At 37.1% G+C, this 72,089-nt stretch overlaps 1 pseudogene; it reads left to right on the forward strand.

Moving 5' to 3' along the window:
* The first annotated feature begins 6,955 nt into the window (after positions 1-6,955).
* LOC122743427 lies at positions 6,956-37,864 on the forward strand (annotated as a pseudogene).
* Positions 37,865-72,089: the final 34,225 nt, after the last annotated feature.

The raw sequence follows: 72,089 nt of genomic DNA on the forward strand, positions 1-72,089 counted from the left end.
AGTTGAGGTTTAAGGAGGTTGAGTGACTTGTCATGTGTCAGGGTCACATAGTCAATATGTATCAGAAATAGGAGCCAAACCCTAAGTCTTTTGAACTTCTTGTCCAGGGTTCTATGTCCTACATCATCAGGCCTCTCTAGGATTTCAGGCTCTGGAACAGAATAGAACCAATTCCTCAACCTTATGCTTTTCACAAGTTGGAATCCATGCCACTTTTTTTTTTTTAAGGAAAAGTCTGGTTTCAGATGCCTTGAAGTCCAGAGAAGTTATGTGACTTGTCCAAGATCATAGAGGGAATATAGAGCAGGGTTAAGATTCATACCCAAGTTGGACTCCAGTTCTATAGATTTCTCCAAGTCAAATCAAGTCAACAAGCATTTATTAAGAATCTATTGTGGGAGTGGCAGCTAGGTGGCGCAGTGGATAAAGCACTGGCTCTGGATTCAGGAGGACCTGAGTTCAAACCTGGCCTCAGACACTTGGTGCTTACTAGCTGTGTGACCCTGGGCAAGTCACTTAACCCTCATTGCCCTACAAAAATTAAAAAAAATATCTATTGTGGGGCAGTTAGGTGGTACAGTGGATAAAACACTGGCTCTGGATTTAGGAGGACCTGAGTTCAAACCCAGCCTCAGACACTTGATTTACTAGCTGTGTGACCTTGGGCAAGTCACTTATTCCTCATTGCCCCAGAAAAAAAAAAGAAAAAAAAAGAATCTATTGTGTTCCAGGAATACATACAAAGAAAGGCAAAAAGACAATCCCTGCTCTTAAGGAGCTCAGAGTCTAATGAATATGCAAATTGTTTTCTTTGTTAAGTTGTTTCTTAGCAAAGATTTGCCATTTCCTTCAGCTCATTTTTTTGTTGTTGTTGTTTTTTGCGCAGGGCAATTGGGGTTAAGTGACTTGCCCAAGGTCACAGGGCTAGTAAGTGTCAAGTGTCTGAGGCCGGATTTGAACTCAGGAACTCCCGAGTCCAGGGCCGGTGCTTTATCCACTGCGCCACCTAGCCGCCCCCTAGCTCATTTTTAAAGATGAGGAACAGAGGCAAACAGCGTTATATGACTTACCCAGGGTCACACAGCTAGTAAATGTTTGAGGACAGATTTGAACTCATGAAGATGAGTCTTCCTGATTCCAAGGCCAATGCTCTAGTCATTGTGCCACCTAGCTGCCCTAAAATGTAAATTATTATGTATGAACAAGACATATATGTATATGTATATAATATATATGTATATGTGTGTATACATATATACCCACCCAATAGCTATGCTCATTGGGCACAACAGGAGCAGGGATGGGAAGATATGTGATTTCCTAATTCTGCTTCTCCCTCCATCATTAGAATAGGGGGATAATGAAGGTTAGGGAAGGGGGCATGATGCATACACACATATATACACACGTGTGTGTTTGTATTTTATTGTTCAGTTGTTTTTCAATTGTGTCTGAGTCCTTGTGATCCCATTTGGGTTTCTTTTGGTAAAGATTCTGGAATGGTTTGCCATTACCTTATTTAGCTCATTTTACAAATTAGGAAACTGGGGCAAATAGGGTTAAGTGACTTACCCAAGGTCACACAGCTAGTGTCTGAAGCCAGATTTTAACTCAGAGGAGATAATGGGGGTATATATAAGGTGTATTACAAAGGTAGAATCGGTAGGACTCAGCAACAGATGTGTTATTGAGGGTGAGTTGAGAGAAGTGAGGATGACATGTAAGTTCTGAGCCTGAGAGACTGGGAGGATAGTGGTACCTCTGACAATAATGGAATATTAGGAAGAAAGGAGTTGTTTTTTTTTTTTTGTGGGGGGAGAAGATAGTGAATTCAGCTTTGGACATGTTGAATCAAAGATATCTTCATGAAATCCTTCTTGAAATGGCCCAATAGCCATTTTCTAATATATCTTGTTACCTTTTTTGGCCACAGAATATAGAGTCCAGGATTGAACTCATCGTTCTCAGAAGAACAAGAGGGTATGTGCACCATATTTCATAAAATGTTTACTATTTCAGCTTTAAACTTGGGACTATCGAAGTGAAGTACAGTAATCAATATTACTCTTAAAACTTTTAAGAACTCCCCAGGTTACAGCCCACAAATTGCTCAAAGACTACACCCATGAGTAAGATCAGAAACAGTGGAGAAAAACAAGGTGAAAGTAGATAATAAGGTCAAGGAAAGGTGGCAGATTGGAATCAGCTCAGAGGCTAAGGGAGAGGGAGCAAGGAGAGCCAGCAGAGCTGAGTCCTAGTGGGTGAACTTACCTTTGAGCATATCCTCTTGTCCAATGTTATTTATTCAGGGACAGGCAGATCTGGTTTGCCTTTGTGTGAACTAATTGTTCTCAGTAGGGGTTCTTTAAAATAATGAAATGTGCTACTTTTTAAAACCAATCATGCTGTCTCATAATGATGTCATCCCTGGCATTAATCATCCTTCATCAGGGACACACACATCTGGCAGTTTGCACTGTTCGATGTGAAGCAGGGTAGAGATGTGTGTGTGTGTGTGTGTGTGTGTGTGTGTGTGTGTGTGTGTGTGTGTGTGTGTGTGTTGAGGTCTGGTGGCTTGATATGGAGATGTGGCAATATTCATGGTGGGATGAAGGACAAGAAAGGCTATTTTGGCTGGTGGGGCAGGTGAATGTAAGGTTTTGACAGGGCTATTCCCACAGAACTTCAGTCATTGCTTCTTTCAGGGACCCAAAGTGATTTGAGTTTTTCTGATCTTCAGACTGTCTGATCCAGGTGCTGCTCTCCTCCTCTTCCCCTTCTGCATTAAAATTGCCCCCTTAGGGCTTCAGATGTACTATAGGAGCCAATTCATATGAATTAACTAAAGTTCATTGGGCTCTTGAACCTATCTTCTACTTTATTCTCTAGGCTCTTGCTTCATCATTTAAGTCTTTTTAATCTCCCCTTCTTTTCTGGCTCCTTCTCTGAAGCTTTTAGGTTTCCCCCATTATGGAAAAAAGACACCCTCTTGATTCTCATATTCTCTCAACTTTCCCCTACCTATTCTCTCACTTTTTGACAGACTTTTAGCATCATTGAAGCTCACTGCCATATTGTTTTAAGAACAACTTTGAGCAAATAAGTCATTTTGACTGTTATAAATACCCAAGCTAACTACAAATGACAGATGAAAGAAGATGCTATCTATATCCAGAGAAAGAACTAATAAATTGAAGTATGTATAAAATGATTTTACATGTATAGACATATTTGTATCTAATAGTAGTCATCTTTAGGGTGAAGGTGAGAAAGGAAGAAAAAGGGGATAAAAAAAGAAAAAAGAAATTTACATGATAACTGTTATATATTTAAATGAAATTGTGATATAGATTTATAGTTTAATGTGCAATCATCTTTCTTATTATATTATGTTATGGGAATGTTTATTTTATTCCATAAGTTAAAAATCAAATCAAAATAAAAACAAGAAAAAAAAAGAAACTCACTGCCTCTACTTCCTCAACATGTATAAATTCTTCAACCACTGAAATATGGCATCAGTCCCCATCATTTTATTCAAAGTGTCCTTCAAGGTCATAAATGTTTTCCTAACAATCTTCTGGGTAGAGAAAATGCTCAGGACAAATCCTTAGCTGTATGTCTACAGTTACTTGGTGGTATATAGATGATAATCCATCAAAGAAGACTGAAAAGGAGCAACTAAATAGGTAGTAAGAGAACCAAGGGAACAGTGTCGCAAAAATCTAGGGAGGAAAGAATATCCAGGACGAGAGGTTAGTTAACAGTATCAAATAATGCAGAGAAGTCAAGAAGGATGAAGAATGAGAAAAAGGCATTAGATCTGGCTGTTAAGAAAAAAGCGTGGGGGCAGCTAGGTGGCACAGTGAATAAAGCACTGACCTTGGATTCAGGAGCACCTGAATTCAAATGCAGCATCAGATACTTGACACTTACTAGCTGTGTGACCCTGGTCAAGTCACTTAACCCTCATTGCCCTGCAAAAAAAAAAAAAAAGAAAAGAAAAGAAAAGAAAAAAGAAAAGAAAAAAGAAGGTATTATAGAGGATAATTTCAATTAAAGTCAAAAGCCAGATGGGAAGTGATTGAGAACTTAAAGGAAAAAAGATGTCCAAGTAAGATGGTGATGTGAAAGATTGTAGCGTCGTATCAACAACATTTATTAAGCCCCTACTGTATGCCAGACACTGTGGTAACTTCTGGAAATGCAGAAATAATAAAAAAAAATATATTCCCTCCCCTCAAGGAGCTTTAATTATAATGGGGAAGAAAATGCATAAAAAGGGAACAGAAAAGCTTGGGGGTGGGGTAGAGAGAGGAGGAGATACCTAGGTGAAGTCATGATGAATTAATCCAGAGAATGAGGGATGGCTGGTTTGGAATCCTTCTTCTACTTTTTTTTTTTTTTTTTTTTTTTTTTTTTTTTTTTTTTTAGTGAGGCAATTGGGGTTAAGTGACTTGCCCAGGGTCACACAGCTAGTAAGTGTTAAGTGTCTGAGGCTGGATTTGAACTCAGGTACTCCTGACTTCAGGGCTGGTGCTCTATCCACTGCGCCATCTAGCTGCCCCTGGAATCCTTCTTCTAAATGGAGATTCTGGGGAAAACCCACCAATAGGAGAAAGGGCCCACATGACTGGAGAAAGGAGGCAGCTGATGAATGGTAGTAAAAAATCTAGAAAATCAGGGATGGTTGGTCTGGGGCCCTTCCTCAAAATGAAAGAAATTGTTGAAGAAAGCAAGGGCTTAAAAATGAAATTTAAAGTGAAATTAGAATTCTTGAGAAAAAAAATTAGAATGAATTGCTTAGAATAAAAGGTAGAAAATCTTAGCCCAAATAGTTGACTTCTAAAAAACAGAATGAAGTAAAGAGAATTCTATGTTTAAATGAGATAATAAGAAATATTAGAACAAAGTCAAAGGACTGAGAAATCAGGAGCAAATGTAAGGTAAGTACTACTAGTAAAAACATGTCAAGGTGAGATGATTTCAGAATTATCAGCCTACCTAAAAATTATGAGCAAATAAAAATAAAAGAATTTTTAAAACCATCCCAGATCTTTTAACATCAAATATAAAGATTCACCCCAAGTTAAAATCAGAGTTTGGAAAAGAATTTACTATACCTCAAATGAACTTAAAAATCAATTACTATGTCAGACAAAGCAATAGTGAAAAGAGAGATGGTTAAAAGAGACAAGTAGTTAAACTACATTATATTTAAAGACTATTTATAATGAAGTAATAACAATACCTAGTATATAGGTTCATCTAAGTACTTAAAGGAAAAATTAATCAAATTGTGGGAAGAATGAATTATTAAAACTTTAATAGTTGAGAACTTTAATGTACCTATTTCAGAGCTAGATTAATCTGACAAAAAGATAAACACAAAACAAGTAGAGGGCCTGAATCATAAACAAATGCACAAAAGCAGAAGCATCATATACATCTTTCACTAGCCACAACAAATAATAATTATAATCAATAAATGGCATTTGAAGAAAGGATTCAAACTTAAAAGGAAACAAATAAAAGACCATCAACCAAAACTTATTGTAAAGTCCCTGTTATTTACTGCAAAAGAACACCTTGCATAGTAGCACATTCTTCTTCCTCTTCCTCTTGTTCTTGTTCTTGTTCTCCTCTTCCTCCTCTATAGGAATTAGGATACTTTTTATGCTCTCCTTCTGATTTGGGAGATGTCTATTATCTGCTCTGTTGTCTACTCTGTACACAAACACACACATATACATATATTATAATTCTGTATTGAGAGCTCTGGTTTCTAAACTAAATTAATTCCTAATTTCTTTTTAAAAAATAATTTCATTTTTTAACTGTGTGCAGTTTCTTTTTTTTTGTGGGGCAATGGGGGTTAAGTGACTTGCCTAGGGTCACACAGCTAGTAAGTGTCAAGTGTCTGAGGCCAGATTTGAACTCAGGTCCTCCTGAATCCAAGGCCGGTGCTTTATCCACTGTGCCTGCACCGTGTTTGCAGTTTCTTGGTGTTTTTTCATTATTTGGGGGGAGTCTACGGGATTCTTTCTATCAACAAGTGATGTTGGTTTATTCCCCTTTATATTTTAATATTTGTTAACAGTATTTTGGTTTCTTTTTGAGCTTTTACTCATACTTTCAAATGTTTTTATGATCCTTTCTATTGGTTTATCTGCATGGAGGCTAGAATATCATTTGGGATTCTTTTTTCTTGATTTTTTGTGTTTCAGATTTTCTCTTGTATTCCCTATCTCTTGACTATGGGAATTCTCTTCATTCTTTGGGTCCTTCCCTTTCCATGGTTGAGCTATTTGGTGGTCTTGGTCTCCTCATGTAGAGGGGATATGAGAGTTATCTGGGAATGGATCCTTATTTTTAGTAATCTCCAGGGGGAAGACAATTCTTACACCTACATTTCCTTTCTGCTTTTCTTCAGGCCCAATACTCATTCCTTTCTATCTTGTGATTTTGAGTGCCCTTTTGATCTTCTACCCTGCCTGAATATTCCCTCCTCCCCACCCTGGAATCACTGTCCCTTTTCCATGGCTAGGAAAAATCAGTGCTGTCATTTTTTATGTTCTCTAAATCTGGGGGAGGGAGGGAGGAGGAGAAGTTCAGACAGATCACTGCAATAGGACTGCTATTTTTCTTCTTGACTATATTTGTACTCCGAGCACTTAACACAGTATCTGGCACATAGCAAGTACTTAATAAATATTTGTTGACTGAATCACTGACTCCAAACTTAGTGAAGGCAAGGGCATTCTTATAGAGTGTCCCCCAAATTCTTAGTGCAGTTTTTAATCTCAACTCTACCAAGACGTTTAGGACCCCGTTTATTTCTTCACATTCCCTATCAAACCAAGATAACCTTTTACCTGTAGTGGTAGAGATATGGCTTGTTGAAATAACTGGGGAGTTTCCTTTTGGCTGTAGGAGCGTCCCGCTTCGTGTCGAAATGGACAAGTTCATGAAACCCAGGAAGGTGGTGCCGGTCCTGGCCGAGCGGTACTCCGGGTGCAAAGCCGTCATCGTCAAGAACATTGATAATGGGACATCCAACAGGACCTACAGCCATGCCTTGGTGGCAGGCATTGACTGCTACCCTTGAAAGGTGACCGCAGCAATGGGCAAAAAGAAGATTGACAAGAGATAAAAAATCAAGTCCTTCGTGAAAGTTTATAACTACAACCACCTCATGCCCATCAGATACTCTGTGGATATCCCATTGGACAAAACAGTTGTTAACAAGGATGTGTTCCGTGACCCTGCGCAAAAACGGAAGGCGAGAAGGGAGGCCAAGGTCAAGTTTGAGGAGAGGTACAAGACAGGCAAAAACAAGTGGTTCTTCCAGAAGCTACGGTTTTACAACTACTGTTGGTCAGTAAATAAAATGTTTATTAAAAATGAAAAAAAAAGAAATAACAGGGGAAAAAAAAAAGCATTGATTTTGGAGTCAGAACTCTTGTGTTCAATTCCTGGGTCTGCACCTTTCCCAGGATGGCAATTCTGGGTGAGACACTTCAACTTTCTGAGCCTCAGTTTCCTCCTCTGTAAAGAGGTGATGAATAACACTTATACTACTTACCTATGTTACTAGGGTATCATCAGGAAAGCCAAATGGTAATCAATAAAGCCCTCCTTTAAAAGAACTATTAGTAGTAGCTGTAGGTGATCAGCAAATGTTTGTGGAATGAATGAATGAATGAATGAAGTAATAAAAAGGGATTTCAATGTTTATTTACCTTAGTCTCCAGAGCCTTGTAGGAACTCATTAATGCTTAAAAAACATGATATGAGCCTTAATTATTAACATTATTATATCTGCCAACCACCTTAGGCTTATTTATTAAGCTGATGATTAAGCTTAACAGTTGCTCCTGGATCAAGTTCCCTGATGTCTGCCATAAGACATCAACCAGAGAGGTTGAATAATAAGAGCTATGGAAGTGCCAGAGGGAAGGGCAACACAGTTCCATGCCTTTGCCATAACACTGATCTAAGAGAAGTCAGTGTTTATTTCAGCAGGCAGCTCCCAGGGCTCTGATTCTAGGATTGTCATTAAAATGAACACTGGAGGCAATTCCCCATGCAGAGAAACCTAAGAAATGTTGCTCCCTTTTTCATTCTGCAGTCTTCCAGATCCTTACAAAAATAAAACAGTGTGCATCACTGTCTTTTACTATTAAAGACTTTATTAGTGGGGGAAACTCAGCAAAATATCTCCTTGGGTGATCCCCCTTCCCTTCTTATTCTATAATCTTTAGTCATTCCCCAAACCCTTTTATTAAAAAAATTCCAAAATGCAAAATTTCCCAAGAATAAGCCCATTAATATTACAAATAAGGCAACAAACCCCCTGAAGTGTACAGTGGTGACCACTGATACATTTTGTACTTTTTTATTCCCTGAGAATTTTTCCCATGCTGTTAAGAAATAACACCATTAGGATATGGATGTAATTGTATTCCTGCACAATCCCTCTCTGCAGAAATTACCATTGGAATGCTTGGAGAACTGATACCTTTCAGGTAAGTGGCACCATATTTACAATGTGCAAGTGGACTTCTCCCACAGCACTCCCCAATTGTTTATTGAGTACCTATTGCACTGTGTACAATTCACTGTGCTAGGCACTGTGAGGGGAATACAAAAAAGAATAAAACACAGTCTATGCCCATAAGAACCTTAGAGTTTAATAAGGGAAATAAGTCAAATACACTTATAACCCACATGGGCAGGGAGTAGGCCCTCAGGTTCTGCCTAGAGAGCTGCTGAGCCCTACAAAAATGTAAAAGGCTATAGGTTTGGGTATTTTAAAAGAGGTCTTGGACTGAAAATGAGGAGAGAAACTTTTGGAAATAGCATCTAAGGGAAAACTGGTTTTTCTGCCTTCAAGCCAGTTGAAAAGAGATCCAGGTCATTTGCCCTATTGGGGAAATTCTCTCCCCTTACATTTACTATGTTGAAAGGAGTATAGAGACACAAATGCATGGATACAAAGGAAAAAGTTGGGAAGGAGAAGAGATGGGTATATTTTACTAGTAGTTGACTTAGTATGCCTGTGTACCCTGGGCTCGTGTCACCTTACAAGAGAGACCAGAAGAACATCAAGTTCTAGGTCAGTACTTTAAACTAAGAAAAAGATGTTTTTTATTTGAGAGAAGGCTAGGACATTTGGAGGCAGATTATGGAAAGTCTTGACTGTCAGGTTAAGAAATTTGGTGCCATAGCTAAGACCAGTGAATTGGTGATGTATCTGGAACCTAATTAGTCTAAGAATTTGCCCATCCATATGGACAATGGGGGCAGCTAGGTGGTACAGTAGATGGAGTGCTGGAACTGGAGTGAGGAAGACTCATATTCTCAGATAAATGACCACGTCAGAGGGTCTGTAGCAGTAATTCCTATTCAGGGACAGGTTGACTTTGATAACCTCTGAAGGCCCTTCTAACTCTGAGAGTCTATCATTCTATAATTGCTAGGAACTGTTCATTTTCACCTTGCTCACACAGGGCCAAAGGTTCTCAGCAGACACTTATTAGCTATGTGACCATCGGCAAATCACTTACCCCTATTTGCCTCAGTTTCCTCATCTGTAAAATGATCTGGAGAAGGAAATGGCAAAACCACTCTGGTATCTTTGCCAAGAAAACCCCAAATGAAGTCATGAAGATTCAGAAACAAGTGAAATTACTGCACAACAACAACAGCAACCAAGGATAATAGAGAAGAGAGTATGAGAGAGATGTCCCAAGGATAGTGCAGGGTTAAGGTGTGTGTGTCTCTGTGTGTGTGTGTGTGTGTGTGTGTGCGCGCATGCTTGTATGAATGTGCATGTGTGCACAAGCACATGTGTAGTCCTCAGCAGAAGTGAGAGTGGAAATCTATTTATAGTACTCTCAAAGTATTAGGCCAGTAAAAACAAACAATATGCTAGGGTAGGGTTAGGGGACCATAGAAGTTCCAAGAGAGCTGGAAAAGACAGCAGGGTTTCAGAAACATAAAAGATAATTGATTAAAAATACATGATAACTAACTTCAAATACTTGAAGGATGTCACATGAAAGACTTCCTCTTGTTTATAACCAGAGAGGAGAGTTAGGAACAGTGTGGAAGCTGTAGAGAGGCATATTCTGGCTGTATAAAATGAATTTTGTCACAATTAGAGCTGTCTCCAGATAGATTAGATTGTTAGTAAATAAACATTTATTGATTGGCTACTAAGTGGCAGGCACTGTGTTAAGCTCGGATGATACAAAGAAAGACAAAAGACCGTCCCTTGCCCTTTAAGTTTTCATGATGTAATTTGTGAGACAACATGGCACCAACTATATATAAACAAGCTATATACAGAATAAATATGAAATAACCAACTAATAGAGGAGACTGGAATTAAGAGGGATTGGGAAAGGCTCCCTGTAGAAAGTGGGGAATTTAAATACAGTAATTGGATCTTTCCACTGGAGGCCTAGGCATTACTTGGGACACTGGCCTTATTCACCTCCTTCTATTTATGCTACTATTTGCTTATTATATATTACAATCTTTTGTGACTCAAAGGGAAATTAGAAAATGCCATAGAAGATAGCTTTTTCTGCTTTATAGAGTGTATATGTATATATCTATATCTATATATACATATATACTCTAAACAGAAAAGCTTTGTGTATATTGTAAGGGGGTAAAATTCTAGCTAGTCTGTCTAAAATATCTAATGAGTGGTCACAAATAAATTATAAGCTTTAGCAAGAATTAGACTTTTAAGCATTTATTAAGGAGAATAAGAATTTGGTGAAGAGAGGGAGAAAGAGGCCTAGATTCAGCTATCTATCTTGGGGAGCTAAAATTCTCCTGCTCCGCTCTCCGTGAGAGTCCTGATGAAAGAGAGAGAACCACACTTCATTCATCCCACAAACCTCCTGTGAAATTGAGAACATCCCATTCACTTGCCCACACAGTTCCAAGCTAATTGGCTGGTAGCCTTGACTGACAGTACCCATGAACAAACGTCACTTCCTGACACCAAGGAAAGCCGCATGGCTTGCCCTCAGATGCCTTCTCCTCATGGCGGAGCTTTCCTACAGTAACTCTGTGTGTGTGTATATATATATATATACACACACGCACAATATACAATGTATGTGTATGTATATATATATATATATATATATGTGTATGTATGTATATATATACAATGTGTATTTTATATATATAATATACATTGTGTGTATATATACACATATATATATGCATAATACTTATCTATATCTATCTATATTTATATCTATATCTCTATATTGATATCTATTTATATCTATATCTGTCTATCTATCTATCTATCTATCTATCTATCTATCTATCTATCTATCTATCTATCTATCTGTAAGCTTTGAAATGAAGCAACCTTTTTGCCTAACCGGAACATATAGTACTACTTTCAATTCAGGAGGGCTAAAGGCTGAGTCACATATGTTTTACTAATTCTAAAATACCAGAGATAGAAGAGAAATGATCACAGGGAATCAACTGAGATAACTCAATCAACTCAATCAACTCACTCAACTAAAATCAACTAAGAAGTTTATGAGAACATGATGAAAGTCAACCCCCAAGATTTGCTGTACTTCACCAAAGAAGAGAAAGCTCCTTTTGTATTGAATGCTAATCCATAATAATTTTAAAGCATATAACAAGTCTGTGAATGGTAGTGTGTTAATTCATGTCTACTCTCCTTTACAGTGAGTTGAAGGCATGTAGTCCTAGCACAAGATAATAGCTGAGGGTGGAGACAGTGTGTTTACCGGCACTGAAGGTCTTCAAACGGAAGCTAAATGACCACAGGTCAGAGGGTCTGTAGCAGTAATTCATATTCAGGGACAGGTTGACTTTGATAACCTCTGAAAGTCCTTCTAACTCTGAGAGTCTATCATTCTATAATTGATAGGAATTGTCCATTTTCACCTTGCTCACACAGGGCCAAAGAGACTCACTGGTGCTGATGGTGCTGACTCTTCTGGTGATTTGCCTGAAAAACACATTAATTATCCAGGTACTTGGATATCAGATTATGTGAGTGGAGGTGAGAAAAGAGGTTCACTTAGTATGTAAAATAAGGAAAACAAAATAACAAAGGATTCACTCAAGTGCTAAATTATACTAACCAAACTAGGCTTTTTTGAACTCCTACTGTGTCAGAGGTATTATTCTAGCTGGTGTGGGGGATCTAAAGGAATTCAAGACAGTTACTACCTTGAAGGAATAAATTGGTCATGATGACAACTCCTAATATAAAAAGATATCTAAAAATATAAGAGAGAACATGATAAAAGTAGAATGAATGAATGGTAAGACAATAAATGTCCTAAGATTTACCAGTGTTTCTTGCTAGAGAAGTATAACATTTCTTGTTAGTGTTTATTAGAATTTTGTATTACCTACTTATTCCATCCTTGAATTTAAGTTTGGGGATTTTTTTTTGGATGGGCCATATGATTTTATTTATGCTGGAAAATATTACTAAAGGGCTTCTTTTCCCAATGCAGACTTATTGCAGATTCATTGCAACTTATGATCTCAGAGGGATGCCTTTGATACTTAGAGGTTAATGCAAACAATGGTTGATAGGTCGCTCAGTGGATAGAGTGCTGGGCCCGGAGTCAGGAAGACTCATCTTCCTGAGTTCAAATTTGACCTCAGACACTTACTAGTTGTGTGACACTGGAGAAGTCACTTAACCCTGTTTTCCTCATCTGTAAAATGAGTTGGAGAAGGAAATAGCAACCCATTCCATTATCTTTGCCAAGAACGCCCCAAATGGAATCACAAAGAGACAGACATGATGGAAAAAAGACTAAACAACAACAGCAACAGCAACAGCAACAACAACAACAACAACAACAACAACAACAATGCAGACAGTAAATTATAGAGACAGGTCTTGAAACCAGGTCTTTTTGACTAAAAGGCTAGCTCTCCATTAATTTTACAATGCTATACTATATCTTATATATATTCTTGTCTATATAATTTACATCTATATCTCTATATCTAATCTATATTTATATTATCTGTATCTCTATCATATGTCTATAACTATATCTAAACTCCCTTCATCTCATCATAATTATAGCTTACCTAGCTTTTGCAATTATGTGTTTAGAGTGATTTTAATCCAACTCAACTATTGCTACCATCTAATTACTTTAAAAATGATATTATGATTAATGGGCAGCAAAAGCTACATGGGAGAGTTGAAAAGGCCCAGGACTGAATTAGAAACCTCAAGTCTGAGTCTTTACTTTGTCACTCTCTAGTTGTGAAATATTAAGTAAGTCATTTCACACCTTTGGGTCTCAGTTTCCTGATTTGGAACATTAATGGGTTGGATTAGGTAATTACTCTTACCACATTAGCATGCCATCAATAGTGCACTGGTATATGATTAATAACCAGCTCTCTGGAAAAAAAAAGTATGCTCAACACATTTTTGAGTTTTAAACTGTATCATTAACATTTTCTCCATCACTTTCCTAAGTCTAAACAATTAACAAAAAATAAGCCAAGTCCTGATTTGTAGTGTTTCTTTCTGAGTTGTAAATGTTCACCCTGAAAATTTAATAATTGGCTCTGAGATACAATATGAACCAGATATGATACACTTTAGCACGTTGTGTTTTTTATTGCTTAAGATCCCAATGACCTCATTTACAAATAGTAGGGGTTACGGTGGCATATCTTCCCTGGTTCTTTAGCATACTGCATGTGTGCAAGATCAATAGGGTTTAAACCAGCCCAATAATGCAAAAAGTTTGCGACTATTAAATGAACAAGGAAATTAATACAGTTCTAAGGTGAAAGGTTAACCAGAAACACTTTAGTGACAACTTGATTAGGTATAATCATCATGCATAGTTGCTCATCATAAAGTTAATTAGACATGGATGATTTTAAAGAATGGTTATCCATGATAGGCTGGCTTTCTATGCATACTTCAGAGGAAGAAATTTTTCCAGTCAAAACAGAGTTGGTGGTGGGATTTGAGGAGTCATAAAAAAACTCTAGTGGTTATGAAGTTAAGAGGTGGTCTGGAAAATCTTAGAGATCTCTTCCTACTCTCAGATTCTGAATTCTGTGAAAACAAATAAAATCCCCAAACTCTTGCACTAGCTTGCAATGGTGCCTGAAACTTTCACTGTTCCTTATTAGTCAGTCCTCTTGGGCATGATAAGTCCTATAAAAATACAAATGTGTTGTTTTGAAAGGTAATATGTTAAGCCTTTGTTTCCCAAGCTGATTTGAAGACAGAACATTCTGATACTTGAAATATATTGGTAAATAAAAAAAAATAGAATTTTATTTTTCCAATTACATGTAAAGACAATTTCCAAAATTCATTTTTTTTTTTAGTGAGGCAATTGGAGTTAAGTGACTTGCCCAGGGTCACACAGCTAGTAAGTGTTAAGTGTCTGAGGCCGGGTTTGAACTCAGGTACTCCTGACTCGAGGGCCGGTGCTCTATCCACTTCATCACCTAGCTGCCCCCAAAATTAATTTTTGAAAGATTTTGAGTTCCAGATTTTCTCCCTCCCCCCCTTTCCCATTTCACAAGAGGACAAACAATCTGATATAGGTTATACATGTGCAATATATTGACAAAATTAATAAATGTTTATTTGAGGGATATAGTAACATGGTTTAAGACCCTCCAGAATTTCAGGAAAAAATTGGTACAAAACAGAGGGTCTGTAAAATATTGCAAAAAACCAATAGCACAAAGTAACAAACCCAAATTACCTAGAAATGTCACTATATGGCATCATACATTTTGCCCTGATCTTCGATGTTGACACTAAATTGGGATATGGTGACTCTACAGTCTGATTGATGTCCTTTTCTCTAAAGATATCTGCCTGTGACAACACTTCCTATAGGATGAGAAACTTTAAAGAGGCTACAATTTCTTTTTTGTTCTTTCTCAAGCTTCATCTGTTAGTCCCTATGTTGTCAACTGGGAGCTGAGTTATTTAGTTCCCTCCCATTTCTTGAATAGGGGAGGGGACCCAAACATTCATGTATCTAGGAGAAGAAAAAAATAGATTCTTCGCTAAATTGCACCAAAACCATGATATTATGGCTGGAATTTCTCAAATTAGCTAGCTAGTTGCTTAACAAGCTCTTTTGAGAATTGGATATTGAGTGGGTAATGGGACTCTGAGCAGAGGACATGGCCTGGTAAATTGAAGTTGCAAGAGTGTGCATTGTAACTTGGGGGAGAGGAGTATAAAAACATGGATGGTGTGACTCTTGGAAACAAATGTGTTCACTTCTCAATGTTAACCCTGAGCCAGGTCTGAGACAGCACTGCGATTGTTGATTGGATTTTAGAATGAAAATCACATTTATTGGTGGGATATCCTGGCAATTTTGACTTTCACATAGAGTCAAAAAGTGGAAGCAGCTCTAATTTCTTAAAGTGCAATTTGGGGAACAGCTGCTAAAAGATTTCTTTAAGTTTTCACATCATGTTTACACAGCCTGTTGTTTCTTCTGAACCAGTCAATCTTCAGCTCTAATAATTTTGCTCCAAGTCACCGTCCGAGCCCTTTGAATTTCTGATATTGTTACTAATCACAAGCTTTCTTATTCCTAATCATACATCTAATGTTTCACTCTATATGCTTTCATAAAGGGAGTCATATGCTCATTAAAATTTTGTTCTATGAACTCAATAAATATCAACTAATGAAAATCCATTCAAAGCAATGTAATGATGCTTCATCATGCTCAAGGATAGCGACAATATCAACAAATAGCAATTTATATCATGTCTTATACCAGAAGTGTCAGATATATGGGGCTGTATGTGGCCCACAACACAGCTGAGTGTAGCCTGAATCAGATTAAAATGTAGCTCTTATCTGATCTTAATGTATTGATGGATTAACAAAAAACAAACAAAAAAGAAATATATCAACATGTGTGTTTTTCCAATTCAATATGTAAACTACAGGGATTCTTATGTATGGCCCCTGCTTCTATTTGAGTTTGAAACTACTGTCTTAAACAGTGTCATGATTCATTGTGATATAGTGAATTGAAAGCTAGACCTAGAGTCAGGAAGGCCTGAGCTCAAATCTAGCCTCAGGAACTTACCAGCTGTGTGACCCTGGGTAAATCGCTGAATCTCTTTTTGCTTCAGTTTCTTCAACTGTAAAAATGGGGATAATAATAGTACCTACTCCCGGTTATATCATTAGGATAAATTAGATAATATTTATAAAGTGCTTTGTAAATCTTGAAACACTATGTAAATATTATCTATTGTTAACATTATTACTATGAATTATTTCATTTGAGCAACTATGTGAGGTAGGTAGAACAGGTCTTATTGTTTCCATTTTAGAAATAAGAAAATTGAAACTCTGAAAGAATATGTGACTAACTCAGAGTCACACACATAGAGTCAAAAATGGAAAGGTATTGCCTTGCTGTAGAGAAGGTCAAATGTAATGGAGTCAAGGAATTTAGTCAGTGATTCTTCACTCAGCTACTCTACCTTCTCTTATCTTGAGATTTTATCTTTTTATATCCTATCACCTTTGTCTTTTTATTTACAACATAGATCAAGCTTTCTCTTTTCTTAAAAATACTCCTAAAATGATGAATTGATTTCCATAAGTATTATTTTTCTTGATAATTTTACTTATTTAACTTTCCTGTGCATCTATTGTTTGAGGTGTTCACAAGTTGAATATTTTACTCACATCTTATTGATGTTGTTAGGAATGCCTCTGATGCCTGTCATTTGTTGAATATCCATCTTTTTTGTTGATGGACGATTAGAATCATGTATGCAGGGTATATCATTTTAGATTGTAGCTTGAGCTCCTTTATTTAGAATACATTTTTCCATTTCCTTCTGTGATTTCTCACTACTTCAGAATGATCTTGTATTATTTAAATTTTCTTTTCTCCATGCCTAAAACTCATTCTCCTGTCTACTGGCCAAATTTGCTATGTTCTGGTGAAATTGTTAAATATAATGACTGTGTCTTAGAATCTGAAGCATTAAGGTTGTTTTATTTTTCTGGTGGAGATCAGCGGATTCTGTGGAATGATTTTTGATATTTTACTCAGAAATTTGGAACAATTTTCTTATATTATTTCATGTATTATGAAGTTCCAATGTTTTTACATTCTTCTGAGGGAAATAAGTTACCCCTATGAATCCTATCTTCAAGGTCAGACACTCTTACTTATATAGAATTCATGTGTTCTTTTAACATTATTGTTTTGCTTCTTTTCTACCATTTTTTCCTCTATATTACTATGTTTATGGACCAAAAACTGGTTAATCTCTCTTTCACTTCTTTAGAAAGCTTCTCTATCAGGGACTCAATTTTTCCTCTTCTAATTCTCTTCATATAAATTATGCACTAAGAATTCTATTTTCTGAACTATATTCACTCCTAATTTCTTCTTTTATGGATTTCATTTATTTTTTCTTTTTTAAAAAATACTGGAATTCCTTGTTTCCTGCACTCTGGGTAATCCATAGGTTTCTGTTTGTTATTTGGAAGCACTGGTTCATTTGCCTTCACATTTCCCAAGAGTGATTTGTATTCCTTTTGAGATCTTATTCACATTTCCTTATATTTTATTTATCAGTCAGTAGACAAGCATTTATTAAGTGCCACTAAGGTCTCTTCTGCAAGAAGCCTTTCTCAATTCTCTTTAATGCCAGTGCCTTCCTGTTGTGATTTTTCTCCTATTTTTCCTCCTCATATCTTGCTTATACATTGTTGCTTGCATGTTGTCTTCACTATTAGAATGTGAGCTCTTTGAGGACAGGAATTTGTTTATGCTTAGCATAGTACTTGACACATAGTAAGATAGTATTTTTTAAATTATAAAAGCATTATATTATTTTCCAGTTATATGTAGAGATAGTTTTCAACATTTTTTTTTGCAGGGCAATGAGGGTTAAGTGACTTGCCCAGGGTCACACAGCTAGTAAATGACAAGTATCTGAGGCCGGATTTGAACTCAGGCCCTCCTGAATCCAGGGCCAGTTCTTTATCCACTGTGCCACCTAGCTGCCCCCAACATTTGTTTTTATAAGATTTTTAGTTTCAAATTTTTTTCCCTCTCTCCCCTCCCTCCTCTCCTCTGCAAGACAGCAAGTAATCTGATATAGGTTATATATGTACAATAACATTAAACTTATTTCTACATTAGTCATGTTATAAGAAAAGAATCAGAGCAAAAAGGAAAAACCTCAACAAAGAAAAACAACAGCACCAAAAACAAAAGAAATAGCATCCATATTCTACAGTAATTTTTTTTTATCTGGATTTGGAGAACCTTTTCCATCATGAGTCCTTTGGAACTATCTTATGCCGTTGTATTGCTGAGAAGAATCAAATCTATCAGAGTTGATCAACACACAATGTTGTTGATACTGTGTACAATGTTCTTCTGGTTCTGCTCATCTTACTCATCATCAGTTCATGCAAGTCCTCCCAGGTTTCTCTGAAATCCACCTGCTCGTCATGTCTTACAGCACAATAGAATTGGATTACATTCATATACCTCAACTTGTTCAGCCATTCCCCAATTGATGGGCAACCCCTCAATTTCCAATTCCTTGCCACCATAAAAAGAGCAGCTATAAATATTTTTGTACATGTGGGACCTTTTCCCTTTTTTATAATCTCTTTGGGAAAAAGACCCAATAGTTGTATTGCTGGGTCAAAGGGCATGCACAGCTTTATAGCCCTTTGGGCATAATTCCAAAGTGCTCTACAGAATGGTTGGAGAACTCCACTAATAATGCATTAGTGTTCCAATTTTTCCACAGCTTCTCCAACATTTATTATATTCCTTTTTTGTCATATTAGCCAATCTGATAGGTTTCAGGTGGTACCTCCGAGTTGTTTTAATTTGCTTTTCTCTAATCAATAGTGATTTAGAGAATTTTTTTCATATGGGAATAGATAGCTTTGATTTCTTCATCAGAAAACTGCCTGTTCATATCCTTTGACCATTTCTCAATTGGGGAATGACTTGGATTCTTATAAATTTGATTTAGTTCCCTATATATTTTAGAAATGAGGCCTTTATCAGAAGTACTGGCCATAAAAACTGTTTCCCAGCTTTCTGCCTGCCTTCCAATTTTGGATGCATTGCTTCTGTTTGTACAAAACCTTTTAAATTTAATGTAATCAAAATCATCCATTTTGCATTTCATAATATTCTCTATCTCTTGTTTGGTCATAAATTGTTCTCCTTTCCAAAGATCTGATAGGTAGACTATTCCTTTCTCTCCTAATTTACCTATGATATCACCTTTTATGTCTAAATCATGTACCCATTTTGACCTTATTTTAGTATAAGATGTAAGGTGTTGGTCTATGCCTAATTTCTGCCATACTATCTTCCAGTTTTCCCAGCAGTTTTTGTCAAATACTGAGTTCCTCTCCCAGAAGCTGGAGTCTTTGGGTTTATCAAACAGTACATTACTAAAGTTATTTATTACTGTGTCTCCTGTGCCTAGCCTATTCCATTGATTCTCCACTCGATTTTTTAGCCATTACCAAATAGTTTTGATGACTGCTGCTTTATAATAGAGCTTCAGATTTGGTACAGCTAACCCTCCTTCCTGTGCATTTTTTTTCATTAGTTCCCTCAATATTCTTGACCTTTTGTTGTTCCTGATGAATTTTGTTATTTTTTTCTAGCTCTATAAAATAATTTTTAGGTAGTCTGATTGCTATGGTGCTCAATGGGTAAATTAATTTAGGTAGAATTGTCATTTTTATTATATTAGCTCAGCCTATCTATGAGCAATTGATATTTTCCCAATTATTTAGATCTGATTTGATTTGTGTGAAAAGTGTTTTGTAATTGTGTTCATAGAGTTCCTGGGTTTGTCTTGGCAAGTAGACTCCCAAGTATTTCATATTGTCTACCATTACCTTAAATGAAATTTCTCTTTCTATCTCTTGCTGCTGGACTTTGTTCTTCATTTATAGAAATGCTAATGATTTATGTGGATTTATTTTATATCCTGCTACTTTGCTAAAGTTTTTTATTGTTTCAAGTCATTTTTGAGTTGATTCTTTAGGATTCTCTAAGTATACCATCATATCATCTGCAAAGAGTGATAGTTTTGTTTCCTCCTTGCCTATTCCAATTCCTTTAATTTCTTTTTCTTCTCTGATTGCTAAAGATAACAATTCTAGTACAATACTAAATAATAGAGGTGATAATGGACATTCCTGTTTCACCCTTGATCTTATTGGGAAGGCCTCTAACTTAGCTCCATTACATATAATGCTTGCTGATCATTTTAGGTAGATACTGCTTATTATTTTAAGGAAAACTCCACTTATTCCTAAGCTCTCTAGTGTTTTTATTAGGAATGGGTGTTGTATTTTGTCAAAAGTTTTCTTTGCATCTATTGAGATAATAATATGATTGTGGTTAGTTTTCTTATTGATGTGGTTGATTATGTTGATAGTTTTCCTAATGTTGAACCAGCGCTGCATTCCTGGTATAAATCCCACCTGGTCATAGTGTATTATCCTAGTGATAGCTTGCTATAATCTCCTTGTTAATATCTTGTTTAAGATTTTAGCATCAATATTCATTAGGGAAATGGGTCTATAATTTTCTTTCTCTGTTTTTGCTCTGCCTGGTTTTGGTATGACCACCATATTTTTGTCATAAAATGAATTTGGTAGAACTCCTTCACCTATTTTTCCAAATAATTTGTATAATATTGGAATTACTTGTTCTTTAAATGTTTGGCAGAATTCACCTGTAAACCCATCTGGCCCTGGGGATTTTTTCTTAGGGAATTCATTAATGGCTTGTTCAATTTCTTTTTCTAATATGGGCTTATTTAAGGATTTTATTTCCTCTTCAGTTAACCCGGGCAGTTTGTATTTTTGTAAATATTTATACATTTCATTTAGATTGTCAAATTTATTGGCATACAGTTGGGCAAAATAGTTCCTAATTATTGTTTTAATTTCTACTTCATTGGTGGTAAAAGCACCCTTTTCATTTTTGATACTTATCATTTGGTTCTCTTCTTTCTTTTTTTAAATTAAATTAACCAATGGTTCATCTATTTTATTGGTTTTTAGCAAGATAGTATTAATAGCATAAACAGAGTATTAGTACTGTTGTTCATCCTTCATACTCAAAGAGGATCAATGACATCATGTTAGGGTCAAGGTACAGTGTGCTCAACTGTCACTGATCAGACCAATATAAGGAACGCTCTACCACAGGTCAGGCATAAATAGTCCATTTGAACATTTGGGTTGGAGATGGTGTCTCTAGATTTGTGCATCACTCACTTCCTTTGTGCTATTGTGATTCAGCTTTGCTTCTAGAGCACAACACTTTCTTTGATGTGGCAATCCATGCTGGGCAATTCTGTGCTAGTGTCTTCCATGTCTCACAATCAGTACTAAAGTTCTTTAGAGAAACCTTGAGAGTGTCCTTGTATTGCTTTTTCTGAACTCTGTGTGAGTGCTTACCTTGTTCAAATTCTCTGTAAAATAGTCTTTTAGGCGAACATGGTTTTGACATTTGGGTAAGTGGTCAATCCATCAGAGTTGTGTTTTCTGTAGTTGAGTTTGAATGCTTGGCAGTTCAACTTGAGAGAGGACCTCATTTTCTGGTACCTTATCTTGCCAAGTGATCTTCAAAATCTTCTCAAGACAATTAAAGAAATGGCTCAATTTTCTGGCATGGTGCTGCCCAGGTTTCACAGGCATATACACAGTATTACTAAATGCACAATTACTAAATGCACAAAGTACTGATAAATGTTTGTTGACTGACTGACTACATTTGTCCACTTTGCAATAATACCACACATAGCTCACAGAATACAAAACACAAAGTTCTGGTTCTATGGGGTTTGTATGGGGAATTAACTTTATAATCCTATTTTAGGAGCTCCTTCTTTTATGAATAATTTTTCTATATCACTATGGGCTTAGAATTTTTGATTAGCAGGAAGCATAAATATAATATTTTAAGAAGGACATTGAGAAACTGGGACACATTCAGACAAGCATGACTATGATGGCTAAAGACCTGAGTGCCAGGCTACATGAGGAAGAGTTGAAGGAAATAGAAACTCTTAGCCCTGAGAAGAGAAGACTTAGAGAATATGATAGATGCCTTTATACATTTGATGGTATATCTTACGAAAGCACCAATAGACTTGTGCTGCTTGATTCCATAAGGAAGAACTAGAAAAAAATGGGTGAAGGTTGCATAGGAAAACTTCCTAACAATTATAGTTACCTAAATGTAGTAGGGGCTTCCTTCTTTAGGGTCTTAAATATTTTAAAATAACCAATGAATTCAGTTAAAGATCTTTAGAGTGGGTCAGATGACCAAGGAAGGATTTCTGTATAGGTTCTAGTGGGACTAGATGACCTTTTCTCTCAGTTCCTATTGTAGTATTCTTTAATTCCTTAGACAAGGACATTTAAAAAAGTGATTCTTGTGATTATTTATAGCACATATGTTATGGCTGACCATAAAAGCTTGTGTATAAAAAAGAACAAATGAAATAAGAACAAAAGAAAGACATGTCATGCATTGTTCTTCTAATTTCCAGTTCTCAAAAGCAGTTGTTGGTTCTGCCTTAATTCACATAGGGAAGAAACTGTAGATTAGATAGTTGCATGCATTTCATGGTATTCAGTGAGTCTTTTCTTTTCAGTATGTGAGAATTGGAATGATGTCTTCTGCTGGAGAGATACTGTAGGGAAGCTTGGCCATGAGGAGAAGCCATGTGAGGACAAGCCATGTGGCTTTAGCATCTGGAAGTGACATTTTCTGAGGTTTTTGAAGGTCAGCCTGGCATCCAGAAGCTGACCAGCTTGCATTTGTAGAGCCGCCTGTTAGTTCTGTCAATCAAAGCTTCCAGACAATTAGCTTGGAGCTTTGTGTGTGGACAGCCTTATTTCTTGTTGGAGAGGAGGTTTCTGGGACGAGGAAGGAAGCATTGGGGTCTTTGGGTTCCTGACCTTGGGTTGGAGAGGTCAGATGATGGGATCTCTTAGAAATAGATCTATTACCTCTTTCTCCTCTTCAAATTCTTATGCTCTTTAATAAGTACTCAAAAGTCTAAACTCTTGCTAAAGCTTCTAACTTATGGCAACCACTCATTAGAATTTTAGACAGTCTAGCTAGAATTTTAGCCCCTTATAGATGGCAACTTTACAAGTGAGAATATAAATTCTCCAGGAATGGGAGAATTCCACATCACCTAGAAAAGTTCCTTGCTCACTTAATATTTGCTGATCAGTTTGCCTTCACATCAATCATATAGGTAATGATAACTTCCATTTATATAGCACTTTGCAAATTACCTTGCATACATTATTTCATTTGATCCTCCCAATAATACTGTGTGGTTGAGGCTATTATTATTCATTCTATTCATGGCTGAGGAAACTGAGGTTAGAGAACTTAAGTTACTTGCCTGGGACCTCATGTGTAAGGGTCAGCAGCAAAACTTCATTTCATGTCTTCCTGTATTCAAATCTAGGACTCTTTACTGTGTCATCAAGGAAACTTTTGGCTTTAAGCAAATGGACCTTCATGTGATATGATGGCAGATCAGGGCAGAAGATCTTACTTCAAAAGAAAATAAATGAATATAAGGCAAACGAAAACACAGTGAATTAATTCACTAATTCTTCTCTAACTGGGTATATTAATTAAATTTGGTCTTTTACCATGAAAGTAAAAGATAAATCTGATTTGCACTGTGAAATTTTGCTTATTTATCAAGATCTAGAAGAATCAATTCAACGTCTTTAGGTTTTTAATATGTAAATGTAATAGAGATAGAATATTTCCTTTAAAATTTAATTCATCTTTTAGTATGGTATATTAACATGAGGCCTGCCCTCCTAGAATTGTCACTATGATGTACACAATGTCACTAAGTATCATGGAAGCAGGAAAAAATGATTTTCTTTACATACTATCTTTCCATTTTTTTCCCCATGTCAGAAGTAACTTAAATCTTTTAGAACAATCAATGCAATTGATTTGCTTAATGGGATGTATGAATGATGGTGTTAGTGGAGAACTGATCTTTGTCTCAGCAGAAAAATGTGGCCTATGACCTGTGTGAGGCTGACCTTGCTTAGATGTCAGTTTCCAAACAAATTGCATCATCAAAATGTCTTTTTTGAAAGATTTTGAAAACTTGTCACAGGCATTAGGATGAGGGGGTATAGGAAGAGTAAGAAGAAATTCTTGATGATCATAAGATCAAAAAATTTAGAAATGAAAGGAATCCCAAAGATCATTTAGTTCAACCCTCACATTTTATATATGAAGAAGCATGAGTGAAATAATTTACTCAAGGACATATGGTTAGTAGGTAGCATAGTTGTAATTCAATTTCCACTCTATCATATTTATCCTCAAACAACGCAGTAGGGAATAGGGAAAAAGGAAAATATACCAATGATAAACCATTTTGAAAACCACTTCTCCAAGTATCATTTAGTTTTCTCAAAACAACATGTACTAGGTGGATCACTGGCGAGAGCACTGGGCCTGGAGTCAGGAAGACTTGAGTTCAAATCTAGCCTCAGACACTTACTAGCTAGCTGTGTGACTCTGGGTAAGTCACTTAACTCCTGTTTGCCTCAGTTTTCTCATCTTTGAAATGGGGATAATAATGGCATCTACCTCCCAATTGTTGTGAGAATCAAGTAAGATAATAATTATAAGGAGTACATTACATTGCCAGGCACATAATAAAGACTGTCTAAAATAGCACTATTATTAAATGAAGTAATGGGATAGAATTTGGCCTTAGTAAACGATCACACTAGTGGCACCTCCTTATGTATTTATCAGAGAACATTTGTTGAGGAGTCAGAAATGAAACGGCATTTCTGACATTGACAACGTATGAGAATGAGGCTTATATATATATATAGATCAAGTCTACTCAAGTTAGGAGCCTTTCAAAATGACAAAGATGCAACAATGTTTTCCCTCCAGAAATTAAATTCTTCTGGGTTGGTGATATAACATGTTATAAAGATAAATAATACCAACCCGGACTCTTCTCAAAATATTTACTGAAAGTATAACCCTCCACATATTTACAAGAGATTCTACCCATAAACAATTACCATCTTCTACCAATACCCACAGTGGCCATGGAGAGAATAGAAATGCAACTGAAATTCCAGAATATTGAAGCACACAGATTCCCATCTTTGGACTATAATTAGGTCGATTATATTTTCCCCCTAATTAAAGAACAGTTCTGATACTCATGCCCCCATTTTAACCTAAAAGTTCTCTAATTATTTATTTTTATATACATGAATCATTGAAGCTTAATGTTTTCTCAAACCACTCCAATATTTTACTGCATATCATACTCAAATAAACAACTGCTGTGTCAGAATTGAGTCACACAACTCAGTAACTGCTTCTCCTGGAACCCTGGGGAAGACCTATGTACCAGACAGGTGAACTATCAATATAGATTTAACTCAGTTATCGCCATTCTCAGAATAAGACTTATGCACTAGAGAAGGGAACTACCATAAATACAATTATATAAATATAAAACATAATTTTGAGGAGGTAGAGAGCAGTAACAACTGGTGGGATCATTGAAGGTTCACATAGGAGGTAGTTCTTGAACAGTCTTAAAGGAAGATAGATATTCTAAGTGGCAATGTGAGGAAGGAAGAGAACCCAAACATGGGAATTCAGAGGCATTGAGGTGGAGAAGAGATGAATAGGGAACGGCTAATAGGTCAATGTAGCTAGAATAGAGGGTTTGTGAGTGGAATAATATGAAGAAATACTATAATAATATAATACTGGAAAAGCAAGTGGGAGCTAGATTATGGAAGCTATAAATTCAAGACTAAAGATTTAAATTCCTCCCTTCTCTCCAAGATAATAATGAACTTTTGAGAATGTTTGGTTAAGAAAGTGATAGAGACAGATCTGTGCTTTAGGGATATCAATTTGGTAGTTCTGGAGAACAGATTAGAGAGGGGAAAAACTAGAAATAGAGAGATTAAGTAAGAAGTTGTTGAGAGTCCAAGTGAGAATTTATAAGACCTTCCATTAGCATAGTATCTATGTAAGTAGAGAGATAGGGTTGGCTCTGAGAAAGGGTGTAAAAGCAGAGTTGATTGGACTTGAAAATTGAGTGCATATGAGAGTGTAGGAAGAGAGTTAATAATGATTCCTGATTTATACACTGGGTGATGAGGAAGATTTTGAGATTCTCAAAAGAAATAAGAAAGTTTGAAGGAACGATTATATTTTGAGGGGGAAATACATATTTTAGACATTTTGAGTTATTGTTGCCTACGGATGTCAATGTCAAGGTATCCAGGAAGAAGTCAATATTGGACTAGAATTCAGTAGAGAGATGCAATTATGAATCTACAATGCAATTATATTTTCTAAAACAAAGACATGAAAACTGAGAATACAAGTAAAACATTTGTGGAAAGTTAGAAGTCTAGATTTAATGAAGGTCAACAAAGTGACTGAAAAGGGTAATATAAATAAGTATTAATAATTAGCCTTTAGTATGTGCCAGGCACCTTGCTTGGAAATATGTTACAATTATTGTCTATTTGATCTACACAACAATCCTGGGAGGTAGGTGCTATTATTATCTCCATTTTACATATGAGGAAACTGAGGCAAACAGGGTAAAATGACATGTCCAGGGTCACACATGTAGTAAGTATATGAGTCTAGATTTGAACTCAGGTGTTCATGACTCCAGGCTTGGCACTCTATATACTGTGCCACCTAACTGCCTATTAGGAACCTCCCTGTTTATCTATCTTAATTATTGAAGGATATCTAATTACATATTAGCAATTGGACATAGGGGCAAAATAATGCGTACATTATATCATATTTCACATCTCATCCAGTGATCTACCTTGGTTCTCTTGCCATATGCTCTGTCTTTGCCCTGTTTTTTACACCTGGAACAGTATCTCCAGACTAGACTGCTAGGGGAAAGAAATACCTTAATCAGGAGCTCTAACTTGGAATTTGTGGTCTCTTAAATTATGTCCAGGTCTCCAGAAACTCATCATCTTGCAAGATCACATCAACCTTGAAACTCAAGCCTGTCAGGAACTTGTGGCCCTGGGGTTCATCCCTTCCTCTTGAGTGTGGAGGGTGAACATTGGAGAGCTCTCTCTAGAGCTTTCATTCAAGGAGGGCACCCAGGGCAACAATTTCATTAAGTCCCATCTGGTTGCACTCTTCTGTACCTCAAGCCCCCTAATAGATATCCTTTCCCCCACCTTTTCAGCTTCTTTTATATGTATTGTTTTCCCCCATTAGATGTGAGTTCCTTGAGGGCAGGGACTTTCTGGTACATAGTAGTAAGTAAATGATTGTTGATTGACTATTGACTGTCTGGGCTAATTCTTCTTGATTGTTGAATAAATAATAAAAAACCCAGTTATTCCTTATATAACTGGCCTCAGACCACCAGACTAGAGCTGCTTTACGTCCTATCCAGATGTCCACTCCAGCCATCTTACTATTTGCCCTCTTGCCATGTGTGTACTAAGTCCTTTTATTAATCATCCCTTCTATTCTTGTTCTGGGTCTAGTAATCAAATCAATATTTCCATATCACCATTGCTCCATGAAAGGACCCATCTATAGACTACCCTGTGAATCTATGTACTATCCATATGACTCCCAGAAATTCCCTTCCTTAGCCATCTCTCCCATATCTTGTTTTGTCTCCCAAAATTTGAATGTAAACTCCTTGAGGGCAGGGACTATCTCACTTATATGTTTTCATTCCCAGTGATTAGCATATTTCCTGGCACATTGGTAAGGACTTAATATATGCTTTTTCATCAATTTTTCATTCATTTATTCACCTTTCCCCAATTAAATGATACCCAGAACATGTCTTAGAGAAGTGAGTGCTGCAAAAAACGAGAAAAATTACTTTTTGTTCTGTTTTTAAGGTTATGTCAAGAATTATAGTTCCAATTTATAGGAATCATTCTTTTTGTTTTTGTTTCATTTTGCAGGGCAATGAGGGTTAAGTGACTTGCCCAGGGTCACATAGCTAGTGTCAAATGTCTGAGGTTGGATCTGAGCTCAGGTCCTCCTGAATCCAAGGCCAGTGCTTTATCCACTGCACCACCAGCTGCCCCCATTTTTGATGGATTTACATATATATTGAACTGGAAATTTCTAAAACAGTCTATATGTTTAAAAGTCTTTCATAAATATCTCCTCTTACCTCTCTCTCAAGCAAAGTTCTCTGTTAATTGAATGGGATTCAGTCTATCATAGTATTCTGTTAGCTGCTTGCTTAAAAGGTAACAAGAGTTGAATCATTTGCACCCCCAAATCCCCTCTTGAAGTACTATTGTTGACAGATGGGCAAAGACATTGTATAGGGCTCTTGGCAGCCAAGAAAAGATTTAGTGACTTAAATACCTTGGCATGTCCACTTTATTACTGAAATTGGCCAAAGAACAGTTGCCCAAAGCATCCAGAGAAACATCAAAATTTAATGATATTAGAGTATACTGATAGAGAAATTAAGGGAGATTCTGCACCTCAAAGGGCTAGAGGCTTGTTTATGTACATTTAACCCATAGGACCCTACTTTCACCCATTACCAAGGCCAAACAGACTTCCCCACTTGTATTCTTCCCTCAAGCTGCATGTTGTACTTGTGTGACTTCCTGCTACTTGTCTTTGACACTAATTTTTTTAAAAATTGTACTTTTCTTTTGTTTTTATATTACTTTCATTTCTTTTTGTATCTCTATCTCTCATCTACCCAGTAAGTAATTCTGTTGTGTAACTGTGACTACTCTGACCTACCATGGCTTGAAGATCAGATCTATTATATTTCCTCCTTCTTTCAGGAACTTGGGGAGTTTCCACTCTTTGCTCAAGTTCACAATTTATATCTCCTCAGTTTTTAGGGGTTCCCATCACCCCAGTAACCATTTAGCCACTTAGCAGTCAGATTAGCTTTTTCAAAGGAATATTTATTTCAAAGGTATGTTAAAAACAAATATTTATCTCTCTACTTCCCACTTCTGTAGGCATAATCCCTATATCACACTCTTGGTCTTTGAGGAGGAGGGTTCACAGCTTAGTTCAGTTCCTATATAGCATTAGGCCCATCAAGTTCCAACTCCAAATTCCCTGAACCTAGAACTGAAAAAGACAAAATGAAACAGACCAAAACTCTAATCCCATGTCTTGGGGCCATAGAGTCTAAAGCAAGAGGGAGAAGCTAAGTAGCCCTTTCTGTGCATGAACTTTAATCCTTATATGCCGAGAGAGATAGACAGACAGACAGAGGCAGAGAGCCAGACAGATAGACAGAGTCACAGAGACAAACACGGGAAAGACACACACACACACAGAGTGAGTGAGCAAGTGAGAGACAGTCAGACAGACTGACAGACAGACAAATAGAGAGAGAGAGAGCGAGAGCCTCAGAGAGAGATGGTCAGTTAATCCCAATCTAGAAGTTTTAAAGACATAAGCATTTCCAGTTATGCAGCTAATGGAAAAAGGCTGCTTTCCTTCATCATAAGTGATCATCTGTACATCTGTCAAGGTCTTGTCACGCTCATAAAAAAGAATAAAAATGAAAACTAATCAACACATCAGCCAAGTCTGACAGTACATGCAGCGTTTCATAACAATAGTTCCTGCATCTCTAGAGAGGTTGGTGAGTAAGAATTTATTAAATTCCTATTTTTTTGCCAAGCACCGTGCTAGGTGCCAGTGACACAGAGAAAGAACAAAAATGAACAAATAAATAAACAAATAAATAAATAAATAAATAAAACATCTCTATCGCCAAGGAGCTCACACTGTGATGAGGGAGACAACATGCAAATCACCATGCACATATCAGGTACATGCAATATATAAATGGAAGGTAATGTCTAAAGGAAGGTACTAGCCAGCCAGTGGAATGGCAGGTTCACTCCCTCCCTTTGTGACAATGGGCAGATCACTTACCCTTTCTGGGTGTTAGTTTTAGCACCTGTAACGTGAAGGGACTGGACGGGATGAATGAACTCTGAGGAACCTTCCAGTTCATTTCCTCCAGGTTGCCCTCCTGAATCTCCTTCAGAACTTTGTCTACAGTGCCCCAGAAATGGCTCTACTCTGAAAGCTCCCTCCAGCTCACTCTTCACACATTGGAAGTATCTTCCAACTCTGTGGCCACTCCCTCTGGTTGGTTTCTCTCAGAAACTTCATTTTAAAGAGGCCTCCTTGCCACTGTGTCTTCATTCCTTTCCAAACTGCATTTCTGATTCTCCTCCAAGACTGTCTCTACAATGTCCCTGAACCCCTTTTTTTCCTAACACTCCCCCTATCTTTCTAGCTTTCTTTTATGTATTGACTTCCTCCATTAGAGGAGTAGCTACATAGTTCAGTGTATAGACAAACTACTGAGCCTGGAGTAAGGAGGACCTGAGTTCAAATCTGACCTCAGATACTTACTAGCTATGTGACTCTGGGCAAATCACTTAACCTTGTTTGCCTCAGTTTCCTCATCTGTAAAATAAGCTGGAGAAGGAAATGGCAAACTACTCCAGTATCTTTGCCAAGAAAACCCCAAATGGCATCATGGAGAGATGGAGGGCTGTAAAGACTCAACAATAACCTCTATTAGAATAGAAAGTCCTTGAGGGAAGGGATTGTCATTCTATTTGCATTCCCAGCATTCCCAGTGATTAAAACAGAATAATCATTGCCTTGGTGTCCCTTATAAGAATTCCCCACTAAGGAAAGCAAGAATCAGAATAACACTAGTAGGGGCAGATAGATGGCACAGTGGATGGAGCACGGGCCCTGGATTCAGTAGTACCTGAGTTCAAATCTGGCCTCAGACACTTAGCACTTATTAGTTGTGTGACCCTGGGTAAGTCACTTAACCCCAATTGCCCCGCAAAAACAAAACAAAACAAAACAAAACAACACAAAACAAAACAGAATAACACTAGTAGAACTAACCTTGTTACCTTTCTTTGTTTGACTCAGTCTTTGAATAACACAAATCTGGCCCTCCTTCTTCCTTCCTGTTCTCTCCCACTCCTAAAATTCCATTATTGATTCATCATTGTTGACCAAGGATTTTAAAGCAACATTTGGTCTGTGTTTTCTGACTACCTTTTCCTATGTTTCTTGAAGAATAATACTTAATAGGCCTTGATCATGGGGTCAAGTTACTTCAATTCCATTCTTCTCATTGTTGCAAGAGGCTTGTCAAATTTGATTACCAAAGTTGTCTTGATAAGTGATTTTTAAGTGTGTGGACTATTCTTATGTTAAAAAATACAGAATACCAAATAAAAACAAGAAGACCATAGGTTGCTATGGTAGCCATTAATATAATTTCTGAAGACCTGTAGATTAATCATGAGATTATATTAAGGAGGATTTTCAACAGCATGTTCCAAGAACACAAACATTTGTATATATATATATATATATCCATATTATCTATTATTTCATATTATATATATATATATATATGCCTGTACATATGCATATGTACATATACATTTAGAGAGGCAACATGGTATAATGATTAGATAGCTGGTCTTGAAGTTAGGAGGACCTGATTGTGTGTGTATGTGCATGTGTCTTTGTTATGTATGTGTCTGAAAATGTAAGAGTGTGTGTTTATATGTATGCAAAATATATTTGCCTATATGTCTCTCTCTGTATATATATATATATATATGTATATATATATGTGTATATATATATATATACACACATAGGTGCAGATATATTTATCTATACATGTATATGTGTACAAAATACAGTATATAACTATATTTTCCCCAATCTCATTTGAAGACATGACACTAGAAAATCAGTTTGAAAAATGTATCTTGTATGACTTCAAATGAATTGTTCAGTATAGGATGCTGTCATCATGTGATCTTTCAAGGAAAATAGAGGTTGAGAATCTATTCCTTCATCACTTTTTTTTGTTTGTTTGTTTTTTGTTTTTTGTTTTTGTAGGGCAATTGGGGTTAAGTGACTTGCCCAGGGTCACACAGCCAGTAAGTGTTAAGTGTCTGAGGCCGGATTTGAACTCAGATACTCTTGAATCCAAGGCCAGTGCTCTATCCACTGTGCCACCTAGCTGCCCCTCCTTCATCACTTTTATTATCAAACTTTTGGGTTTAAGAACAATAAATCCAGCTGGAGTAATAAATATCAGCTGAAACTGAGAATGACCAGTTATCAACAAACATCCCTTTCCTTACACTTCTCTAATGGCTAGTGGCACACACTATAAATTATCAAGTAGATATGTAGGAAGCAGGAAATATGGCTCCCTGATCCTTCATAATTAAAAAAGGTGTTTCTTCCCAAAGACATTTCAACCTGCCCATTTGTACAAAGTTTCTTGACAGTAATGGTGGGGGGAGAGGCCTCTGCCAACTGCCAGCTCAACACTGAACAGTGGAAATGAATACACCTAGAGTATTGTATTCAGTCCTGGATATCATATTTTAAGAAATATCTCTTTAAATCAATATTGGGCTTAAGGGAGACAAGCAAGTATTTCAGGGGAGGGAGGTACCTTAACCATGTGATATGAGAAATAAATGATGGAAATGATCATATTTAGCCTACAGAAGAGTTTTGGTGGCAGTGGTGGTAGTGCAGTGTGTGTGTGTGTGTGTGTGTGTGTGTGTTGGGAATAAGGCATGGTAATTCATATATTAAGATGGTTGTCAGGTAGAAGAGATGATTGACTTATCCTGTGTTTTTCTGAGGGAAAGAGCTAGGGACAATGGGCAAAAGTTATGGAAAGATAATTTTCTACCAAGCAACTATCTAGGAAACTTGAATTCTCACCTCTTTTCCAGGAACTCACTGTGTGATCTTGGACAAATCTCTACTCTGTCTGGTCCTTAATTTCTAAGTCTGTAAAATAAGGTCTGATTGAGCTAGTTAATGTCAGGATCTTTTCAGTCTGGATATTCTATGACTCCAAAATACAATTCAATGAATATTTACCAAGTACCTATCATGTGCAGATCAATGTGGTAGCATTGGGCAAGATGCAAGGAGGGAAACAAGAGAATGAGTGTTTATTAAGCACCTATTGTGTGTCAGAGTGCATTACAAATATTAACTCATATGCAATTATTACAAATAATGCAAATATTATTTGTCAACTCAAAATTTACACAAGAAAGGGCTTATTATACTAATGGTCAAGTAGCCTGTGGAAAAGGAGTATGAAGGAGGAAATAAGCCATTGTTTGATTTTCAATACTATTGTACATCCCTCATGATGTTCAGGTATCCCAGGACATTGGAAGGTGGGAGCCCTGACCAACTGCTTATTTCTCCATCTCATTCTTTCACTGGCAAACTCTCACCTCTTGTTTTTCTTAATCTTCTTTTTAAAAAAAGAGATCTTTATTGATATCATTGTTTTTTCATTACCTTCATTTCCCTCTGCATTACTTCCCTTCTCCTACCTACAGAATCATCTCTTATAACAAAGAACCAAATCAACAGATTAAAACAAACAAAAAACCTAATATTATATTGTATGTGCCATATCTCTGGACCCCTCCACCTCAACAAAGGAACTAGTGGAGGTGTCTTCTCATATCTTTTTTTGGGGGACCAAGCTTGGACTTTACAATTTTACAATACTCAGTTTCAATTGTTTTGAGGTAGTTTTCTTTCTGTTTACATTGTTGTTGTCCCTGTATATTGTTTTCCTCTGTCTGATTCTTTTATCTTTATGATTCATGGTCTCAGTGTCTTGAGGCATGTAATATTGCGATCTTTTCCTGGCTACTACTCCCTGTACTCATTAGAATCCACCTCACCCCAAACACTTCACATTTTTTGTTTTCCTTTCAATTCCCAATATAATGTGCCATTAGGAATACCTGCCCTTCCTCTTTTATGGTCCTTTTTCAGAACAAAGGACAAACAACAATAACAACAATAAAAACCAACAATCTCATACTCTTTATATCTTCTCACAGTTACATATACTTGGCTCTCACCAAAAAACACTGAATCCTTGGCTACTCCCTGCATCATGAAGTGCCCCTTCTCTCATGCCCGACACACTGGGCAAAAACCCAGAGTATTACATATTTTGCATTGCCTTTTGCTACATCATTGGCCTCCCTTCTATCTATCTTGAATACCTGTTCCAGTTCCTTACCATAGAAATTGATTTATCTGAAAATTTTTCTTGTTCCTTTCTCTAGGAGTTTAGTACTGGGCCAATAGACTTCTTCTCTTCTCTAGCTCCTGCCCTAGATTCAGAGACCTTAACCTCCCTGTCCCTGTCCATCTCCTTCTCCCTCTCCCCCACCATTTCTTTCTTTATCTATCTTTATCTATCTTTGTGTATATCTGTGCATATCTTATCTATCACTTTATCTACCTAACTCTGTACTCTATAAATAAATCTAGATATATACATATGGATAGGCACACACAACGAACATATATGTACCTATACACGTGCATAGACATATGCATAGATGTATATACACACATACATATATGTATACATACATGTATATATTGACCTATATATTGACCACCTTGGCAGGAAGTTGTTGAGAAATGAATTTAATTTCAAGATTGGAAATTGTTGAGAAGTAAAATCAAAGAGTATTGACAACTGTTTCTACTGTAGGAGCTTCACTATAAACTTGAGGAGATGGTAGACTCAATTGATGGAGGTCTTCTCTTCTTCCTCCTCCTCATGCTTCTTCCCCTTCCCCCTCCTAGATAGGAGAGATTCAGATTGTAGGCAGCATGGAAAGAGGAGATTGGAATTAATTGGATCATGGCACAAATAAAGAGGGGTTGATATTGGCAAAGAAAAAAACTTTCTCTTTGTCAGAGACTGAAGCAAAGGAAAACAGAATGGAAGATTATTTAGAAGAATTTGATAGTGTAGGTAAGGAAGGAAAGGGAATTCATGGCAGATGGACTTTTTTCTCAGTAAGGTATAATGAAGAGCTCTTAGGTGTGACCATCCTTGTGAATGGCAGAAGTTAAGTGAAGATGCAAATCTTGATAGTTGCTGTATAAGAATTAGGTCACTAAGGAATTCATCAAGGAGATATTGATAGATAGATAGATAGATAGATAGATAGATAGATAGATAGATAGATAGATAGATAGATAGATAGATAGATGGATGATAGATCTATTTACATCTCTATGTCTTTATGCATATCTATCTCTAGATATAGAGATATATACATATTTATGTAACTGTATCTACATATAAATACATACGTATTTATGTATCTCTATATCTGGACATATATCTTTATCTCTATTTCTGTATCTATATACATGCATCTAGATATAGGCAAATACATGTGTGTATGTGTGCTTGCGAGTATGTGAATTTAACCTATTCTCTCTTTCTCCTGGTGATCTCATCAGTTTCCTCTGTTGAATTATATTCTCTATTCAGAAGACAGCAATATATCCAGCCTTTGTCTCTCTTCTGAATTCTAGCACTCTATCACCAATTACCTGTTGGATATTACAACCTATATGATCTTAAATTCAATTAATCCAGAAGAAAAACTCATTGTATTTCATCCTAAATTCATCTTTCTACTAAAGTTTCATTTCTCTAGTGAGGGCACTCCTACTTGTAGTTCCCCAGGCTTACAATCTTAAATTCATCCTAGATTCTTTCATCTCCCTTTCTACCCACCCTACCCCACCCCACAAAACACATATCCATATCTTGCATTACTTCCCTTCTCTTCACTCACACAACTTCTTCCCTAGTTGAGGTTTTCATCAAGTCTTACCTCCAGCGTTGCAATAGCCTGGCAGGTGGAATATGGTATGGTGAGGTTGAGAACAGAAATGAGAAGATCTGCTAAGAGACTTTCGTATTAGTCCAGAAGACTTGTGGTAGAGCTATATACTAGGGGGATGCCTGTAGAAGTAGAGAGGAGTACAGATGGGACATATTGTGGAGGTAGAATTTGTAGGATTTGGCAACCAATTAGACATGAGAGATAAGAAAGAAAGAGTAAAAGATAAAGCCAATATTTTGAACATATGAGACTGGGTGAATAGTGGTACAATCAATATAAACAATTGATAGAAGGAAAAGCTGGTCTTAGTGAAAAGAACATAATCTTAGTTTGAGACATAGTAAGTGTAGGTTGGGAGCAGGAAATACAGTTAGACATATAGTTGATGTGAAAAATATAGCTCGATAATGCAATTTGGGAAAATAGATCAGAAATAAGTTTTCTTCAAAGATGTGAGGCTATGGGAAATACTGGAAAGAAAAGTCTCCCATCCTATTCAATAAAACAAATAGAAGACTTTTTTTTTTTGCTCTAAGAACAAGTGCTTGTTACTTTTAAGCTCTCTTCCTTAAAGCCAGGACAAATAGACTTGTGTTCTCTAAAGTTAACCTTATAAGCAGCTTGTTTTTTTCTGTGGTTGTGCATAATGACTTATTTCCATTTGTGCTTAGCCTTGTAGAACAAACTGGGATATGGATTAATCCAAACAGAAGAAAATGATTGTGACTTGTTCAATTTGCACTGAAATGAAAGCTAATTAAAAATGGGGTCACACATGTCAAAAGAAAGTACGGGGTTCACCTTTCTGTGTCTCCACAGTATCCTATAGGTTGTTGGAGTTTCAGTTCTGGACCTTGGGAAATAGGGCAGGGAACAAGTATAAACTGGGTAATCATATACATAGGAATAATAGCTGAAACTGTGAGAAGAAACAAAATTGCTAAAGGAAGGAATGTAGATAGAAGATATAGGCTGAGAGTCACTTTGAAAGCATTCACTTTGAAGAGCAAGGAAGTGGACAATGATGGAACTAGCAGAGAAACAAATTAAGAGGTAGGAGAATTAGGGGCATATTATGTCTTTGAAACATGGGAGGAGAGAGTTTTCAGAAAGAAGGGGAGTATTTAATATTATTAAATATTGAAAAGAGATCAAGGAAAAATAGAGGTTGTAAATTCTTTGGTGTCCTTAGGGAAAAACAAAACAAAACAACTTTGATATAATGATGGGAACAGAAGCTGGACTGCAAGGGTTTAAAGAGACAGTGAGTGATAATGATGTAGAGGCAAAGGGAATAGATAGCTATTATTGCTAAAAGGTTGTTTATTGTTAATAGTGGCCTGAGGAAGTATCACTAGAGTTACCACAGAGCAATATACCATGTGAGTTAAAAGTTAAGGGAGAGGACATTATAAAGCTCTGGGAACTCAGCTTCTTCTACGATTATGTGAGAGATGGAAGGTCTTGCTTAGTAGTCATGGTTAGAGACAAAAAATGATCTTTGGTTGGGACTCTTGACTTTCTACTTGGGTTATACTAGCCATAGGTAACCCTGCTATTCACCAAGACTTGATTTATACTTTCATTTTGGGCAGCCTTAATATTTTCTTTCTTTTTTCCCTAGTTATGGCTGAGTTCTTCCATAAGAAAAGGTCAGAGGCCATAGCTAATGTAGCTGGAAAATATCAATGGCATTGGTGTTGATAGAAGCATCCTCTTCACTCTTGCCTGAAGACAGGAAAGTGACACTGATGACTTCATATGGCACATCTAGTAAAGGGCAGTTATTGGAGAAGATGTGGAAAATTGGGACACTACTTCACTCTTGGTAGAACTGTGAACTGATCCAACCATTTTGGAGAACAATCTGGAATTATGACCAAAGAATTATAAAACTGTGTATACCCTTTGATCCAGGAATATCACTATTAGTTTAGTTCCCAAGGTAATAGGGGAAAAGGTAAAGAACATGTTCTAAAATATTTATAACAGATCTCTTTTTGGTGGCAAAGAATTGGAAGTTGAGGGGATGCCCATAAATTGGAAAATGACAAAGAAGTTGTGGCATATGAATATAATGGAATATTATTGCATTGTAAGAGATGATGAGCAGGTGGATTTCAGAAAAAAACCTGGAAAGACTTACATGAATTGATGCTGAGTGAAATGAGCAGAACCAAGGGAATATTGTACGCAGTATCAACAACATCATGTGATGATTGACTTTGATAGACTTAGCTCTTCTCAGCAATACAATGATGCAAGACAATGTCAAAAGAGTGATGGTGGAAAATGTTCTCCACATTCAGAAAAAAGAACTATGGAGTCTTAATGCAGATTGAAGCACACTGTTTTGACTTTTGTTGTTGTTTATTCTTTCTTGCATTTTCCCCTTTTGTTCTGATTCTTCTCTTACAAATATATAAATATGTTTAACATGATTGTAATGTCTAACCTATATCAGATTTCTTGCTGGCTTCAGGAAGGGGGAGGGAGAAAAATAAGAAACTCAAAATCTTACAAAAATGAATGTTGAAAACTATCTTTACATGTAATTGGAAAAATAAAATAAAATACTATTAAGAATAAAAAATATTCAAAAAAGAAAATAATTTTAGTATTTATTACAAAGGTTTTCAAAAAAGTAAATAGTATGAAATGGAAATTTATGGTTTTATGTTAAATCCTCTTTTTATGTTGTGCTGTGCTCATAGAAAAGTTTTTTCTTTGGGCGTGGGGGTTGTATTTAAGTTCAAAGTGAATAATTTTTTAAAGGACAGTTATAATCACCAATTCTCTCTCTTCAGATACTTGTGGTGACCATGTTGGCTTTTAACCAAATTTCAATAAGGCAGACATGGTGGTTTCTCAGAGCTTTATGGACACTGTTTCGAGGATATACTGACAATGTTTTAGAGCATGTTCTTCATCAGTGAGAACCTCTGGTTCCCCATTAAGGACAATGCCATTATGCTGTTAAAATTCACACAATGGGTCAGTATATTGTCATTTTCCATGATGGCAAGGGCAGGAGGTATATGATAGCCAATCTTCAGTATACACTGCTACTTGACAAGGTTAGTCCCATCTTTCTTATCCTGGTTATAGTACTTAGCCAGCTCATTCAGACAGACTTTAAATGGTAATCTAGCTCTTGGTCCCTTCCAGGGGCACCACATATTTGTCAACCTTGTTGCCCACAATGTCACATTTGGTCTTTATAACTCTGGGGAAGCGATAACCATCATCAACCTACTGGTAGAATAACTCAGAGAAAAAGGATATAGTTGATCTGTTTGATACAGTTTTTTCATGGTATCAACTTCTGTCAGCAAAAGGTGCTGATTTTCTTTTATATTTTCAGTTCTAATGGACTGGAGCCATTTTGCAATGCTCCTAGTGGATTCATCTGTTGCCAGGATTCCCTTGCCAAAGCAACAATTCAGTGAGCAATCTCAGGCAGTTCTTTCTTTTGCTCTGGTGTGACTACTGGGTATTATAAGGCATGTTGTCTTTGGCTGAGCTTGTAGTTTCATAGCCTCTGGTAGTGGGGATAGAAGAATGAGAAATATCAGCATCACACTGCTGCCCTTAGTGGACAAGAGTGAATGAAACTATCAATGAACAGGCCATGGATAACTTTTTGAAGAAAGTTGGTTTTAAAGAAGATGAAAAAGTTAGAAAGGCAGCAGGATGGTGGTCCATGGTGAAGGGCAACTTTTTTTTAAACAACTGAGGAGTCTTGAACATTTTTGCAGGCAAATTGGAAGGAACCTGTGGAGAGGGAGGATCACACAACCTCAGCCTTCTCAGTGAAACAGGAGACTAAGTCAGGTTGTGGGTGTAGAATACATAGAGTTTGTGGAAAGAGGGAAAAGTTTGGGTTAATGTATATGTGTGACAAAAAATATGATAGCATTTCTATAACATTTTAAGGTTTGTGAATGGCTATGTGTGCTACTTCATTTGATCCTTACTATAACCCTGGGAATTAGGTGGTCTAAAAATTGTTCCAATTTTACAGATGAAGCTGAGTCTGTGAGAGATTATGTGACATGCTGAAGATCCCAAAGCTAGTAACTGAGGAAAAATCCAAACTCACACTTTCATTACTCTAAATCCCCCTAAATTAAGGACTCAATAAGAATAGCATAGAAAGAAAGTCAAGCATCAATTGGAAATCTGACATCCTCTGAATCTCATCTCTACTCTTTTACCACTACCATTTTGTCCCTGAGGTATCCCAAATAGGTTGGGACTGACTTCTAGAAGTGTATCTTCTGACCTCAACACTCTGTAACACTAACTTCCGTAAACTCTCTTAAATGTTTCATTTTAGGTAATGCCATATCTTATTTAGGGGGATGATCAAAGCTTTCAGGGAACTAGTTTTCATAGCTTTGTCTTCATGATGCTTATACACTGTTGATATGTAAAGGGCATTTCTTCCTTGCCAAAGCAAAATACAAGGTAGTTCAATTAAGCAGTGAAGTAGTGGATCCCAAATGACCAATTTATATTAGGCTCAGGCAAAGGAGGGCCTTTTTTCCTGCTATGTAATCGAGATTGACTGTTAGATTATTCCTGAATTCACTGCATGGTTTCCCAGACTCAGCTTTGCTTTAGATTTAGGCCAAAACACTTCTTTGGTTATGTTCATACCCAATATGAACTGGGAATTTCCTGGTGACATACTATGAATGACTCTATTGGGTCATTTGTAGGGAGTGATTCATTGGAGATACCAATGCCAGCAACAGGTTCTGCTGTACTAGATTGAATGGGTTTGCTATTCAGCAAATTTAAATCTCCATGGGTGGCTCAGGGCCAAGCAATGAATGTTAATTGACAAAGATGATTTATGCACAAACAACTTCTGTAGAGTGAGTTCAAATTCATTCTTGGGTAAAATTTACTTAGGACCCTGAAGAGAGGCAGCTGTGGTATGAGGGGAAAATATTGGATTTGGAAACAGAGGAGATGATTTTTAATTTACTATGCAGCTACTTATGCATGTCATTTTAGTTCAGTTTCCTCATCTGTAAAATAGGAGGTTAGAATAAATGGGCACCAGTGTACCTTTGTACTTTATGATCTTTTCTATTTGTACTTAATACAAACTTTCACTTGGGAAATGTATTTTTTTTCTTTTTTAAAGTATTGAAACCATTACTATTGTTCTTATTACCAACTATTCAATTGGTTATAGTATGAGCAGTTGCCTTATTTTTTGTTGTTGCCCTTGTTCTTTCTACCTGTGGTTTTATTTCTATTTCTATTTAGCATAAACATTGTAGAAAGTCTTACCACTGAGAGGCAAGTCCTTGTCTACAACTTATGGTCATCGATACCTAGCTATCATAGATAGATTTGATAGTTAGGTCACCAAGAGATTATATAGCTTGCTAGTGGTTATTCTGCTTCACAAGTCAGGGATGATACTTGAATCCAGACATTCCTGACTCTAAGGATATCTATCTATCATGACGTTGCCTCATTTGACCTGTGATGTCACCAGAGGGGGATGGGTAACTTGTATTTAACAATTTTATCTAGTTACTTGTGACACTTGGAGGATAGCTAGGTAGTGCAGTGGAGAGAGTTCTAGGTCTGGAGAGAGGAAAACCTGAGTTCAAATCCAGCCTTAGATACTTACTAGATGTGTGACCCTGAGCGTCACTTAACCCTGTTTGCCTGTTTCCTCATCTGCAAAATGAATTTGTAAAGGAAATGGAAAACTACTCTAGTATCTTTGTCAAGAAAACCCAAGAAGGGGTTACGAAGAGTTGGACATGACTGAAAATGAGTAAATAGTAACAGGAACACTTGCAAATTAAATGACCTGTACATGATAACATAGCTAGCATGTATCCAAGTAAAAATCTAAATTCATATCTTCCTGATGCCAAGACTGCTCGTCTACACCTATGGTCTCAACATATTTTTGATTGTGTACTTCTGTTAGTTCAAAACATAAGTAGTAGAGGAATTAAATATTCTTTAAATGTTTGATAGAATTCACTTGTAGATCTATCTGCTCCTGAAATCTTTTTTTTTTTGCTTTTGAAAGTTTACTTATGGCTTGTTCAATTTCCTTCTCTGAAATCAGGTTGTTTAAATTCTCTACTTCTTATTCTGTTAATTGTTATTTCATTTTTGTAAATATTCATTCATTTCATTTAAGTTGTTGGGTTTGTTGTCATATAGTTGGACAAAGTGATATCTTATAATATCCTTTATTCTTCATTTATTGTGAATTCTCCTTTTTGATTTTTGGCATTGGTCATTTGGCTTTTCTCTTTGAGTTGGGGTAGCAGTAGTTCTGGTGGAGTACTACAGATATTATATGTATTTCCAGATGAGGTTGCTGTGTTATCAGTTTTACTTAACTGTTTTACTTTGTTACAAGAGAACTATCAGGAACTGGGAGTAATCTGTAAATATTTGTAATGTAAAACAAAGCACATCAAAACAACTTAAAAAAAATCCAAGAGGGCAGCTAGGTGGCACAGTGGATAGAGCTGGAGTCAGGAGGACCTGAGTTAAATTCTGGCCTCAGATCTTGACACTTACAAGCTGTGTGACCCTGTGCAAGTCACTTAATCCTCATTGCCCCACAAAAAAGAAAAAAAAAGCAATAAGGGAAATTGAATTGTCTCTGATTTTTGACTCAGCAGAGTTTTTAGTCTAAATCCATTTTTCCCCTCCACATGCTTCTGCTTACTGGATGTTGTCACATCTTAATTTCCTATTTGTGTTTGGATATTTCAGTTGTGCTTTGGTTTTGCTGACATGTGGTTGGTGAAGAATAGTAAGAAGATCAGTTTGGTTGGATTGTAGATTACAGAAAGGGGAATGATATGTAATAAGGTAATAAAAGTAAGTTCGGTCCAAGTTGTGATGAGCTCTGAATGCCCAATTGGAAAGTAGGGAGTAGGGAAGAGTCACTGGAGTTTATTGAATATGCACATAATGGGGTCAGGCCTTCATTTTCTGAAAGTCAGTTAGGTAGTTGTATAAAATATGGATTAGAGTGGGGACAGATTTGAGACTAGTTGGCGGGCTAGACAAAAAGTCTTAATGAAAAGTGATGAGGGCCTAAACTAGCATGTTAACTACATAGGCAAACAAAGGGAAAGATATTAGAGATGTGAAGGTAGAAACAACAAAATTTGGAAACTTCTTAGGTTTATATATGAATGAAAATTAGGAGTTGCAGATGATACTGAAATTGAAAACCTGAATGTTTGGGAAAATGTTTGGTACCTTTAATATACATAGGAGTATTTAGAGGGGATTTGGGTTTGGGGGGTACTAGATAATGTAATGAGATCTGTTATGCAGCTCACAACCCATCTGTGCTTGCTTATACTGTATCATTTTTTTCCTAACCCAAGTGGAGATAAAGTTCTTACTCATTTGTCACTGCTCCAGAGCATAGACCCCATGCTTGGAAGGGTGACTTCCAGAGTCATAAGGTGATATTGAGGTCAGGAGGCGGATAGTCTGAGGGGCTTGGATTTTCCTATTATCATCTGTGCAGTTGTTGTATTGAGGTGGTGGTTAGGATATAATCACCCTGTGAGGAACTTGCACAATGGCATTATGGAGTACAACAGTGTAGTATTTAATTATCAGGGGTGAACTATTTGGCTATCTTGGGAAGCGTAGGATGAAACCTCTTTCTACCCTCCTATTGGCTAATCACACACACTTTGGAGCCATGTCACAGCCCTCATTTTGTAGATCATTCACTGATTTATGGCATTCTGCCTCTCGGTTGTTATTATTATACTCATTTTACATATGAGGATACTGAAGATTTTGGAAATTAAGTCATTTACTTGGCCCCTTTATAATTGTTTGAGGTGACTGAACTCCAATTTTATTATTATCAGGGAAAGGCTCTTAGTCCAGTATTCTAATTTGCTGCCTTCTAAGTTCAAACACGTGTTTTATGATCATATGAGGGTTTCCAAAATATTCAAAGGCATTTTAAAAGCCCCCAAATCAAACAAGAATTCATTTGAATTTTAACAAAGAATGTACTTGCAAAAACATCATATAAGCGAATTGGAGGAGTTGTGACCAAGTAAAGCAAATCACAAATTTCTCAAAGGTTCAATCAGTGTAGTTAGAGTGAAAACTGCAAAAAGGAGAATAATATAACAAAGCAGGAAAGGTAAGTTGAAATCAAGTTGTGAAGAACTTTGAATGAGAAACAGGGGACCACTGGAGTTTATTATAACAAGGTTAGATATGTGTTTTAGGTAAGTAAATTAAAATCACTGGTCTAAAATATTGGGTTTGGTATATGGGCTCCTAAAAGAAGAGTGAAAAATGAATTGTAATGTTGCTGGGTAAGGATTTTGGATTCCAGTAGAATATAAGGTGTTCTAGGGCATGGATTGCTTTTCACTTTTGTCTTTGTATACTCAATGCCTAGCACAGGCCTTACATACTTAAGGTAGGTACCTAATAAATGTTAATGGGATTGAACTGATCTTGATAAGATAAAAATCTGAATACAATCTACAGTAAAACTCCCAATCATACTCGATCTATAGCCTTTGAGTTAGAAGGAAAAAGAAAAAAAATTATATGAATATCTCTTCTGTTTGCTTATTCTGTTGGCAGGAAGGATAGGGCCAAAGTACCACACGATTGATGTATTTTATCACTACTATCATTAGATTAGGTGCAGACCTTAAGAAATGCTAGAAATATATATCAGGCCTTAGAAATTTTCTTTGTCATTAACAAGAAGGGGAAAGCACAGGTAAAAATAAGGCCCTTTTATCCATTGGTTATCTAAACCAAATTTCCATCTCTTGTGGGAGCTCACTTTCTCTAATAATGATAAGACTTTGTGTATGTTGGGCCAAAGCTACTATTAGCTTGAGTTTACAAACCAAAGTTAGCCTATGTCAGCTTTATTTCATTTTCCACTTTTTTTTTTTGTAAAACTGTGCCTTTCATTATTTTTAACACCCACTCTTCAGATTAGATCCATATGTTTATTAATTCCAAGAGAAATTTAACAGATATCTGATCCAGGCAATTTATGACTCCCCAAACCCTGGAAAGATTACGAAACTCTTTTAATAGTAAAATACAATATGTAGTTATTCTGGAAATTTTTGCTCACTTATCTTCATAATCATAAATTATTTCATACCTAATTACAAACAGGCAGACTGAATAATTGTCTTCATTGAGAGCTGTTTGACACTGAGAATATATAGCCTTATTTTATAAACCTCTTAATGTTCAGCCTATAAATATGTCACAGCTAAGGAGTACTGCATCTTTAAGTATATTAAATTCAGTCTTGTGTAACCAAACATAATAGGATTTTTAAATGAATTATAGCTGAAGTACTTAACAAACAACTTTTTAAACTTTCAACACATGTAAAGCTGTTTGAAACTGACCATTTCAAATTTAAAACCCCAAAGTATACTTAATTCTTGGCATATTGGCAACAAATTCATCCTGGAAAGACTCTTTTTCTGGATATAGATTTAATGGGAATAAAAATTTTGATAAAATTATTTTATGTAATCACATCTTCCCTTCCCCCTTCATCCCCACAAGTGCTTAAAAATCCTACAAAAGGATTGCCTTAGAATCTCTTTACCACCATTTTGAGCTGCTGCCAATGAACTTGGGAGGTTTTTGACTGAAGGCAAGAATTCTCTTCAAGCAGTTGCATTTGTGTAGCAAGGAGATATTTGTATGCATGTATTCTTCCCCGGGGAAAATTCAGAGTTGAAGTCTTTGAAACTTGACCTTGTTATTTCCATTTAAGGATCTCATCACACCAATGAATCACTGACCAACTGATGCAAAACAAAGGTTTGCAACACAATAATTCACGGGACTTTGACATTTATATGGTGTTTTAGGGTTTACAAAACATTTTACACACATTATCTCGTTTGATCCTCACAATGACTCTGCCTTGGATCAAGGAAGACATGGCTTTAAGTCTTACCTTTGACACGTACTAGCTGGTTGACTATGGACAAATCTCTTAAACTCCCACCGACCCCAGGTTAATTTTCTAAGGCAGTAACAGAAGATTTGCAGAAGGAATTTCTACACTGGGAATTCCTTCACCAGTGAAACCAAAGGTCTAGAATTCTTAATAGCACCTCTCACCCCCACCCTCCCCCCAAAAAAAAGGAAAGAGGAAAGGTCCTATGAGGTATGTAATACAAGTGTTATTATTATTACTCTTTTTTTTTGCAATGGACATACTAATAACAATAATAGTAATAATAGGTAACATTTATATAGCACTTTAAGGTCTCTAAATGTTTTATAATTCTCTCATGTTATCCTCACAACAACATGGAAAGGGACATTCTATTATTATCTCCATTTTATAGATGATGGAACTGAGGCAGACAGAGGTTCATTGGTTTGTCCAGTTAGGAAGTTCCTCAGGTCTTCCTGACTAGGTCCAGCACTAGCTGTCTCTAATATGAATGTGATATGAAGTGTCTTGCTGTAAGTAATTCCATGAGTAGGTGGCAGACTAGAGAATTGAGTTTAGTCCCTCTGACATCAAGTGCAAGGGTCCTTTCACTGCACCACAACTGTTTTTGATTTTCTGGTGATCTTAGAACTTTTCAATCTGGATAATTTAGGGGAAAGAACCAACTGATTATTGTGTGATTCTCTGCATTACTAGAAGCATCCTTGCAGCGGGCAAATTATCTTGTGAGTTTAAAGAACACATTTTATTCCTGGCTATGCTTATAATGCCAGGCAGAAAGGGTCCCAATTTTGAATTGTCTGAAAGCTGCTGCACTAATCTGCTAATAGAGCAAAAAAGATGCTGCTACCCCCTAAAAGCAAGATTTAGCTCAAGTAGATTTGCATCCATAACACTGTCAAATACTATTGCCTTTGCAAAAACAAGAGGGAGCATTAAAGAAAAAGCATCCCATTATTCTGTGGATTCGATTTATTTAGGTCTAGGGTTCAGAACAGGAAGGCATTTTAATTAATTAAGACAGGTGTAAGGGTCTTTAAGTGTGGGCTTCCAAGCCTCCTGTATGTCAAAGATACATTTGGTTCACTAAGAATTAGATTCGTCTGTAGTCATCCATATAAACTCAGGCCATTGATTGAACAAGGACCTTGGCAGTAGGGGTAGTACATAGGCCCCAGCTGTGATTCCATTGACTTAATAAATACCCAAGGCAGGGCTGTAGCATTTGTAAATAAAGAGGACCAGAATTCTTTATTATTCCAAAGTCCCTGTCCATCATTTTCCCCCTAAGAGAAATTACCCACTCTATGAGCCTAAAGCTTTCTCTTCATGTGGAAGTCATTACTATAATTTGAATCAAAGTCTTTTTTCTTCCCTCTCTGTGTTATCTAGTGATATATTTTAAAATCCCTCCTATAGGGCTTTGTGTGGGATAGAAGGATATATAATTGTTAAATCTTTCTTTAAAGTTGCTAGAGAATAGCAGAAGAAAATAAAAGCTAATAGAGAGAAATGCCATTCAATAACATGTTAAATAATTTGAGATTTAGAATTAAAAACAAGGAAAAAAATCATGAATTAATTTTTAGTAATTTATAGCTAACATTTATATAGTGATTTAAATTTTGCAAAATACTTTATCTTATTTGATACCTGCAGCTAAATAGATGTCAGATTTTTCTGTATGCAGGAGTATTCTCTTCTCATTTTTTAAAAAAATGTTTGTGAGGTAATTGGGGTTAAGTGACTTGCCTAGGGTCACACAGCTAGTAAGTGTTAAGTGTCTGAATCCAGATTTGAACTCAGTTCCTCCTGAATGCAGGGCCGGTGCTCTATCCACTGCACCACCTAGCTGCCCCCTTCTTTTCTCATTTTAAGCAGTTTCTTAGTGTTTAGAAAGAAAAGGAAAAGTCAGATAGTCTAGTCCTAGGCATGACACCCCATCTTTCTGTGATTGCGCCCAGGAGTGTAAAATGTTAAGACTAGAGTATCCTTTGACAGAAAGATAGGACCCTACATAAAAGCAGACAAGTACTTCATTTGGAAATTTTTACTGTGGATTTAAGAAGCATGGGAAAATCTTGTGAGGAAGGAAAGGCATACAAAATGGTCTTTGGCCCATTCATTTCAAGGAAGAGCCCAAAGGGGAAACTTCATTCTCTGGTGAGGTTTTCTCCTTAACTCTATTTGTGATCTCTTCTCCCACTACTCCTTCAAAATCAGCTAAATGATTGTCTGCCACTGTGTTCTGAAAAGCTGTAACCTCCAAAGACTCCTTTCTCTTCTTCCTTATTTGTGAGAGCAGGAGCCCACATTTAGAGAGCCTGCCAGATTTATCAGTGAGAAGTTGAAAAGTGTTTATTCTCCCATGCTGGGATGCATGTTTTTACACTCAGAGTCTTTTGTTTTCAGCACTGAATTATTTTTCAATTCCTTCTCACCTCCAACCCTCCCAACCAAAACAACCCTAACCCACCAACCAAACAAATAAACAAAAAAACAACCCCCCAAAACAAGTCAGTGGATATGAAGGTATGTGGATTGAACCAAATGTGTAAGTGAACAAAAAACATGCCCAATGAATGAACCACTGTCAACTCATATCACATTGGCTTAAACAAAAACCAAACCAAACAAAAATTAGGTCTGGATGAAGATATTTCCAAAGTTGGAAAGCCTTTTGTGTCAAAGTCTTCTCATAAAATCCTGCGCCCAAGCTGACAGCTTCAGGATCCTCAGGCATTTCACATAAAATGTCCATTTGGGTCAGGCTTCCGAATCGAATTTGATGCCAAAATTTTTTCATGGTTTTCCTTTACTTTCTGAAAGTATTAAGTTTACAGAAAGTTACTAACAGATAGGAACTAGAGCTATGACATCATTCATATGAGAAACTATTAGAAGAGGAAACTGATTCTACTATTGTAGATCAGTAGCTTTTTCTGTTAACATAGTGGTAGAGATTTGGGAAGCTCAGTGACTTCCCCAGAATCACACAGCCAGTTTGTGTGGGATGCCCAAACTTGAATCTAATTTTCCTTGGCTCCTTGGTCAGCTCTCTACCCACTATACCATGTACTCTCTGCTATAACTATGGTGTGTGAAATGTGATAGGATCTCATTGTTGGTACCCCTAGGTGGAGAATCAATCAGTTTGGTATCTTTCCTTATCTTTTTAATTGATGTACTTTTCAAATTGACACAAGTAAAGTTCATTCTCTGTGTTGATTTCCTCCTTGTGATGTTTTGGGTGAGAGAGGAAGAATGACAGGAAGGTTGGGATAAGAGGAATAATGAGACTTACCAAATATGATCTATTAGATGAGCTTTTGAATTCCCGAATTTCATCTGGAATGTGATAGCCTTTATTGCCCAATTATGGATCCAATACCTTTGCTTACACATTCAGTAACATTAGTTCACCTTCACATTTTCTCTTCCTTGTGAACTTTGACAGTGCTTAATTAAATTCTGCTCGACAGACTTTGTTAAATGCCTACAATGTATAGGTGCTAGGCTTTAGGGATAAAAGAATAAAAATGAGATTACTCCTGCCCTTGAGAATTTTATATTCTACATACAGTACTCCAGTTTTCCATTGCTGAATTGTTTTGTCCAAACGAACCTAATCAACTAATTGATGAATGAATCAATCGAGACACATTTATTAAGAGCCTTCAGAACACCAGACCCTGTGGGAGTCTTTGGAGTTACAAAGACAAAAAAATGAAATAGTTCATACAGATGTCTACATGAGTAATGAATTTTCATACTTACACACAGACACACACACACACACACACACATATATACGTATATATATGTAAATTGAGAAATATCTTTGTTTTTACAGAATACTTCTCTGTAGTCAAACCCATTAAACAAATTTTAAACAACTACCCATCAGTATCTAAATAAGGGTTTATACTCTTGAAGGCAAAGAATTTAGCACATGGTTGTTGAGTTACTAAGCTATCCCCAGCTACACAACTGTTTCAGTCGTTGAGAATTTAACGGAGGAGAAAATGAGAATGTATTGATTTCTTTGCATGCCCCTTAGAAAAGGCATTCCAGGCTGTTTTTATGATGTGTTTTTAAGCACATGAGACTGCCTTTTTTAAGTTACTTAAGAGGATCCAGACCTACAAGTGACCATGGATGCTGCTTTCACTTTTGAATCTCACACCAAAGCAGATTAAGGCCAGTGTGATGATAATAGGGGTGGGGAAGAAAGGAAAGGTGGAGGGGAGGAGAGGAGAAGGAAGGCTCAGGTCACTTTTACTCTAAAGTGTATGAATATATAAAACCAGTGCGCAGACTGGATTTGCTATCAACTAAATGAAGCAGCTGGGGTAAATAACCCTGAAAAGCTGAACCCAAAACAATGGGATAAGGAATAATAATAACTAAAATTTAAATAGCACTTATTGTGTGCCATGCATTGTGCTAAATTCTTTACAATCATAATCTCATTGTATCTTCCCATTGATCCTGGGAGGTAGGTGACTATTTTTGTCCCCATTTTAGAGATGAGGGAACTGAGGCAAGCATTGGTTAAATGACTTGCCCAGGGTCACACAGCTAGTAAGTGCTCTAGTCTAGATTGAAACGCAGGTCTTCTTTCCTGACTCCACACTCAGAACTCTATCTACTGTACTGGATTGTAGCTGCATCTAGGCAAACAGTTCAAGGCAGAAAATATTGGGTGTTAGTAACAAGGAGATCTCAATATTGAAAGTACCCTTCCTGATTTTACTAAAGGAAATGTCTTTTCTTCTGCTAAGGCCATAACTAAGATGATGTTCATGCTTTGAGGGCTCATGCTTTGAGTGGTAGAGAGAGGTACAACCTCTCTACAGTTTAGCAGATAATGTTTGAGGGCTGCTGTGACTGAAAAAATTAATCACCTCATGTTTTATCTGGTGATAAGCCTATCTCAATTTAGCTAGGCTGGTCCTCAAATGACAGGCTCACAGTCTATGCCCTGGCTAGTCCTGGAAACTTGCTATCTTGGTAGGAGGTAATTGGGCTGGTACTCTTTTGTTACAGTTCCCAAGAAGTTAGGGTCTTCTTCATGCTATTAGGTTTTAGAATGGAGCAGTTAGTGCAGTGGATAGAACACTGGCCTTGCAATCAGTAGGACATGAGTTTAAATCCAGCCTCAGACACTTGATACTTACTAGCTGTGTGACCCTGAGCAAGTCACTTAACCCTGAATGTCCCAAACATTCTGGGCCACCTCCAGTCGTCCTGATATCTATCTTGCCACTGGACCCAGATGGCTCAGGAGGAGAGAGTGAGGTTGGTGACTCTGCATAGTCCTCGTTCACTTAAATCCAATTGACTGCAAAGTCATGATATCACCTCTGGATGTCGAGAATGAAGGACAAACAACAGCAGGTTTTAGAATAGGACTTCAGTGAGGGCATATTGATTTTTTTTTTAAACTAAAATTTACAGCATATGATCAGACAAGGGATATTTTTTTTTCTTATTCCAATCCCCCTCCTTCCAATCCCTACCCAGTGATATAAGACTTTATTGGAACACATAATGCAGTGTTCTCAAATAAAGTTCATAGGTTTTATGGCTTGAATTATGTTTGTCTTGTTGTCACCCTTGCCACATGTACTACCGGCATAATAATGTGCATTTCTATTGGTGTTTATAGGGATAGGTACTAGACTTATGGTTTCAGTGATATAGAGAACTTGCATATGAGGACATACCCTCTGCCAACATAGTCTTAGAACATTGTCCAGAGGACTGAAAAATTAAATGACTTTTCCAGTATCACATAACCAGAATATAGCGAGGCAGGTCTTGAATCCAGGTTATGCTGACTCTGAAGCTAGATTCTACCCAATATACCATGAACATCCACTATATCCATTATAATTCTCATCAGTGTATTTAATGACATATGTAATAATTAACATTCACATACCTCTTTAAATTTTACAAAGTGCTTTGCATTCCTTATCTCATTCTATCTTCACAATAACCTTCCAAGTAGCTATGAGTGGTATTATTCTTCACTTGTTCCAGAAGTGAAAACTGAGGGCTTTGTGAATTTTAGTGACATTTGCAGAGTTTGACAGCTAGTGATGGTGGGAAGAGGAATTTGAAGTCTGAACATCTTGAGACCTACAATCCAGTTTTTATTCCATTACAACATGATCCCTTTGTTGTTATTGTTCACTCATTTCAGTCAGGTCCAACTCTTCATGACCCCATTTGGAGTTTGCTTGGTAAAGATACCGGAGTGGTTTGCCATTTCCTTCTCCAGCTCATTTTATGGAAGAGGAAACTGAAGCAAACAGGGTTAAGTGACTTGCCCAGGGTCACACAGCTAATAAATGTCAGACTAGATTTGAATTCACACCTTCCTGACTCCAGACCCAGTGGTCTGTATCACCTAGCTGCCCAGATGTCTTTGCTATACACAAATTTTGGTCAGTGATTCTATCACTTTAGCATATGATTTTTAATCTTATATGAATTACTCTTTAAAAAATAATCTGAACTTAATAAAACAAGCATTTCCATATCATAGTAGAATAGAAAAAAAGATGATTGTACACGAAACTGCAAATTTATTATGTATAGCTTGCTATTCCTTTTAAATATATAATAAAGGTATCTTATAACTTTCTTTTCCCAACTCCTTTTTTCTTTCCTCTCCCCATCTACCCTAGAGATGGCTACCATCAGGCACAAATGTGTGTGTGTGTGTGTGTGTGTGTGTGTGTGTATGTGTGTATATAAACCCATTCTATACAGAATTTTATTTATCAGTTTTTTTTCTAGATGCACATAGTGTGTTTCTTCACATGTCCTTTGCAGTTAATTTGGGTATTTATAATAGTGATAATGACTCAATTCATTCAAAGTTGTTCATAAAACAATATTGATGTTAATGTATATAGAATTCTCTTGGTTCTGCTCATTTAGAGTTATTAAATTACCTATATCCTTTGACTCAGCAATACCACTACTAGCATTGACTCTTTTTTGACTTAAATGTGTCTATCTATCTAGTTATCTGTCTATCATCCATCCATCCATCCATGTATCTAGGTATCATCTATCTATCTATCCATCTATCTATCTATCTATCTATCTATCTATCTATCTATCTATCTATCTATCTATCTATCTATCTATCCATCTATCTATCTACCTGTAACGATTGGAATAACGCCACCTGCTGGAGACTTACTGTAGAAGAGTTCCACCCAGAAAGTGATCAGAAGATTAACCTGCTGGAGTGAGAGGTGGGAATGAAGGGATAAGGACCAGTCTTAGAAAATTGGAAAGATGCAAGTTAGAGAGGAGGTAAGATACAATCTCACTTCTTTTCTTTTCTAAAAAAACCTCACTTTCTTTTCTAAGAATATTCCACTGCTATTTGTTTAATGTATTTGTGTATAATGATTCTAGTCACTGGTAAATCACCCCACTTTCATATTTCTCCAATTTATGAGAAATTTCTCCAGTTTTGCTGCTAGGGAGTACAGTAAGTAGAATCCTAACTCTGGATTCAGGAAGACCTGAACTCAAATACTAACTAGTCCTGTGACCCTGGACAAGTCATTTAACCCCTGTCTCACTCACTTTTCTCATTTGTAAAATGGGAATGATAACAGCATCTACCTCTCTTGGTTTTCCCAAGGATCAAATGAGATATGATTTGTAAAGTGCTTAACATAGTGCCTGGCTTATATATAGTAGACATTTCTTTCCTTCCCCTTCTCCCCTTCCAACAAAAAGCATCTATAAATATCATCCCTGTTTTATTTTTTTCTTTCACTTCAAGCACTGAAAATAACAGGAAGCTTCCTTGTATTGTGAAGAGCATTTCTTATAGAAGCTTAAATATTTAATAATAAAATATTACCTTTATATAGAACTTTAGGGTTAGCAAAGAACTTTATTAAATTTAATATGTCATTTGATTCTCACAATAACACTGTCATCCTATTATACAGACAAAGATATTGATACTCAGAGAGGTCTAATGATTTGACTGTGGTCACCCATAGTAAATGTTTAAGGCAAAATTTGAACCTAGGAATCTTTTGGTGCTAAGGCTAAGATTGTTTTTTTCCTCATAGCAACATACTGCCTATCAAATGAGATAACATTTGTAAAGTACTTAGCACAGTGCTTGGCACATAGTAGGCACTTATTAAATGATTTCCCCCTTCAATTCCCTTCCCTCTACTCCACTTGCTTGACATTACTACAGTCACATGATTAGCTCAGAGCCCTGAGTTTTAGAAATGTCAATGAGTTTGATTTATAGCTGTTGGGAAATCATTTGCTCACTTAAAGCATCAGTTTCCAGACCTCTAAAGTAGGCATAATTTACTGTAAAAAGAATAAGCAAAAGTAAAAAAAAATGAGCCTTGGATACTTAGTGAAAACAAAGTCATAGACAGACAGACAGACAGATATATACATATAGATGTATATATATATATGTATATATATATACATATATATATATATATATATATATAAATAAATCTCTCTCTCTGTCTCTTTCTCCCATCTTGAAGGGTAACTGGGGGGCAGCTAGGTGGCGCAGTGGATAAAGCACTGGCCCTGGATTCAGGAGTACCTGAGTTCAAATCTGGCCTCAGACACTTAACGCTTACTAGCTGTGTGACCCTGGGCAAGTCACTTAACCCCCATTGCCCCGCATATATATATATATATGAAGGGTAACTGGATGCTGCTATGAACAAACATTTTTGAGAGACAGAGTTTTTGGGCAAATTGCAATCAATTTTACCGAACACTGCTAGCAATTAGTTTAACAAAAGGGGGTCATTTGTCCTCTCGCTGACCAGAGACCTAACCTGTGAAACCTTCAATATTTATAAAGCCTTTGGAAAAGGGGGTGCAGCTGGGGGTAGAAATCAACTCTGATTGGTTAAAAGTAAAGAGAAGAATGAATAGTATAATGAGAGGCAGGTTTATACTAATGAAGGGTTAGGGGATGTAACTGTGATTTCTCAGTTTTGTTAAAAGAATTATCTGTACCCATATCACCCATCTGGACAAAAGTCTGAGTAAAATACGATGGGCAGGAATCCATCAATTCTCCTAAGATGAAATTTCTTTACCTTTTTAACAGATCTAAGTTTACCCCTCTCATTATCAGCCCTGCACTTCAAAGGTTGCCTGAGTAACCTCCAGGGGCTGATTTCTGAATGAGGATGTAGAAAAGGGAAAAACCTTGGTGCTAATTCAATAATTAGTTATTAATGCAAGAGTTAAGTAATCATTTCTTTCAAGGCCCTGTACTGAGCTGAAGATAATTAGGGTAATGAAGAGACCACTATATGGGAGGTGGTTTTATATAGTGAAAAAGGTGCTAGAATTGGATTAAGAGAAGTTGAGTTCATATCCTGCCTTTACTCCTTACCAACTACTTTACCTTGTCCAAGTTACCTAGCCTGAGCTCCAGTCTTCTCAACTATAAAATGAGGGAATAACCTCTTAAGTTGGCTTCTGTCTCTCAATGAAAATGGTGCTACAGTTCTATTGCTAGATGAAAACTCAGGATTATTATGGATAAATGTGATCAAATGAATTTAAAACTGGCCATCTCCTCCCTTAATTAAGTCATGACTTCCCAAGCCACATTTTTTTTTCTGAGGCATCCAGGGATGTGTTAGCGATAGCTTATACCAGCTCTCAAGAGGTCAATGCTAAATTATCAGCATGATCATATATACCCCCGAAATTGGCAAATGCTACAAATTGGGGCTAGACGTATTGTTTTGTTTTTTGTTTAGATTTTTAAAAGTGATGGAGAAAATGTTAATAAGGTAGATTAAACTTCAAAGGGTGTTAAGTATATATACCTACCCGTCTCCCCCAAGCTGGCTGTTAAACGTTTACCAGCATATCCTTGCAAACATTCCAGCATGCCATTTTCCTCTCTTTTTCTGAATATGTTCCCTTAACTGTACATTCCCCACATGTTCTTTCTCAGTGTGTACCTCAGGGCAACAGAATCGCATAATAAAGATAAAAAATGAGATAAGAAACTTTAAAGTCATTTAGATTTGCTGTAGATCTCTCCCTGTTTCTATCTTTCTGTCTCTCACATGCTTCCTCTCATTGTCTCTCTGTCCCTCTCTCACTGAGAAAGAAGGCTAAAATGAAGATAAAATCAGAGAGAAGAGACAGAAATCTAAATGTGTCAGAGAAGGGACTCTTGGTGACCATAGAACTAATATGCCTGCTGTTTCTGCTGCTGCTGCTGCTATTGCTGCTGCTGCTGCAGCTACTGATGTAAAGGCAGCAACCAGCACTTATTTAAAATGGGATGTTGTAGCCTGTTATCAAACATCTTACTGACTGTCAGTTTGCCTCTCACAAACCACCTCATGCTGCTTGGCTTCCTGGATTTCCTAACATAAATCTCCTCCTAAATTGTTACTAGAAGAGATGCTCAGCTTCACAATTCTGCCAGTTGTCCATTAATCCTCCAGATACAGGCAGGATTGTATATGTGTTATGTGTGTGTGTGTGTGTGTGTGTGTGTGTGTGTGTGTGTGTGTGTATTGTGTGCATTCTCCTTCACCTTGCCAGCAAAATGGTATCTCTGTTCAAGCCAGCAGCACATCTCACACAAGCTTTCATAAATATGCCCAGCTGTTTCCTCAATCTATTTTCCATGTAGCTTGCAAATCACCATTTAATTTGGATGTAGTCAGTACAGATGCTGGGGAGACAAGCCCCTGATGAACATCCAGGGCTATTGACATTCAGCTTCTTTGCTTAAAGTTTCAAATGCAGTACAAATTCTCTTTGGAAGCTTTGATGCAGGACTCTGATCCTGAACTATTGTCCTAGATATTCAACTGACCCACTATGACTCAGAAATCCCTTTCATAATGAAAATACATAACTCTGCTCTAGAAAATGAGAATAATAATAAAAATGTCATTTATATTAATTCTGCTGTGTTTGCGAAGCTCTTTACATATATTGCTTCATTTTATTCTCACAAAGACCCTGGGAGGTGGTTGCTATTATTATCTCCATTTTGCAGATGGGGAAACTGAGGAGACAGAGGTTAAATGACTATCCCAGGCCAGGATCACATAGGTGGCAAGACTCTGTGGCCAGATTTGAATTGAAATTTTACTGACTATAGGTTCAACTCTCTATTTACTGGGTCAACTAACTGCCTCTGATAATACAAATATTTTTCTTTCACCTAATACTTATTGAGCCCCTACTATATATAAGGCACAACGTTTGGTGCAAGGGGAGATTTTTTAAAAGTGAAAAAGATAGTCTCTACCCTTGAGGAACTTATGGTCTCATATTTATAACTCATAGCAGCTTAAGTTTTGCAATGTGCTTTCCTTTTGACAACCCTGTGGAGTAGGTAGTGTAAATATTATTTTTACCTCTTTTTTACAGGTGAAAAGCTGAAATTCAGAGAAAGGTCCAGTGACTAGCCCAAGGTCATGTAATTAGTATCAAGATCAGGAGAAGAACCCAGGTTTCCTGACAAATGATTTAGTGCTCTTTCTAGTACATCATTAATGTCTCTTCAATAGTGTTAAGGCTAAAATTCTAGCTAAACTATCTAAAATATCTAATGAGTAGTCGCCAAATAAATTATAAGCTTTAGCAAGAGTTAGACTTTTAAGCATTTATTAAGGAGAGTAAGAATTTCATAAAGAGAGAAGAAAAGGCCTAGATTCCTATCTATTAAAGGGAGAGCACATTTCTAGCTCTGCTCTCCACCAGAGTCCAAAGGAAAAAGAGCGAGTCAGAGCACCCAGCTCTTCTTTCTTCCTCCCACTAGCAAACGTCACTTCCTGATGCCAAAGAAAAGACGCATGTTCTTGCCCTCAAAGACCTTCCTTTCTTGGGGGAACTTTTCTACAGTAAGTCTCCAGCAGGTGGCGTCATTCCAATCGTTACAATAGTAATGCATAATTACATAAGATTTTACAATTTCTAAAGTGCTTTAAGTGTGTTATCTCATTTCATTCTCATAAAAGCTCCAAGAAAAAAAGAAAAGCAGGTAGTTCATTTTATTTTAAAATTTTATTGATAGTTTTTTATTTTAAATCAGTCATTTTCAGTATACTCCCCTTGCCACTGAAAGCACCCCTGTAATAGAGGCAAACACTCCAGTAGTCAATTCTTTTTTCTTTTCTTTTTTTTTTTTTTTGGTGAGGGTTAAGTGACTTGCCCAGGGTCACACAGTTAAGTGTCAAGTGTCTGAGGCTGGAATTGAACTCAGGTCCTCCTGAATCCAAGGCCAGTGCTTTTATCCACTGTGCCACCTAGTTGCCACCTCCAGCAGTCAACTCTAGCAGTATATGCAACATTCTGCATCTTTAGCCTCCCACTTCTTTACTCAGAGGAGGAGAATGTATTTCATCTTTTTTTTGGTAGGGGGAGGGTAAGATTTATCATTATAATGTCTGGTTGCCTTTCACTGTTTTCATTTATGTCCTCATTTGTTTTTCTTCTGGTTCTGTAACTTTATTCCAAATCAGTTCATTCCGTGTCTCCCAGGCTTCTCCAGATTCCTCATACTTTGTTTTTTCTTATGGTATAATAATATTCCATTATATTCACGTGGCATACTTTATCTAGTCATTCCTTAATCAATGGGTACCCATTTTGTTTTCAGATGTTTGATCTGGGAGTACATTTTTGCAGAAGGGGAAGAGAAAGCCCAGTAGGGCTAATGATTTGCCATACTGGGGCATTGCTCACAAGGATGATTAGTGGCAGAGCCAGAAATAGAATTCAGTTTCCATGTTACCATGATTAGTGAGTGCCATTTCTAATAAGCCACAGAATAATAATGCTCCTGTTATAACTTAGAAAAATCAAACAACCCAGTGGTCACATCTATCAACATACACAACATCTAGTGACTTAAATCACTGATGAGAAAATAAATGGAATATAGATTCTGAATCTATTAGTAGAACCTAATGTCCATTGCCCTGCAAGGGCTAAAATTCTAGCTATACTGTCTAAAATATCTAATGAGTGGTCGCCAATAAATTATAAGCTTTAGCAAGAGTTAGACTTTTAAACATTTATTAAGGAGAATAAGAATTTGGTAAAGAGAGAAGGAAAGGCCTAGATTCATCTATCTATTAAAGGGAGAGCACATTTCTAGCTGCCTTCTCCACCAGAGTCCTCAGGAAAGAGAGTCAGAGTGCCAGCCTTCCCCTTCTTCCTCCCACAATCAAACATCACTTCCTGATGCCAAAGAAAAACGCATGGTCCTGCCCTCAGAGGCCCTCTCCTCATGTCAGAGCTTTCCTACAGTAAGTCTCCAGCAGGTGACATCATTCCAATCATTACAGTCCTTGATATGTCACTGTGGTATTTTTCTGGGGGAGGATCTGGAGGAGAACTCCTTTCTAAGTCTGACTCAGGAGTCCAGAACTGAAATTTTTATCCATTTTTACACCATAGTCTAGAGGAAATAGAATGGAAGATCAGGGCATGGGACTGTGGACAAGCTCTACTTTGGTGGTTTCCCACAAAGAGCTGATGATCTCTTGGTTCTTTTTTTCTTTTTCTACCTATTTTCTAGTTAGCCTCTATCTAGCTTCTAATGCCTAGAAAGTGTAGACTCAAGATGGAAAGAACATACAGTCAGGAGACTATAGGAACTCTTCCCTTCATTCTTAGGGAACATGAGGGAAGTGTGGTTGCAGGTGGTAGTCTTCAGTGGTACAAAAATCAGAGGAGTCATTGAAGAGAACATTCTGTTCTCTTATCTCAATTTTAAACATGAATATACAAAGTTTCAATGAATTATGGGAAGTTGTTTAAAAATTACAGAAAGAGCCAGATATAATGATTTTCCTAATTTTCAGTTTAAACCCAATGGAAATAATTTTTAATTAGGATTCTAACTTGATAAGGCAGGCCATATTGCCCATAGTCTCATGTATACTTTCTTATGGATTTCAAAGTGTTCATAGGAAAGACAAATAGTGTCCCATTGTCTGAGTCTCTAGAAACAAAGTCAAATCAAGAGACAATGTTATCAAGAAGGTAATTCTGACAACATAAATTATTCCAATAAGGAAGAAAAGAAAAAGCTATTTAAGGAGATTGATGTGGCTACATAACGAACTCACTGGCAAATTCATTTCAAGAAGACATTTACAAAAGCATGGAAACTGAGGATAAATACATGGATGACATAATCTTGTAGAATAATGTCAGGAAAACTAAGCCTACAATGAGATAGGGCTTTAAAAATGCTGAAGACAACAAAAAGACTTGTTTTTACTAAGTTGAGGGTAAAAGGAAGAACAAGGAAAGAATAGAATTGCTGCTTGAAGAGTGCTTCCATAATAAGAGATGACAGAGGTAAAAAAAAAAAAAAGCAGAACCTCTCAAGTCCTATTTTACTCTTGTTTCTCTAGCAATGAGAACTTCATTTTCTGTTTAGGCAGAGTTACTAGACTGATAGGCCAGGTAATGTCATAGATGTAATAAATTTGACTATCATTAATATACTTGACAAAATCTTTTGCAATAGCCTTTGAAGGCAGTTAGTTGGCTTAGTGGACAGAGAGCTGGACCTGGAGTCAGGAAGACCTGAGTTCAAATCCAGCTTTAGACACATACTATCTGTGTGACCCTGGACAAGTTACTTCTTTGTTTGTATTAATCAACTGGAGAGGGAAATGGCAAACCACTCCGTATCTTTACCAAGAAAACTTCTGGACACCGTTGAGATGTTATATAGTCCATGGGGTCACAAAGAATTGAATACAACTTAACAATCACATAATGATATGGAAAAGATGGAAGGATATAAATTAAGGATAATGGAGGTAGGTGAATTCAAAACTATTTGTATGTTGAACACAAAAATAACAATATATGGGTCAATACCCTCATGAAGGAAAGTCATTAGTGGAGTGCCATTGGGTTTTATCCTTAGCATTTATTTGTCCAATAGTTTTATCATTAACTAGGATTAAGGCATGTATGGCAAGCATATAAAATTTGAAAAAAGCTGGGAAGGGTGGATAATATACATAATTGAATGACACAATCAGGATCCAAAATGTCTTAATGTGGTTGAAATATAATCAAATAATATGAAATCTAATAGTTACAAATGTGTTGTCCTTATATTGGATTAAAAGAATTGTTATATTTATAAGGCATCTCCCAATCAATGAGCATCAACTTTGTTTCTAGATTGGTTGGCTTCTGAGGTTTCATCAAAAGAGAAATATCAGAGACAGAATTTGGATACAAGAACAGATATTATGATTCCATGAGCTTTATAGTTGGGAGGATGTAACAAGATTATTTTTATAACATAAGTAAACTAGCATCTATATTATTTCAATTTATCTGACCAATATAACTAAGACCAGCAAATGGGGACTTCTGTTTTCAATCTTTTTCTTTCTATTTTCCAATAAACCCTTAAAAACCTAAACTCGTTTTATCAGTGATTTTAGTCAGTTTCTCCCAAAACTGGGGGAACAGATTAGAATCCACATTTAAAATCTTAAATTACACACTGTCCTAATTTGGGGGGCCTAATCTGACTGGGGTACTAATCTGTGGCCTCTTGACTCACTGGCTATCTGACTGCTATTAATTTAATATGGGCTGTTTATAAAGTTCCACCACACTGCTCCACTCCCCAAATTGATAAAAGATTAAGAAGCTTCTTCCATTTTAACAGCAGAGGGTTTATTTATGAGATACAATTTAAAGTTAAGAATACAGGGAAATAAAACGTACAACCTGACTGCGTTCCAACACGTCTCTTTCCACCTGCTGCGCCTGGAACTTTTTTAGCCTCCTCCTATGTACCAATGGACCTTCTTCTAGCGTTCCCCTCACTGAAAAGCCCCTGTGCTCTGCATCGGCCTCTGTCCCTTCTTGCTCTTAGCTTTTTCTCCTTCCCCTGTCCCTTAGTGCTTCTCTGCCTCCCCCTGGTTTCTCTATATCTTCCTTCTAACCACTCAAATCTTGGGCTCCCTGTGCCCTCCCACACACCAAGCTAATCCACCTGCTGCCCAAGCGCTGCGGGGGAGGGGACGCTCGAATGTCTCCTGCATACCACACCCAGGGCTCCAGGGCTCCAGGGCTCCAGGGCCCCATGTACCCTGCCCAGGGACCTCTGCACAGGCTATGCCAGAGACTGGCCTGGACAAGCCCGGGATCTCAGATAGATCCGCCCAGGGTGGAGGGAGCTGGGGCTTTCCCCCCCAGCTGTCTGACCTGGTGTCTCAGCCCACAGGGCTTTTTGGCTCAGCTGAAGGGAAGGGGGAGGGGCACTAGCCCCTTCGTCACACAGAAGAAAAACCTGAAGGCCTAAGGCTTTCTAATCTCAACCCAAAGGTAGGGTCCCCAAATCAAAATAAATTTCCATAGCCCCTTTGTTAAATGATATGTTTCTATATGTCACATGATCTTGATTCACAGATCAAGAGTTTGAAGGGACCTCAGAAGCCATCTATTCTAAAGCCTTCATTTTATATTTGAGGAAACAGAGGCTGAGAGAAGTTAATTTACCTGCCCGAGATGACACAGATAACAAGCAACAGATGCAAGATTTGAACCCTCTTCACTAACTCCTATTTTTTCTAGAATAAGTGGCTTTTCCGGCTCTGGGGCCCATTTGTTAGCCTTGCTTCTTAGAGTGTGGAGGGCCTACTATGGGAATCCTAAGGGTTGTATGTGTTGTTGTCGATCCATGGGCTTTGTCAGGGTAGGCTTATCCATGTCTTTGTATACATTCATAATGCTTAGCATAGTGCCTGGCACTGACTAAGCTTTTAATAAATGCTTATTGAATCAGTGTCTCTTGGTAGCACAAGCAGTTATTTGGCAGTTTATGATGTGACTTGGCTTGCATCCTCCTATATTAGTCAGAGTCTTTAGTGCATCCACTTGAGAACAGGAAGATGAACAGGGGAAGAAAACAACTATCCACGATACCTACATCTTCCATGAAACCATTTGAATGCATTCCCACTTCTAAGTGATCTCTTCTTTCCCTGAATTCTTTGAGAAGCCATTTCCTATACCCTTCATATTTAGTATTTGTTCAAACATTATATTTTATTTTTAAATGTTTTATAAATGTAGATATTGCCTACCAGTGATTTCATCTAATGCTCCCTTTGCCCCTTAGTACCTAGTAAAATGTTCAGCATATAACTAGCATTAAAACAAACAAACAAATGAAAATCTTGTTGAGGTATATTGAACTGAATGTCATAGGACTGAATTGGATCATATTGGGGTATGTAGGTATACCAGGTTGGATGCTTGCTTCTTCTTTCCACTTTTTTTTTGAGATTAAGGCTACGCTTTTCCCCCTTCCCTTGCAGGGGTATGAATGTAATTTCTGCTGCCAGATGAATCTGGGTGACTGAATGATAAATGTGTTACTGGCAATTGATATTGGAAACCAAAATTGTGAGACTAGTGCTAAGACCATGGTTAAGGGAGATTTTGTAGCAGTCATGCTGGTGCAGGTGCAGGTGCAGGGATCTGTGGAGAACAGTAGTAGATATAGGAGTGCTGCTTTAGGTTGGGTGCCAGAGCAGGTATATGGGATCAAACTATAGACAGGACAGTAAGTCTGGATCAGGTAAAGAGGCAGAACATTTCTTTAAAACCTCTAGCAGCTGGGGAAAAAGTCAGGAAGAAACCCTCTCTCTGCTTCTCCAGCTTTCTTTTGATTATAATCTCTGACCCACAAGAGCCCAGAAAAGCAGATCCTTCCCAAATCTTTTCCATTTCCTTCATGAGCAGGTGGAGGTAGGACTGTTCCCTAAGTACTCCCAAAGTAGTGAGGGGATTATCTGTAGGAAGTTTGAAGATTATTGGGTGAAGTATTCCCCATGAGTGCAGTTTTTCTTTCCTATTTTTTTGCAGGGCCATGACAGTCAAGTGACTTGCCCAGGGTCACACAGCTAGTAAGTGTCAAGTGTGTGATTCCAGCTTTGAACACATGTCCTCCTGAATCCAGGGACAGTGCTTTATCCACTGCACCACCTAGCTGCCCCTCTTTCCTATTTTTAATGAACTATGTGATGACGGAAAAATTAATTTTATATAAATTGTCAATATAGAAGATCAACAGGGAGCAGGAACTTTCCTAGAGTTGGGGAAGGGGCTAGAGCCAGAGAGATGTCCATGTTTTAATAATCCTGAGCCATGTTGTATATCACCCCCTAGGTTTCTTCAGGGATCTGGTCTATGAGTTTTTCTCATTGTACAACTTTTTGAAAATACACCCAGGTGAACGTGGGAGTATTGCACATGTGCATAGAAGGGATCTTTTGTGCACATCCAATGGTTTATGAGACCACTGGAGAGGTGGTATACTGCCCAATGGGCAAAATCATAAACTACACAAACAATTTTGGAGAGCAATCAGGAATTATGCCCAAAGTTATTAAACTGCCTATATACCCTTTAACTCAGCAAGACTACCACCAGACCTATTTCCAAACATAATTACAGGGGAAAAGGAAAATGGCCTATATGTTCTAAAATGTTTATAGTAGCTCTCTTTGTGGTCCCAAAGAATTGGAAATTGCAGGGATGCCCATCAATTGGGGAATGGCTGAACAAGTTGTGGTATATGATTGTGATGGAATACTACTGTTCTGTAAGAAATGAACTCAATTATCTTAGAAAAAACATGGAAAAACTTGTGTGAAATGACAAAGAACAAAATGATCAGAACTAAGGGAACACTGTATATAGTAACAGTAATATTGTTTTAAGAATGACTCTGAGTGAATAAGTCAATTTGACTATTATAAACAAAAAACAAATTAATTTTAAAGGACATATGAAGAAAGATGTTATCTGTACCCTGAGAAAGAACTGATAAATAGAAATATATATGTGTGTATATATGCATATACATGCATATATGCATACACATATACATACATGCATTATTTTATTTTATATACATATATACATATACACACACATTTTGCACACATTTATGTGTCTAATGCCCCTCTAGGGCAGAGGGAAGAAAAAAAAAGAGAGAAAAAGAAGAAAAAAAGAAATTTACATAAGAACTTTATTATATATTTAAAAGAAATAGCAAGGTGTGTATAATAGATTTTCTGTTTCATGTGCAATCATCTTTTTATTATACTGTTATGGAAATGCTTGATTTATTCCATAAATTACACATTAAAATTTAAAAAAAGACAAAAAAAGTAGTTTTTGTAAAGTGACAACCTTTTGTTTATAGGCTTTTAGCATGTAGGATGTGAGTCAGGTGTGGACTGCTCTGGTTAATATAGCACCTCAGGTATCACCAGGGAGACCCACCATTTATACATGCAACTTGCCCCAGTGTTGCATTTATTTATTGTATTTCCATAGCCTTTTCTTCCATGAGCTTGAACAGAGAACATTTAGTCTTTGAAATGATGAACACTAAAAAGAGCCATCTCCAAAAGACTTTGGATCAATGGGAAGGAGAAAGGGACTAGGTGCATCAGGGACAGAGAACATGCAGGTGAGCTGAACCACCAGTATCATTAAAAAATTGGACAAGTTATTTTATTAGTGTTCAGAACTCATTGTGAGAAAATGGCCTTTCCCAAAAGAAGATAACAAAGTTCTATAACTCCTAATCTAACATGACTGTGACATTGAGAGAGGTTAAGTGACTTACCCAGAGTTGCAAAGCTAGTATGACATATCAGTGACAAGACTTAAATTTAGGTATTTCTGATTCCAAGACTCTTTCTACCCATTATGCCATGCTGTTTCTCATATCAGTGTATCAGTTAAGACATGGTTGAAGAGCATTCAGGATCCAGGGGAAAAAAAACCAATTAATATGATGGATATACCTGGTGACCATGACCTGTACATTTTTCAGATGGTCAAACTGAGGTCTAATAAAGTGAAATCATTTGATACTATTGAAGGAAATGGGGATCTGGGACCAGAAAGTAGGGATTTACACCCCGATTCCATCACTAACTTTCTGGATGACTTTGAACATGTCTTCATCTTTCTAATAGAAAAGTCCTCTATTTGTAAAATTATGGGCTTTGACTAAATGATCTCAAAGCTCCTTTCCCACCCTATACTCTTATAATTCTAAGAACACAACATATGATCATTTAAAAAATAGATAGCTATACTTTTTGAAATAGTAGTATAAAAGGGAGCATGTTCCATACCTTCCCCACAGTAACCACAGAAGGTCCAGACTTCTCTATTGGATTAATTGGGGAAGTTAGGTGGCATAGTGGATAGAGCATTGGCCCTGAAGTTAGGAGGATTTGAGTTCATATCTCACCTCAGACACTTACTAGCTGTGTGACCCTGGGGAAGTCACTTAACCCAGATTGCCTTAAACATCTAAGCCATCTCCAGTCATCCTGGCATATATCTTGCCATTGGATCCAGATGACTCTGGAGGAGAGAATAAGTTTGGTGACCTTGCACAGCCCTCCCTCACTTAAATCCAATTCAGTTCAAGTCATGACATCACTTCCCAATGTCATGATCCTCTTCAAGAACCAAAGACAAACATCAACATTGAATTAATCAATGAGAAGTATGAATCCGATATGAACAAGGCCATTTGTTGTTTTTCAGTTGTGTCCAACTCTTCATGACGCCATTTGGGGTTTTCTTGATACTAGAGTGGTTTGCCATTTTCTTCCCTAGCTCATTTTATAGATAAGGAAACTGAGGCAAACAGGGCAAAGTGACTTTCCCAGGGTTGCACAGCTAGGAAGTGTATGAAGCCAGATTTGAACTCAGGAAGGTGAGTCTACCTTGCTCTATGCTTGGCACTTTATCCACTGCATCACCCTTGCTCCCCGAAGCTGAGACTTCTCTATTTAATCAATCAGTCAAAGGCATTCACTAGGTGGGAACAATCAATTAAGAAGGAGTAACAAGCTTTTGAGCTACTGGATGAATCCAATGATTCCACACAGGAAATGTCTAATGGTTGAAGGGAGTTAGTTGGTCATGCCCATGCCCTGTGGGACTTGACTAGAAATTGCCAGTCTGTACAGAACCTGAAGTTCTTATGATGGGCCAGCCCAGTGGCGGAACAGTTTCAGCTAAGCCTCTGAGAGGAATTATTAGTGGGAGGGGAATGAGTCTATGTTTCTCCTCCACCCTTCTGAACAAAGGATGACCTTGCAAACTTCAAATGGTTGGAGGATTTGGACTTACCATTGGTTCCTAACAGTTTCTCTGGAATAACTTCGACATAGATTGATTACAACATTTGTATTTGGAGCTGAGGACCCACTAGACATACTGTGAAAAAGTGGCTTCAAGAAACTACAATACTAGCAAAAAGCTATATTTACATAAAATGAAAAGGACTTCCATCCAACCAGAACCTTCAGATTACCTTTTTATCTCATGTGCTTTTTAAGTTTGGGGCTATTTTCCCCTGGACTCTGTATATATTTGTGGAAACAGGTGTTTTAGATATTTGGGGGTATACTTTTAAGGCAAAAAGTTTAAATTTGAGCCCACTCTCCCCAGAAATCAAATGGGTGAAGAGAGGAAAGTGTACTTCCCAGCCTGAGGGGCTGTTCTTGTAGTTATTGATATGTCTTCTCAGTAAATGTCCCTGTGTAAAAGCTATTTGATTTTAATTGATTAATTGACTTTGGAGAAATAACAGCTTGTTAAATGGTATTGGGGCACAGCAGATGGGAGTTTGTGAGACATCACATTAACGACCAGTCTCCTCAAGGTTGCCCCTAGAATCCTGAGGGAAGAGCTAAATGCCTCCTTTCTGTGGATTAAAGCCACTAGTCCAATGTGAATTAGGAGAGTGAGTCCAGAAATATGCCTATGCTACACTTTATTTTACAGAGAATTCCTTAATGGATATCTGAAAAGTATGAACTCTTTAAATTCTGATTCAACTAACACAGTATAAACTTTTTAGAGTGAGAGGCAGTATTTTATAGAGGACAGAGTATTGGCCCCTTGGACTTAGGGAAATGTAAGTTCAAATTCCAACTCTGATACATAAGACCTGTGTGGTGATGGGGAAATCACTTTATTCTAATACTATATGATATGAAATAGGTGCCTGTTTGCATTGTTAGAAGGAATTTCTTGTGAAAATGAAAGTGCAGATCCCATATAAAAAAGCATTTTGAGAAACCTGGTGATTAAATAAATTACATAAAACTGTCCACCATGTATTGTGTAGAATAGGGAATTATAGGCATTTGCTCCTAGCTTAACAACCCACTTACTTTTGCCTCTTGTTTTGTTGTAGTTCTGTTGTTTTTCAGTCATGTCTGACTTTTTGTGACCTCATTTGAGGTTTTCTGGGCAAACATTAGTACAGTGGTTTGCCATTTTCTTCTCCTGTTCATTTTACAGATGTGGAAACTAAACAGGGTTAAGTGACGTGACCAGAGTCACACAGCTAGTAAGTATCTGAGGGCAGATTTGAACTCAGCCTTCTTAACTCCTGGCCCAGAACTCTAGCTTCCTTAGTCATTGTTGTTTTGTTCTTCATTGGCAAAGAGGACAGTGACATTAGGGAGGTGGTGTCATGACTTACAGCGAATTGGATTTAAGGGAGGCAGGGCTATGAAAAGTCACCAGAAAGCAAAATGTTCCCAGGCAGCTGACTCTGTCAACCCCAGCTTTGCTTTCTTATAGGTTTCTCTCTTGGATTTCCTGACTTTTTTAATCTCGTACCACACATATACCATAGCCCCTGGGATGCTATTAATTGCCTGTTAAAGACCCAATGTTGACAGATGAGGCCCTATTTTGTTGTCTCTGCAGATGTGTTTGGTTGATATTTATAACCTTCTGTTTTTGTTTTAACGATGTCTCTCACCCCAAGCCTGGAGATTCATTATATCCCTGGGGAAAGCTTTGTTCCCTTTCTCTCTGGGACTTAACTGGTTTATGGGAAGAGGGTGTTCTTAACTGTTTTTTGTCATGGACCACTTTGGTTGTCTGGTGAATTCTAGGGACTCTATTCCAGAATAATATTTTTAAATGCATAAACTGAAATACATAGGTAACTAATTATGTTGAAATACATTTATCAAAATATTTTAAAATACAAGTCCATGACCTCCAAGTTAAGAATTCCCTGGATAAGTAAAATAGAATAAAATTCATATTTCAAACCACCTGAGAGAGGGCAGTTGAGTTCAGCTTGAGTTGAAGTAGACCGTGATTGGAGGTAGGAATTATTTCTTCCAGATCACTTTATACTTAACTTTTATTTCCTTACTGAATGGGAGAAAAAAATAGATTTGACTTTGTGTGACTTTCCATTTCAGATATTCTTAGGTGCAATTCAGTTTTAACTTCTATTTTCTTATCTGCCTGAGAAGAAGCAGTTGTACAGAACCAATTTACTTGGCTAATTCTTCCCTCTGTCATCTTTGTAATTATTTTGGATATTAGTCCATGGCCAAGCACTCTCTTCTCCATCAAGCCATTTCATCTTTCCTGAAGGTCGCTGTTCTCACAATTGGGGAAGTCATCAGCTTCCCCTTATGACTCCTCTGCGGGAAGAAGGAAAAGTCAAACTGACAGGCTGGTTTCTTCACATTGGTTTTCAATTCAACAAAAATTAATTATTATCATAGCTGTGCTATTAATTATAATAATGTCCATTACAAACTTCCTTTTTCATATCACAGAATTTTAGCACTGGACTAGAGGTCATCTATTCCAACTCATTTCTGAATAGAAAGTTTCCCTCCTGTGAGGGAAAACCCATTTCCTCCTGAGGTAGCCCATGCCACTCTTGGATAACCCTGTGTTGGAAAGCTTTTCTTTCCATCAGGCATAAATCTCCTCTCAAGAGTTTTCATGTCCCAAAGTTCTTAACATTTCTTAAATGTCCATTGGTATGTATGCACTTACAAAGAAAGCATGTGTCATCAAATAATAGTATTTAGAATCCTCCAAGATGATCTAGTCCAGCTCTCTCATTTTTCAGATCAGGAAACTGAGGCCGAGAGTAGTCAAAAAACTTGCCTAAGATGACACAGTTAATAAATAGGAAGATTAGAATTTAAATACAGGTCCTCCTCCAAGCTGCCTCTGATTAGGGAAAAGTGAAATGATTGCCCTACCACACAAAAAGTCTAGATGAAATAAGTGAGTAGTTCATTGAGTCAGCAATGGTTGTATGATTTACCCAAACATCACCCTGTAGCACATTTAAATAGAGGAGTCAGATCAAGAGTGAATCCCCTTAGAGTATGTTGAGGGATGGAGGTATTTATGGTCATGGTGAATACATGAATAGCTTCAGGAGGAATTAGGCACACAGAGAGATGAAGAACTGCTGTCTTTAGAGGAGTGGTCATTTTACATCCATGGCTACTAATTCAGTGGTACAGAAGAAGCCACTCCTATCAGTGAAAATTCAGGTCTCTCTCTCTTACTCTTCTATAAAGATAACTTAATGCCAATTTTATATTATCTTTTAATCTATCCCTATAGTTTCATTTGTGTTGGGACTACCCTCTACCAAGGGAGATAAGAAATAATTGTGTCCTATAGTCTTTTAGGGATGCTAGGGTACTGAGAAGACAAGTAGCACATCTAAGTTTATACAATCAGTATATGTCAGAAGTGAGGACCTGAATCCAGAATTTCCTGACTGAGGCTGAATCCTCTAATTCCCTTCTCCCTAAACAAATTATTTTGCATTGATTATTTATTTAATACTTCACGTTTCACATGTTTGGAATGTACTCCCTAATTACCAGTTTTATAGAGTCCTTTTCCTTTAAGATGCTTTCTTCATGAAAGCTTAGTGCCCTTCCTTCCAAACTACTTTTAACTTCTTTCTATTTGTTTGTATTTATTAACTTTATATTTATACTTTATACACTATATATCTCCTCCTGATCTTTCCCCATTAGAACATAAACTCTTTGTGATTAGGATTTGTTGCATTCTTTGTACATGTATATTTCCTCTTTAGAATACCAGGAAAGAAGCAGAAGATGGTAGACTATTAAGTCTTAATGTTCTGTCTCTTGTCATTCTGATTTCTGAGCTCCTGAAGTTACTGGTGAAAGGGAGAGAGTGGAGGTACGATGGATGAATCCTTGGGGCTAACATTGTCGACAGGCAGGTCATGGAGATTGTGGAGGGCTGCCCATTAGGATGTTGGCTTGTGGAAAGGTGAGCACTGTATTCATTTTCTATAAACAACTGCACTTCTGGTACAACTGTTAATGATTTTCTGTCTTCACAAAACCTGAACTTGAACCAAGGAAGCAAACTGCTCTCTCTCCAATTACCTCTGGGTTAAAACCACAAACTCTGTCAGTAATTAGTTCAGATGGCTAAAAGGAGAATACTTTTTATGCTTTTACATCTGATAAGTCTTCTCTGTGTCTCTTTGTTTTTTTTTTAATTCCCAAGTAAAAAGATCCCATTTGCCCTATGTTGGGTATGTGAGAAAAATACTGTGAAGTAAGTGTTCCTATCTGCTTGTTCCTTCTCTGGGTTTGTGAAACTCTACTGTTTGTCTGAATAAGAAAAAGAAATCAGCTGAGGGTCAAACCAATTGGGAAAAGCTACGGCAAGTGCCTTCCACACAAAGCAAGGCCTGGCCTATTAAAATCATATTAACTGGCTCACAAATTTCCCATTTTCACAAAAATTGGCCAAGTTTGCCTGTTGATTTATTATTCATACATGGTGAAGAGTTTCCTGGAGGAAATCATAAATACAATTTCTGTCACCCAATCGGGCTTGGAGGTTTGCTGATGAAGTGATAAGCACAATAGAATTCACAGGGATTAAGGGATGAGGTGGAAAATGAAAACTGAGTTATGTTTCTGTAAGTTGTCTTGCGTGAAGCAGCTGAAGAGATAAGGTGGACTGAATATTATGAAAGTATCTGCATAAACCCTCTCATATTAGGAAATTGGGTTCCGTAAACCGTTGCTTCGAGAGCAGAGGAAAGTTCTCTGAGCTTCAGAATTAGGAGACTAATCCTGTTATAAGAAACATTTCCACTTTTCTTTATCTGGAGGATATGGACACTGTTTGGTGCAAAGAACAGTCAATTCCTCTTCACAGCAGGTCATTTTCCCAATGAACTTTCTAGAACATTTA

The sequence above is a fragment of the Dromiciops gliroides genome, chromosome 2 (genome assembly GCF_019393635.1).
Source record: "Dromiciops gliroides isolate mDroGli1 chromosome 2, mDroGli1.pri, whole genome shotgun sequence".
In the NCBI taxonomy this organism is placed as follows: domain Eukaryota; kingdom Metazoa; phylum Chordata; class Mammalia; order Microbiotheria; family Microbiotheriidae; genus Dromiciops; species Dromiciops gliroides.